Genomic DNA, 60623 nt, shown 5'->3' with positions numbered 1-60623 from the left:
TATCAGAGTTTGTCGCAGAACTTTAATTATAAACAAAATAAGGGGATACAACGAAGAAGGAATAATACGAAGAAGAAGGTAACACAAACTCAACAGCAGTATTCTGGCAAATAACGCACTACACACAAACAAGAACCGACAAAGGAACAAGGAATAAGAGGGCATTTACTGTATTCACAAGGACTGACAAAAGAATGAGGAACACCTGTGATCCAATTAGGGCAATGGAACAGAAAGACAGACATAACAGAGGAAATACTTCAAATTAAGGGTCCCTGGGGGGAAAACACAAGAATGTTATAATCTGGTGGATATTTCTTTGAGAGTAAAACACATGGAAAATGTGGTTCTCGACAGGATTTGGATTTACCATGCATTAAATTATAGAGAATACAAGCATTATTAAAACTAAAAAAAATTTAAACAAAAATAATTCTAAATTCAATTTACACTTCAAACGAAATGAAAATATGATACAAATAATGAAGAGGTCAGAAATATCATACCAAATCCAAAACTTTTACCCTCTCCAACTTCTTGGCCACCAGACCTTTTTGCAGTGACTTAAACATCACTACGAGAACAGGTGGAGTAATACCAATATAAATTTGATATTAAATGCAATTGTAAATATAAACATAATAATAATTGAAAAATAAACAACACAAATGTATTCATAAAATGGCTATTGTTAGGGACATAATTTGATGATCCACTATATTTTAAGAGTTTGGACATAAACTTTATTACCACCTGCTGGTGTAATCTCCAAACTGCAAATGTAGGAACAAAATAAAAATGTTGTGCTTTGCACTGAAAACAGAGGTGGTTTTGAAACATGTTAGCGTAGTGACCTATTCCTCAGGAAAATAGCAAATTGCGCTTTGCAACACTTCATTAACGTACAATACCCACAGATAGCGAAAATACTACCACCTATGACCATTTGCGCATTTCGCTGGTATGAAAATTGCTCTTAGAATCTGCTGTCTTACAAAAATTGGATAAGATTGAGTGCTTTGCACACTCATGAAAATAGAATCTAAAGTCTAGCATCTTTCTAGTTTAATGGCAGGCCAGTCAACAAATTTCAGTCTGAGACCTACGTATGTTATAAATACTCATGGTTTCTCACTACCTGTCAAGAGCTTAATGGAAACTTCTGGTGGCATTCTTTGCAGGTGTGGTTATAAGAGCAGCACTCAGTCAAAGATTATTTAAGTATATAAAATAAGCGAAGACATGCAGGAAATGTATATGCCACAACCTCAAATAATTAAAATATAGAATACAGATAGCATACTTTTCAATAATAGAAATTGCTGCTTTATATGTTCTATATGGACTCCTGCACCACAACATCAAAATGCACTATATCTGGGACTAACAAAAGTGTCTCTATTCAGCTGTACTCTGATTCTTTTCTTTTAACAATCTAACAAAATGTATAATGCTGTCCACTTCAGTTCAACAAATGAATGCTGTTTAAGCAATGAAATTATTTTAAGTGAAAGCATCTGTTGTTAATTTGTGCTGGATTCTCTATATAACATCAGTGTTTAAAGAGTCAAGCATTGTACAGATCAACTGTTCCATCATCAATTGTGTACTTGACTAAAAGGTTCCTTGTTTTTTTTTTTAAATATGCGGCCAATGATGGACACCCGGACTGAGGTGAGTCACTACGCCATCACGAGGACTTTGTGTGTACATTGGGCATTGGACATTCCAAATTGGGAGAAAAAAGGGGGGAACATTTTTAAATTAAATAAATATGCAGCCAATAACCTACAAACAAGGAAGTCTTAAATAATGCCTAAACTATATACTCTACTAACTAAATTCAGCGGACTTGATACATGTGTTAACGTTGTTTCCTAGAGCTGGCTGAATATACTCAAAACAGACAAAAACAGTGTATTTATCAACCACAAATAATATAATATTGAGCAGCAGCTGTCCGAGTTGCTAGTTGATCAATAGGGATGCAAAACGCCCCCTGATTGAAATTAAACTCTACTCACAAGTTTTGGAAAACCAAGCGCAGAACCTGGAAACAAAAGCAAAGAAAAATACAGCGTAGGTGTACAATGTTTTTTAAATATGAGCAAAATTGTCAAAGAGCACAAAAAACAGTAATATAACCAAGGAAAACATGATTTTGCTTGCAATTCTGATTACGTTAATGTATCTGTTGTTTTTTGCAACATATTTTAAATGTATTTATATATTTTTGATTTATGCTTGTTATTTTTTGATCTGCACTAATTATTTTGATCTACACTTTTTTATCTTTACTCTTTTTTTTTTATTCAAGCTTACTATATTTATGAACGTTTATCAGAGTTTTAATTGCTTTACTTCCTCATTTAATGTTGAAGTGAGGTGTGTAAGTTCCATCACTCTTTCATGTGACACTGAGATGTTACTGCTCATCCTCCTCATCTTTCAACTGTTTGTGGAGGTTCAACCTCAAAGTAAGTAACACAGGAAAGTACTTATATTTTTGTCTAAATTCATGTTAATTAATCCCACAATTTTCTTTTCTGGTGTGGTGGTTATTAGTGCCTGATGTTTTGAATGACTTTTTATATTTCAATTCTGGCAGGATTGACTGATCGGTCCTGGCTGACAGTGTCTTCAGCATCAGTGCTTAAAAAGTCAGACACAGTGCAGTCGAAACATGACAGGCCAACAATGAGATCCAATGAGAATCACACTATGAGAGTTATCAGTCAGTATGACGTTCATTTTTGTACTATAATGTTCCAGAAAATCTTATCTTAATGTGTATGTTTACAGACTTTTAATTCTTATAATTAACATCACACAGTAACTATTATTCATGTTCACTGAAGTGTTTCAGTCCACACTAATGCTCTACGATTTCTTGATTGTGTCTTGCAGATAAGAGGCCAACAATTAGAGTCATCCATGAATCTCAACTTTCTGAATTTAGGATTTACTGTGAAATACCACGATCAGATATTGGCAGTTATAATTGTTACATTTTCTCTGGAGATCAGTATAAATACTTTATAAAGACAGAGTCTGTGCAAATTTCTGGAAAAACAAACTGTATTTTTACAATAATGGAAAATGATTTATTCAATAATATGAAGTCAGCAAAGAGTAAATCATTGAGCTGCAAATATTCTCTAAAAACAGATCCACACAACCTTTCACAATATAGTGACAAATACAACTTTACATGTGAGTAATCTGTATGAGTAACATCGTGCTTGTGATTTCTGTTTGCCATTATATTATTTCTTCAAATTTAAAGAATGTTGATAATGTCATTGTATATTTCTCCCAAAAGCTTTTTTACCCGTACAAAATCAGTCACCAAGTACAACAAAGAGTTCAATATTATGTAAGTTAATCTGCTATTCATGAATTTCATGCATTTGTGATTATCACATATGCAATATTCTCTATGCAGATTCATAATTAACTTCTAATCTGGCAACAAAATGAAGACACTGTGGTGATTTCTATTTCACTAACAAATCTAAATAACTTGTTAGAAATGTTGTTTTGTTACTATTGTCACGATTGCAGGAAGGCAGACAATGAGTGAGGAGCTACGTGCAGGGTTTATTTAAACAGGAGTGGAAATAAACAGACTGATACAAAGAAACAACCACGATGGGTAAAACGAAACTAAAACACGAAACACTGGGACACAGGAATACACGGCTGGAATAAACACAGGGATACACGGCTGGAACGGACACGGAGAGAACAGGGACATCACAAAAGTGGAAACAATGAACGACAACGAAATGCAGGAACGGGCACGGTTATATACACATACAAGGCAGGATAATTACAAACAAGACACAGGTGAGAACAATGACAGTGATTACAGTGACATGTGGAATGCGGGGCGGACAACAGGGAATGGTAACAGAATCCCCCCTCAAAGGATCGGATTCCAGACGATCCTAAAACAAAAAAAAAAACAAACAAAAACAGAATCGTCCAGGAGATGGAGGGGGGCTAGCAGACCAAAAGGGGGCAACAGGGGCAGTCCAAGGGAGCACAAGGGGCAGACAGACAGTCCAAGGGGCACAAGGGGCAGAAAAACAGTCCAGGGGGGCACAGAGGGCAGGCGAGCAGTCCAGGGGGACACAAGGGGCAGACAGACAGTCCAAGGGGAACACCAGACGGGGACTGGGTCAGGTGGCCTGGGAAGAGGCCACAGGACAGGGACCGGGTCAGGAGGCCTGGGAGGAGGCCACTGGACAGGGACCGGGTCAGGGGGCCCGGGAAGAGGCCACAGGGCAAGGACCGGTTCGGGGGGCCTGGGAGGGGGAATGGCCACTGGGGAGGCCGGCGGAGCCGCGTGAGGCGAAGCCGAGGGAGGTGATGGCTTAGAAGGCTTTAGGGGCGGAGACCAGGAAGGCTCTGGAGGCTCTGGGGCGGAGCCGTAGGAGGCTCTGGAGGCGGACCCGTAGGAGGCTCTGGAGGCGGAGCCGTAGGAGGCTCTGGAGGCGGAGCCATAGGAGGCTCTGAGGGCGGAGCCGTAGGAGGCTCTAGAGGCAGAGCCGAGGGAGGCTTGGCGAGAAGAGCCGCAGGAGGCTGAGCCGAAGGAGGCTCGGGAGGCGGAGCCGTGGAAGGCTCGGGAGATTCTGGAGGCAGAGCCCTGGAAGACCTAGGAGACGTGGTTGAGGAAGGCGGAGCCGAGGATGGCTCAGGAGGCCCAGGAGGCGGAGCCGTGGGAGGCTCTGGAGGCGGAGCCGTGGGAGGCTCGGGAGGCTCTGAGGGCGGAGCCGTCGGAAGTTCGGGTGGCTCGAGAGGCGGAGCCTTAGGAGACTCGGGAGGCGGAGCCGTAGGAGGCTCAAGGGGCTCTGGAGGTGGAGCCGTAGGAGGCTCTAGAGGCAGAGCCGAGGGAGGCTCGGGGAGAAGAGCCGCAGGAGGCTGAGCCGAAGGAGGCTCGGGAGGCGGAGCCGTAGGAGGTTCAAGAGGCTCTGGAGGCGGAGCCGTGGAAGGCTGGAGAGGCTTGAGAGGTGGAGCCCTGGAAGGCTCGAGAGGCTTGAGGGGCAGAGCTTTTGGAGGCTTGAGAGGCTTGAGGGGCAGAGCTTTTGGAGGCTCGAGAGTCTCTGGAAGAAGAGCCGTAGGAAGCTCTGGAGACTTGGGGGGCGGAGCCCTAGTAGGCTTGAAAGGCTTGAGGGGCGGAGCCCTGGAAGGCTCGAGAGGCCTGAGAGGCGGAGCCCTGGGAGGCTCGAAAGGCTTGAGGGGCGGAGCCCTGGGAGGCTCGAGAGGCTTGGGGGGCGGAGCCCTAGTAGGCTCGAAAGGCTTGAGGGGCGGAGCCCTGGAAGGCTCAAGAGACCTGAGAGGCGGAGCCCCGGGAGGCTCGAAAGGCTTGAGGGGCGGAGCCCTGGGAGGCTCGAGAGGCTTGAGGGGCAGAGCTTTTGGAGGCTCGAGAATCTCTGGAAGAAGAGCCGTAGGAAGCTCTGGAGACTTGGGGGGCGGAGCCCTGGGAGGCTCGAGAGGCTTGAGAGGTGGAGGTCTGGAAAGCTCGGGAGGCGGAGCTCTGGAAAGCTCGGGAGGCGGAGCTCTGGAAAGCTCGGGGGGTACTGGCTCTTGGAAGGTCATGGCCACTGGCACTGGCTCTTGGATGGTCATGGCGACTGGCGCTGGCTCGCTGACATCGGAGGCTACAGGCGCTGGCTCGCTGACATCGGAGGCTACAGGCGCTGGCTCGCTGACATCGGAGGCTACAGGCGCTGGCTCGCTGACATCGGAGGCTACAGGCGCTGGCTCTAGGACGGTCATGGCTTCAGGCGCTGGCTCTAGGACGGTCATGGCTTCAGGCGCTGGCTCTAGGATGGTCATGGCTTCAGGCGCTGGCTCTAGGACGATCATGGCTTCAGTCTCTGGCTCTAGGACGATCATGGCTTCAGGCTCGCTCACCGTGCTGTGCGTGGGCTCTGGTTCGCTCACGGTGATGTGCGTGGGCTCTGGCTCGCTCATGGTGATGTGCGGGGGCTCTGGCTCGCTCACGGTGATGTGCGGGGGCTCTGGCTCGCTCACCGTGGAAGGCGTGGGCGCTGGCTCGCTCACCGTGGAAGGCGTGGGCGCTGGCTCGCTCACCGTGGAAGGCGTGGGCGCTGGCTCGCTCACAGTGATCTGCGTGGGTACTGGTTCGCTCACTGTGATAGGCGTAAGCCGGGAGGCGAAAGCCTATCTTCTCCTCCTCCTCCGGGCAGACGAAGTTGGCAGCGCTGGCTCGTTGATCTGGGTATTCATGGGCTCAGGCTCGAGAGCCGGAATCTCGAGGGGTGGTTTGTCGGCCGCGAGTTTCTTCAGGGTGAGGCTCACGTACTCCCTCCACGTGTGCTCTCCGAATTCTGGCGCTTCCCGCAACTGGGCTGATGATAACACGTCCCGGTAGATGAGCTTGAGGGAAGCGTCGTCGAACCCGGTGTGGATGGCGACCGTGGAGAAGAGCCGCGAGCACTCACGAACAGGCAACTTCGCCTGGGCCAGTGTGGTGAAAACCGCTGCTAGATCCATTTATGGTCGTTCGTTCTGTCACGATTGCAGGAAGGCAGACAATGAATGAGGATCTACGTGCAGGGTTTATTTAAACAGGAGTGGAAATAAACAGACTGATACAAAGAAACAACCACAATGGGTAAAACGAAACTAAAACACGAAACACTGGGACACAGGAATACACGGCTGGAATAAACACAGGGATACACGGCTGGAACGGACACGGAGAGAACAGGGACATCACAACAGTGGAAACAATGAACGACAACGAAATGCAGGAACGGGCAGGGTTATATACACATACAAGGCAGGATAATTACAAACAAGACACAGGTGAGAACAATGACAGTGATTACAGTGACATGTTGAATGCGGGGCGGACAACAGGGAATGGTAACAACTATGTTATGTAGTAAGTTTTTATTTATTTTAGCAGCTCTGATTATGGAATCCAGTCTTTCTTTTAAGACCACAACCAACCCCATGGCTGGTGAGTAGCAGGCTAATATTTCTAAAGAAAATACATTATAAAGATTAAAGTGAAACATTAAAAGTAAGCGTTGCAATTGCACAACAAACTTTAATGTCAACACTTGTTGCTCACATGCTTAACAGAACCCTTCACAAGAAAATCCAATGAGCATTTTAACATACTACAATGTTCATTAAGAAGGTAGATAGGCAGACAGAAGGTTGGGGAGACAATATCTTAATAGTTTTAAGTTGCTTTGGATGAAAGTGTCAGAATGGCACACTATCAAATTAAAAGCACTATACTTGATTTACACTTGATTTAGCATACAACTTAGTAACAAAAATATAATGTTGGAACCAAGCCAAATGAGCAAGACTTAAAAAACATATTTGTCTGTTTTTGATTAACAGGTATAGTTTGCATAAAACATGTCCATTTTTGGTAAAATTGTACATACACTGATGAGCTAAAACATAATGACCAACTGCCTAATATGCTGTTGGTCCTCCGCATGCCGCCAAAACAGCAACAACCTGCCAAGGCATAGACTCTACAAGACCCCTGAAGGTGTCCTGTGGTATCTGGGACCAAGACATTAACAGCAGATCCTTCATATCCTGTAAGTTGCGAGGTGAAGCCCCCATGGATCAGACTTGTTGGTCCAGCACATCCCACAGATGCTCAATCGGATTGAGATCTGGGGAATTTGGAGGCCAGAGCAACACTTTGATCTTTTAATGATGTTCCTTAAACCATTCCCGAACATACATTCCCGCAGCGTGGCAGAAAGAGGCCACTGCCATCAGGGAATACCATTGCCATGAAGGGGTGTCTGCAACCAAGTTTATGTAGTTGGCATGTGTCAAAATGATGTCCAAATGAATGGCCGGACCCAGGGTTTCCCAGCAGAACATAGCTCAGAGCATCACACTCCCTCCACCGGCTTGTCATCTTCCCACAGTGCATCCTGGTGCCATCACTTCCCTAGGTAAGCGGTGCACACGTACACGGCCATCCATGTGATGTAAAAGAAAACGGGACTCATTGGACCAGGGGACCTTCTTTCACTGTTTCAAGGTCCAGTTCCGATGCGCTCATGCTCATTGTACCGAGCTACATGGTGGACAAGGGTCACCGTGGGCACTCTGACCGGTCTGCGGCTAAGCAGCCCCATTCGAAGCAGGGTGCGATGTACTGTGTGTTGTGAAACATTCCTCCCATAAACATCATTAAATTTTTCTGTGACCTGTGCAACAGTAGACCTTCTGTCGGTACAGACCAGATGGAATATCTCATGTTGCCCTCGCACATCGATGAGCCTTTGGCGCCTAACAACCTGTTGCTGGTTTGTGGTTAGTCCCTCCTCAGACCACTGTTGGATGGTACCCCACAAGCCTTGCCATTTAAATGGCCATAAAAATGTGTCCCTTGTCAAAATCTCTCAGGTCTTTACTCCTGCCCATTTCTCCTTCATTCAACAGGTTGACTACGACAACTGATTGTTTGCTTACCATCTAATCTACCCAGACCTTGACGTGTGGCCTTGTTACAAGATGATCAATATAATTTGCTTCACCTGTCATAATGTTTTGGCTCATCAGTGTATATGTTTAAGGAAAAGTGTATATTTTTATGCGATGTAACTGGTCACATTTCCTAAAAAGTATTTGGTTTTATTTTTGTTTGCTAAAACAAATTATGTTCGTAAGACTAAATTGTGCAAATTCTGATTTTTATGAGCAACACACTTTGTTGTAAATTATTGACAAGTCAAAAAATATATAAATAGGAAATATTGACATATAACAACATTTTCACTGATGTTTAGGAACTCAGCCTTCAAACCTCCACTGTGTCACAATGAACACCACAGCTGATGAGTTAGTTAATGTACTAAATGTTGTAGTTACTGAGCTGAGTAACTGTTCTAGAGCAGCTTGTAATGTGTCAGATTGAATCTATTTTTATTTCTCCAATTCACTTTTTCAGGTCTGAAAACTTCAACTCCTGGTAAAATTGCTAGCCCTGGAACACCACAAATAAGAAATATATATCTAAATAAGAAATATGGATGGTTAATGATGGTTTGACTGACTGAAATGCAATGTTTTAGAATGTTTAGTTCTATTTTCTGTTTTAGCTCCACTAGAAACTACTCAGGCTTCACACCCCCTCAATTTCCCATGGAACATCACTGCTGGTGAGTTACTATACTTTTTTAATATGTGATATCTTATTCTTTTTCTCATTATATTTTCTAATACTTTTTGTGATCAACAAAAAAATAAGCCTTAAAAATCAGATTTCTTGTGACACCTAGGAACATGGCTTATCATGTGTGGCAGCTTCATGTTGACCGGATTCATAGGTGTTTGTCTGTGCTGTTTCAGCAGTAAGCATACCTCACTCACATTCAGAACAATTGTGAACACAAAGAAAAAGTTGTCTTTTACAATCATTTGTAAAACATTACACTAACTTGTTGGATATATCTTAGTAGTTCAGTTAGAAAACTCTATTTGGAGCAGGTCGATATGTCCGCTTCCCAACACGCTTCTTCCTTAACCAATCAGAAGTTGTTAACATTTATAAGGAGGTACTCATACACTACAGCGTAGTGTTATATGGCATTCAGTGCAGCCGATTATCCATGCGGTTTTCCAATGTTCACAGTCTCTACGCTACTTTTAATTCTCCTTAGAGGAGAAATACCTCTCCTAGAATCTTCAGATTCAGAAGAAGCCATTTCCCTGGTAGATTCTGGGGATGACCAAGACAATTGCCAAGAGATAAAAAAAAAAAAAGCCCCACAAGTGGATTCAGGTAGAAATGTCAGTTTTCTGAGCAAAACCCGCCAGAGCGCTCGCCTCTCGGATTTTCTCAGATCCTGGAAGATCTCTTCATTAGAAAATTATCTCCTCCAACTGGTGCATCCACAAAGAGCTATTTGAGTTCTTTTTATCCTCCCAAGACAACATAGCTCCGACCCAACATTAGCCCCACAGCAAAGCTGCGAAAACATCAATGCATCACCTTCACCACCACCTTCCGCAAAAAAGAAAACCCCCTGCATTTGTTCCAACAGTGATTCTGTCATCACAGCCATTATGGCAATGAAAGATTCCATTGATATGCTGGATAGTTGTTACGGCGCCCAGCACTGCCAACTCCACGCACTCTCGCTCTCTCTCCCCTGAATACTAAGTGCCTCTTGCTTCAGTACGGCAGTGATCATTAAGCATTGATTGCTTCCCAGCTGTCCCGCATTAAGCTCTCGCCCTGAGACTATATCTGCCCCATTAACTCAGCGTTCAGTGCGAAGTATTGTTTCACCCCATGTTGCATGTCTGAGCGTTCTCTAAGTTACTCTATTGTTCCGATCCCAGCCTGTTACTAACCTCTCTGTCTGCCTGCAGCCTGCCTAACGACCCGTGCCTGTTACTGGACTCTGATATCTCGCCGCCTGCCCCGAACCAAGCCTGTCTCACGCCTCTTTGTCGTCTGCTGGACCTTCTCACCTGAGTCGAACCCCTCCCCGGGCATCAGACTGGGCCTTTGCCTTGTGTTGCTCTTTGTTGAGAACCTTTACGTTTCCTTGAAGTCTGCCCATTAAAATTATTGTTGCAAATGGATCTGCCCGACATGTCTGATTCATTACAGAATACTTCGCCGAACGAGAACCCAGCGACAATAACTGTTCTGTCGGCCGCTGTCACCAACCAAGCCTCTCAGCTGGCCGCCCATCATCACCAGCTTTCCCGCCTGACCACGCTCACGGAGGAATTGGTCTCAGCGGTACGAGCCCTGCAGAAATCCATCGCGGCACCCACCGCCGCTCCAACACTCACCGCGCCGCCTCTCCTGCTGGACCAGCCGCACACTGCGAGCTCCAACCCACACCTCGCGCGCCCAGAGAGGTATGAGGGTGACCCAGGTAAATGCAGGGGCTTTATTCTTCAATGCTCTTTGTATCTCGCCCAGCAGACAGCCCTGCACACCACTGATGCCAGCAAAATCGCCTTCGTGTGCACGCTGCTCACCGGTCGCACGTTGGAGTGGATCACCGCGGTCTGGAAACCAGATGGCTCCGCCTTCTCTTCCTACGGAGAATTTCTGGAGCGTTTCCAAGCTGTGTTCGAGCATGCCAAGGAGGGGAAAGGAGCCGAGGATCTTCTCTTGGAACTCTCACAGGGAGATCGCCCGCCTCAGAGTACGCCCTCAAATTCGAACGCTGGCAGCCCAAACCAATTGGACGGAGAACGCTCTCAAGGTGGTTTTCGAAGGGGTCTCCGACACGATTTGCAAGCGGAGCTGGCCTGTCGCGACGAGGGAAAGGATTTGGATCAGTTTGTTCATCTCACCATCCAGCTGGACAACCTGATGCGCTCACGACGCCCCAGTCTCCGCCCAACGAGCGCTATGCGCGTCAGTCCCGCACCACGTGCTTCTAACTCGTCTGCTGAGACCTACGAGCCGATGCAAATCAACGCCTCACACATCTCCGAGGAGGAGAGGGAGCGTCGCCGATCTCTGAACCTGTGTCAGTACTGCGGGGGTTCCGGTCACTTCCGTCTACACTTCCCTCTACGACCTGCATACAAGGACAGAACCACGGTGAGTCTGACCCTCGACTGTTTAAATCCTCTCACCTGTGTATCAGTGCCTCTTGAATTCACTATTAAGGGGCAAGCTGTAAATACCATCGCCCTAGTTGACTCCGGGGCAGCCGGCAATTTCATGTCCAAAGTTTTTGCCCAGGTTCACGAGATAACCCTCATTTCATGCACACCTCCGCTGTCAGTAGAGACTGTCGACGGACGTCCACTCGGCACAGGACGCATCACGCACATGACCCAGGCGCTTCGCATGCGGACCGGCCAACTCCATCATGAGGAGGTCCAGTTCTACGTTCTCCAAGCTCCTCACACCCCGGTCATCCTGGGCTTACCCTGGCTAAGGAAGCACAACCCCCAGTTGGAGTGGACTACCGGGCAGATAGTCAACTGGGGAGAGAGGTGTTTCTCAAAGTGTCTGTCTGTCTGTCGTCAAACCCTTAAAGGTCCAAGGCATTGCCGAGTCCCGAGACGACACCGTGCTATCTCGCCTACCTGCCGTATACCACGATCTAGTCGAGGTCTTCAGCAAGGTCAAAGCCACCAAGCTACCGCCCCACCGGGAATACGACTGCGCCATAGACCTCGTTCCCAACAACACACCACCCAGGGGCCGCATCTTCTCACTGTCCCAACCTGAGACCGAGGCCATGCGAAAATACATGGAGGAGGAGCTCGCAAAGGGGTTCATCCGTCCCTCCACGTCCCCTCTGTCAGCAGGGTTCTTCTTCGTCAAGAAGAAAGATGGGGGACTGCGACCCTGCATCGACTACAGAGCACTGAACGAATGTACCGTTAAGTTCCGTTACCCACTGCCGCTGGTACCGGCCGCTCTGGAGCTGCTTCGCACGGCCAAATACTACACCAAGCTGGACCTGCGCTCCGCCTATAACCTGGTTCGGATCCGAGAGGGGGACGAATGGAAGACTGCCTTCTCCACGAGCACTGGGCACTATGAATATCTCGTCATGCTGTTCGGCCTTTCTAACAGCCCTGCCGTCTTCCAATCCTTCGTCATCGACGTCCTCCGTGATCTGCTCCACCAAAGTGTAATCGTCTACATAGACGACATTCTGATTTATTCCGACACCCTCGAAGCCCACATCCAGCATGTCCGCGCTGTACTTCAAAGACTCCTTCGGTTCCAACTCTACGCCAAGATAGAGAAGTGTGACTTTCACCAGACATCTACAATCTTTCTGGGGTACGTCATCTGCCCGGAGGGCGTGGCCATGGATGAGAATAAGGTGAGAGCAGTCGTAGACTGGCCCCAACCCTCTACCCTGAAGGGGTTGCAACGCTTCCTGGGTTTCGCCAATTTCTATCGCCGCTTCATCAGAGGCTTCAGCTCCGTAGCAGCCCCGTTAACAGCCCTGGTTCGGAAGGGCACGAGAGGGCTACCCTGGAACGAGGCTGCCTCCCGGGCTTTTAAGCAACTCAAGAACAGCTTCACTTCTGCTCCCATCTTGCACCATCCTAACCCTGAGCTACCCTTCGTGGTGGAGGTGGACGCTCGAACACCGGGCTTGGAGCGGTCCTCTCTCAACGCCAGGGCTGACCCCCCAAGCTGTATCCCTGCGCTTTCTACTCCAGGAAGTTGAGTTCAGCAGAGAGGAACTATGACGACGGAGACCATGAGTTGTTAGCAATGAAGTCAGCATTCGAGGAGTGGCGCCACTGGCTCGAGGGAGCGACTCACCCATTCTTCGTGTACACAGACCACAAGAATCTGGAGTACCTGCGTACGGCCAAGAGACTGAACGCACGTCAAGCCCGGTGGACTCTCTTCTTCTCCCGGTTCCACTTCACAGTGAGCTACCGTCCCGGCTCGAAGAACACCAAGGCTGATTCTCTGTCTCGACTGTTCGACTCCGAAACGGAGGTCCCAACTCCAGAACCGATTATCAACCCAGCTCTCGTCCTCGGACCGGTTCAATGGGACCTCGAGACTGAGTGCACCCAGGCCAACGCTGGCCTCGAGATCCCCTCGGACTGCCCCACTGGGAGGATCTTTGTACCAGAAACCCTCCGCGACAAGGTGATAAACCACGTGCACGCCCTTCCCTGTTCCGGGCACCCCGGAATCACTGCCACGACCCAGCTCCTTCAGAACCGGTACTGGTGGCCCACGCTCCCCCGAGACACGAGCAAATTCATTCGCCTCTGTAGGGTCTGTAACACCCAGAAATCCTCTCGCCTGCTACCCGCAGGTCTCCTTCAACCCCTGCCTGTTCCCCAACGGCCTTGGTCCCACATCGCGGTGGACTTCATCACGGATCTGCCTCCCTCCGAGGGCTACACGACCATTCTGACCATCATCGACCACTTCTCCAAGGCATGTTGGCTCATCCCGCTCCCCAGGCTCCCCACCGCTCTGCAGACGGCGGAACATCTGTGTAACTATGTCTTTCGGTTCTACGGGCTACCAGAGGACATTGTGTCTGACAGGGGACCCCAGTTCACTTCCCGCGTCTGGAATGCCTTCTGTGGGAGACTACAGATCAACGTGAGTCTCACATCGGGGTACCACCCCCAGGCCAACGGACAAGTGGAGCGCCTCAACCAGGAGATTTCCCGCTTCCTTCGCTCCTACTGCCATTGCCAGCAGGGGGATTGGCACCGCTTCCTGATGTGGGCCAAATATGCCCAGAACTCCATCCGCAAGCACTCTACCGGGATGACCCCTTTCCAGTGTGTCCTCGGGTTCCAGCCCCCACTGTTCCCCTGGTCAGGTGAGCCCACCAGCGTCCCTGCCGTGGATGATTGGCTCCGGCGGAGTGAGAGGACCTGGAACTTGGCCCACACTCACCTCCAGCGTGCTATAAGACGCGGCAAGGAGAGGGCAGACAGGCGTCGCCGGGCAGGACCTGTTTACCAACCCGGCCAATGGGTGTGGCTATCCACACGAGACCAACGCCTCAGGCTGCCCTGCAAGAAACTAAGTCCGAGATTCTTGGGCCCATTCAAGATCGTCCGTGAAATCACCTCTGTGTCGTTTCGTCTTGACTTGCCCAGACACCTGCGCGTCTCACCCACGTTCCACGTCTCCCTGCTCAAACCAGCCTCCGCCCAATCTGTAGAGCGCACGGGGACTCAGAGGAGATGGCCACCCAACCAATCCTGTTAGAGGACGAGGAGACCTACCAGGTGCATTGTCTGCTGGACTCTATACGTCGTGGCGGGCATCTCCAATACCTCGTTGATTGGGAGGGCTTTGGGCCAGAGGAACGTTCCTGGGTCAACGCCAATGACATACTAGACCCGTCCCTTACTCAAGACTTCCATCGCAATCACCCTGATAGACCGGCCCCTCGACCTCGCGGCAGACCTCGCCGTCATCAGTTCTCTCGCGCCAGGAGACGCTCGCAGGAGGGGGGCTCTGTTACGGCGCCCAGCACTGCCAACTCCACGCACTCTCGCTCTCTCTCCCCTGAATACTAAGTGCCTCTTGCTTCAGTACGGCAGTGATCATTAAGCATTGATTGCTTCCCAGCTGTCCCGCATTAAGCTCTCGCCCTGAGACTATATCTGCCCCATTAACTCAGCGTTCAGTGGGAAGTATTGTTTCACCCCATGTTGCATGTCTGAGCGTTCTCTAAGTTACTCTATTGTTCCGATCCCAGCCTGTTACTAACCTCTCTGTCTGCCTGCAGCCTGCCTAACGACCCGTGCCTGTTACTGGACTCTGATATCTCGCCGCCTGCCCCGAACCAAGCCTGTCTCACGCCTCTTTGTCGTCTGCTGCCGATCTCGGCTCGAGCCGGACCTTCTCACCTGAGTTGAACCCCTCCCCGGGCATCAAACTGGGCCTTTGCCTTGTGTTGCTCTTTGTTGAGAACCTTTACGTTTCCTTGAAGTCTGCCCATTAAAATTATTGTTGCAAATGGATCTGCCCGACATGTCTGATTCATTACAATAGTAGGATAGTGGCGCTCTAAAACTCCCAAGCAACCTCCTTGGTTTGCCACATAACCACTCCGGCATCCTCATCGGGCTCCTGTGACATCATATTTGGTTGTTTAGGAGACCTGGCTGGTGTCACTCAGCACGTCCTGGATTCAAACTCGTGACTGCAGGGGTGGTAATCAGCGTCATTACTGCTGAGCAACCAAGGCCTCTTTTCAAAAGTCTAAACTTAGCTGAATTTAATGTCACCTTTGGAGTGTACAGACACTATATGTGAGAAATTTTCAGCCAAAGCCTCTCTCTTTATTCAACATTTTAATTTGAAGCTGTTTTGGTCTGTGATTGATCTAGAATTTAACAGTACATTTACATTTTACATTTATGCATTTGGCAGACGCTTTTATCTAAAGCGACTTACAGTGCACTTATTACAGGGACAATCCCCCCGGAGCAACCTAGTGTTAAGTGCCTTGCTCAAGGACACAATGGTGGTGGCTGTGGGGATCGAACCAGCGACCTTCTGATTACCCGTTATGTGCTCTAGACCACTACACCACCACCACTCCTGTAGCCCAGAAGGCACTTCACAGGCCATCAAGCTATTTCCTGCTCTGTCTGTGGATCATTCGCTCACTCTGCAAAACTGTTCCCCAGAACAGCATTTCAAGCAACACAGGATTCCATAGCATCATCCTCCATTTCTGAACCTAGATTTAGGTTTTCCTCCTGCCCTACAGGAAAGACGAACCCTGTAGATAGCTATAGTACAGTTTGTATTCATTTTGAGTATGTTTGTCCTTCCATTAGATGCAAATTTGTGCATTGTTGTAGCTTATGAGGCAACAGTCACCCTAGAGCTGTTTGTCCCCACAGGAGCAAGCCTGGACCAACAAGAAAATTAATAAACATCCTTCCACTCCAATCAACGTGCAAGGACTTTCCAAAAATCTATAAAAAAATTGGTTTAATAAATTTCTTAATTACTGGTCTCCTACAAGGTTTTCTAGCTGGTCTTAGTTTCATCCCCTCCTCAACTCACATATAAAAAATATTTTGTCAGCACTGAAAGAGCCCAAGGTAGTTGATGTATAATCCAAAAAGAGGTTAAAAAGGGCTATTTAATTGGCCCCTATGCCCATTCTCCATTCTCTAAATTTCACATGAATCCTATAGGTCTTGCTACCAGGAAATAGGTAAAAAAACCACCTCATTATTGATCTTTCTGCTCCGCATAACAGTCCAGTTCCCAGTATTAACAGTCTCATTCCATCTGATATTTTTTCCCTATCCTTCGCTTCAGTAGACCATGCAATTCAATGAATTAAAACTGCTGGCAAAGGCGCCTGGCTAGGGAAAGCTGATATCACAGAGGCATTCAAAATGATGCCCCTTTATCCATCGCAATGGCACCTTTTCAGAATCAGGTTGCATTCTAAATAATACTTCACTGTTCGACTAACATTCGGCTGCCGCAGTAGTCCGCAGATCTTTGACTCTCTTTGTTGGATCCTCCTCAATAAATGTAAACTTCCCTTCTATTTACACCTTTTAGATGATTTTCTCATGGTCGACTTTCTAAAATCCCCACCAGGCCATAGTATTTCCACCTTCAAATCAGTATCACTCAAACTCGTGATGCCACTTTCTGACACATCGGTCCCTCTACTTCCTTAGAGTTCCTTGGTATAAATCTTGATAGGCAGATAATGATAGCTTCTCTTCCTCTTGAGAAACTCACTCGAATTTGTCAATGTATGTCCTCTTCATTTCCACCGATTCATATTCAAGCGTGATTTACTTTCCCTGTTAGGGCACCTAAATTTTGCTATGTGCATTATTCCCCAAGGGCGGGCATTCATCTTGAAATTTCCAAATCCATTCCAAAACTTCAAGATATCTATAACAGTTAAAGGTTTGGGCAAGGAGGAGGCGAGAACCGGCCAGACATTAAACATAAAATTTAATGAGAAATTCAACTTAAAACAAACATGAACACAGACACACACAATGCAGCCGTCTGCGTGCGTCTATCTCTCTCTCTCTCTCTCTCTCTCTCTCTCCCAAACTGGCATTTCTGGCCCCCCCTTTATCTCGCTCTCCCGCTGATCATCTCATTTAGTGCACCCTCATAGCCCGACAACACCCTCCTCCTCACGACAATATCGTTACTCTCGACCTCGGCTGTCAGTCTGACATGCAATTCTGGGCTCGCCTTTTATCAGATTGAAACGGTTTATCTTTTTTTTTTATAATGATTATTTTGAAACTTCCTTCAAATCTACACTGATGCTGATCTTTCCATAGGCTTTAGGACAAATCTTGAGTAGTTTTGACAAAATAGTTTATTGTGTAAATGGTATTGAGAGTAGGTTTGGACTTGGTGGACTAGATTTGCTAACGCATGCACCTGCTTAACATGGTCAATACACAGCTGCTGTTGAGATATGCTGTTGTTGCTGAACATGGGAGTTATCCCCCTATGTAAGCAGATCTAGACAGGGGGAGCTGGGGAGGTGGAGGGTGAATCCATATAACACTGCACTGTTGGACTGTAGACAAAAGTGTAGAGGTGAGTGCCTGCTTATAAATTATTTGACAGAGGGTTAACAACACCTGATTGGTTAAGGAAGAGACGTGTTGGGGACCGGACATATCGACCTGCACCACATGCAGTTTCCTAACTGAAATTTTATAACATTTCCTTAGCAGAGGATCTGGAGAGTTAAATGACTGAATTTTCTGAAGTGCACTTTGTGGAAGTGTAAGTATACATTTAGAACAAATTTTAGAACCTAAATTTAAGTTACACAAGAAAATAAATAAAGAAAACTTGTACATTTGTTATTTTTAGCAGAATCAAGGATAGCTGAAATAATCAACGTCTGGGTAAGAAAATATCTATTCATTAAATTATTATGTTTAAAAATAAACAAATAACAAAAAAGAAAAAAAAATTAAAGTTAAAATTAATTAAATGTATATTTGCCTTGTAACATGTGTTTTATTTTTCAAACATAATGTTAATTCAATATCTGTACATTTTCTTCAGGACAAAGTGTATTCTGTTTGCAGCATCATCCCTGACGTATCTGCTGAGAGCCATGATACAAACCAATGATAATTTCACCTGTTTTCAATTTCTTTTTTGTAGAAATATTTTCACATTAAATTAATTGTTGCATGTAAATTACTTTAAGAGACAACCACAAAGAAGAATATATTTGTGGATCTGAGATCCAAGGCACATGGGCAAAACCAAGGCACATGGGCAAAAGTTGGCCCGTGATGACCTTTGATTTGGCCATTGATGCAACACTTAACTGGATTAGTTAAGCAGATTGCAGAGTAATGTTTTTTATTATGTTTATCATTACTTATATTATGAAGGAGGGGGACCAGGGCAACTTTTATATTTTAACAGTTTGATATAATGCAATGATTACAACAATAGATAATTAATGGCAAAATTGCAAACTTTGTTATAACATTTAGCACAGGTTTTTTTTTCTTTTCCTTTTGTGAAAGAACTCTTTGTTTATAAAATGTGCCAGTTAAATCACAATTGATATTACAATTAAAAAGTGTGCGAAAAAAAAATTTGTGGCCTACTCTAATTTTTGTGCTGATTGTTAAAAAAAAAAAAAAAAAAAAGAGTGGTAGATATAGAATTTATAGATACAAATTTTAACATCCATCTCTCTCTGAACCATTTCTCTCTGAACCATTAGCTTTCAGAATGTTTTTTTTTTTCCACTGGAAAAACATGCTCCATATTACTGTAGATTTCATAAAATGGAAGAGCAACATTAACCTCCTGAGACCCCTGCATGACTGCTGTGGGCATTTTCTATTCCCCTGTTTGATTTGTATCTAGTAGCCCCTAAGAAATGTGCAAAAACATAAAACAATTTTTTTTAGACCAAACAGTGATCCTAAAAATGTATCTCCACATATGTGGACAGTGAGACTTAAGTTGTAAAATTGTAAACATGTTTACATTGTCATGTTAAAATTAAATTACTTGAATTACATATTACATATTAAAGGGGTCATGACATGAGAAACCAAATTTGCCTTGATCTTTTGGTATATAAGAGGTCTTTGTATCATTAAAACGTCCTGCAAGTTTAATATTTTAAGACGTCCTCCCCATTCTAGACGAATCATTTATTTAATCAAGCTCAAAATACAGGTCGTTCTGGATTCATGGTTAGAAGTGACGTGTCGGTTAGAAGTGACGTAACAGCGTTTGCATATGACCGCCTCCAGCACAAGATAACTACGCTTTAAGCGCAAGATTACGCTCATTTCGTATCGCCGTGCGCCTCACAAGTGTTCAGTCGATGGACAGCGAGCTCTGACAGAGACTACTTGTGCATAGGAAAATTACGATGCCACACAGATGTGCTGTTCCTGGCTGTGGTCAAACAAAACCTCTGAATAAGCTGCCGAAAGATCCAGACGTCAGGGAAAAATGGATGCAGTTTATTTTTTGCGGACGACCCAGTCACGGCAGTGTTAACTTAAGCGTTTGTTCTGTACATTTTAAGGATGACTGTTTTGAGAACAAATCTCAATATGATGCTGGCTTTGCCAGAAAACTGTTGCTCAAAGATAAGTCCGTGCCGACTATTCTGGGAACAACGACGACGCAAACTGTAAGTAATCTATTTTAAACTTTAAACTACTTTTTAAAGCGCAATTTCATTCATTATGAATAATCACAGTGTTTTTACTTAGTTTACTTGCATATTGTTCTGGCTGGGGGCGTCAATAATTGATACATAGGCACTGACGTTAGCCAATCATAACAGTGGGCGTTAACACTGAAGTCTTAAATGGAAAACGCCCCCAAAACAGACTGTTTGAATCAGAGGATGAGAAACAGGGTGGGAAAAGGTCATAAATCACTAGATTTTAAAAGTTTTTCTTAAAAAAAAATATATTAATACTATAATTGCACCTAAGGGAACATAATAATACAATAAAAAAAACCATGTCATGACCCCTTTAATACATAATAAATTCTGAATCTATGTGCTGATTACCATTGTCCCATGTCTGCCAAACATGTTGAGTGGTCCAAACATCATTTGCAGCCTGAAACTTAACTTTAAATAGGATGTTTGGATTGAATGGACTTAGCTGTAGAGAGATATAGGATGCTCCCTGGCTCCATATTTAGTGAATGACTTATCCTCCAGTGTGCTGTTTGTTTGCACTGTTCTCAGAACATTTTGAAATGCACCTTATTTTAATCCTAACTCCATATATAGCCAGAGGCTAGCTAAATTTTCCAGGATTTGGAAGCATCCATTAATTCTCAATGTGATAATGCTCAGTGAATATAAAATATTTTAGCTGAGACTAAGCATACAGTCCACGAATGTGGTTATTGTGTTTAACAGTGCCATTTCATAATAAATCACTCAAATGTTTAAAATGGCATATTGGCTGAAATAAGAGACTCCAAACTTTTGACTCAAAAAGGTTTCAGTGTCAAAACTTAATGAAGTTTCTTACAAAACACAATCTCCTCTGCTATCGCTGCCTTGTTTTGTCACATGTCTCAAAAGTTTAACCCTTGTCTGACAGTACAGAGTTTCCTGAACTGAGACCAGTCGGTTTAATGAAATGATGCTTTGCCTATAGCGAAGCCAAAATACCACATCCACGCATGTAGACGAGAGGTCACATAAGGTTAAAGTTGCTCAGTTAAACTAATTGGTTAACAACTTTTGATTAATTAAATTCATGTCTTAATTTTTGCAAATTAAAGCATGGATAAACAGCATTTTTGGAAAAAGTCCCACTTAAGAATGTAAAATGCAGCATTTTGGTGCAACATCCAAAAAGGTCTTCTGATGTTTATTGCTTGATTAATTAATTGTTACAGCAACTAAAATAAAAGGCCATCATTATTATTTGTTTTATGTCACAAAATATATGTGTAGGCATTTAAAATACATTTAAAGTAGCACAATGCATCAATAAAGGCAAGAGCAGCACTAGTAGTTATAATTCAGGTGAGAAGGGTGTCAACAGATCTAATTTTCTAACCATTTCTACCACTACTTTATACGACGTAGACTTTGAGGTATAAAAAGTGGTATTTTTGTTTAATTGTAGCATATATCTTGGTTATTTAGAGAGCATTGAAGTTTTTAATGCAGAAACCTGCCGAGGCTTCACATTTCCTCTCGTTCAATGTGTTATGGCATAAATAGTTTTCCTTTCATTGCTGCCTACTTCCTCATTTAATTTTGAAGTGATGTGTGTCTTAGGGTGTCAGTTCCATCATTCTTTCATGTGACACTGAGATGTTGCTGCTCATATTCCTCATCTTTCAGCTGTTTGTGGAGGTTCAACCTCAAAGTAAGTGATAGTTTCCTGAATTCTTTAATACAGCTGTTCAGTTTGTTTACATTTTCAGTGATATTTCACTGATTTCAAGTGTGTTGTAAAGTAATAAATAGTCAGACACAGTGCAGTCGAAACATGACAGGCCAACAATGAGATCCAATGAGATTCACACTATGACAGTTATCAGTCAGTATGACGTTCATTTTTGTATTATAATGTTCCAGTAAAATCTTATCTTTATGTGTATGTTTACAGACTTTTAAATCGTATTATTATCATCATACAGTAACTATTATTTTTAACTGTCATAATCCTGTTCACTGAAGTGTTTCAGTCCACACTAATGCTCTACGATTTCTTGATTGTGTCTTGCAGATAAGAGGCCAACAATTAGAGTCATCCATGAATCTCAACTTTCTGAATTTAGGATTTACTGTGAAATACCACGATCAGATATTGGCAGTTATAATTGTTACATTTTCTCTGGAGATCAGTATAAATACTTGATAAAGACAGAGTCTGTGCAAAATTCTGGAAAAACAAACTGTATTTTTACAATAACAGAAAATTATTTATTCAATAATATGAAGTCAGCAAAGAGTAAATCATTGAGCTGCAAATATTCTCTAAAAACAGATCCACACAACCTTTCACAATATAGTGACAAATACAACTTTACATGTGAGTAATCTGTATGAGTAACATCGTGTTTGCAATTTCTGTTTGCCATTAAATTATTTCTTCAAATTTAAAGAATGTTGTTTATGTAATTTATATATTCCTCCCAAAAGCTTTTTTACCCGTGCAAAATCAGTCACCAAGTACAACAAAGAGATCAACATTATGTAAGTTATTCTTAGAATTTCATGCATTTGTGATTATCACGAATTGTGTGACATTGCAAAATTCTCTCTGCAGATTCATCATCAACTTTATCTACTATTGCTTCTACAATAGAGTCAAAAAGTGAGTACCACATGTAACAAAACAAAATGTGTGTTATTTTTTAGTGTGACACTGTGGTGATTTCTATTTTACTAACAAATCTAAATAACTTGTTAGAAATGTTGTTTTGTTACTATGTTATGTAGTAAGTTTTTATTTATTTTAGCAGCTCTGATTATGGAATCCAGTCTTTCTTTTAAGACCACAACCAACCCCATGGCTGGTGAGTAGCAGGCTAATATTTCTAAAGAAAATTCATTATAAAGATTAAAGTGAAACATTAAAAGTAAGCGTTGCAATTGCACAACAAACTTTAATGTCAACGCTTGTTGCTCACATGCTTAACAGAACCCTTCACAAGAAAATCCAATGAGCATTTTAACATACTACAATGTTCATTAAGAAGGTAGATAGGCAGACAGAAGGTTGGGGAGACAATATCTTAATAGTTTTAAGTTGCTTTGGATGAACGTGTCAGAATGGCACACTATCAAATTAAAAGCACTACACATGAGTGCATTTAATATACTTGATTTACACTTGATTTATCATACAACTTAGTAACAAAAATATAATGTTGGAACCAAGCCAAATGAGCAAGACTTAAAAAACGTATTTGTCTGTTTTTGATTAACAGGTATAGTTTGCATAAAACATGTCCATTTTTGGTAAAATTGTACATACACTGATGAGCTAAAACATAATGACCAACTGCCTAATATGCTGTTGGTCCTCCGCATGCCGCCAAAACAGCAACAACCTGCCAAGGCATGGACTCTTCAAGACCCCTGAAGGTGTCCTGTGGTATCTGGGACCAAGACATTAACAGCAGATCCTTCATATCCTGTAAGTTGCGAGGTGAAGCCCCCGTGGATCAGACTTGTTGGTCCAGCACATCCCACAGATGCGCAATCCGATTGAGATCTGGGGAATTTGGAGGCCAGGGCAACATCATGCTCTTCATCATGTTCCTCAAACCATTCCTGAACAATGTGTGCAGTGTGGCAGAGCACAATATCCTGTTGAAAGAGGCCACTGCCATCAGGGAATACCATTGCCATGAAGGGGTGTAGCTGGTCTGCAACCAAGTTTATGTAGTTGGCATGTGTCAAAATGATGTCCAAACGAATGGCCGGATCCAGGGATTCCCAGCAGAACATAGCTCAGAGCATCACACTCCCTTCACCAGCTTGTCATCTTCCCACAGTGCATCCTGGTGCCATCACTTCAGTAGGTAGGCGGTGCAGATGTACATGGCCGTTCATGTGATGTAAAAGAAAATGGGACTCATTGGACCAGGGGACCTTCTTCCACTGTTTCAAGGTCCAGTTCCAATGCGCTCATGCTCATTGTAGCCGAACTACATGGTGGACAGGGGTCTTCGTGGGCACTGTGACTGGTCTGCGGCTAAGCAGCCCAATTCGTGTGTTGTGAAACATTCCTCCCATAAACATCATTAAAATTTTCTGTGACCTGTGCCACAGTAGACCTTCTGTCGGTACGGACCAGATGGAATATCTTATGTTGCCCTCGCACATCGATGAGCCTTGGGCGCCTAACAACCTGTTGCTGGTTTGTGGTTAGTCCCTCCTCGGACCACTGTTGGATGGTACCCCACAAGCCTTGCCATTTAAATGGCCATAAAAATGTGTCCCTTGTCAAAATCTCTCAGGTCTTTACTCCTGCCCATTTCTCCTTCATTCAACACGTTGACTACGACAACTGACTGTTTGCTTACCATCTAATCTACCCAGACCTTGATGTGTGGCCTTGTTACAAGATGATCAATATTATTTGCTTCACCTGTCATAATGTTTTGGCTCATTAGTGTATATGTTTAAGGAAAAGTGTATATTTTTATGCGATGTAACTGGTCACCATTTCCTAAAAAGTCTTTGGTTTTATTTTTGTTTGCTAAAACAAATTATGCTCATAAGACTAAATTGTGCAAATTCTGATATTTATGAGCAACACACTTTGTTGTAAATTATTGACAAGTCAAAAAATATATAAATAGGAAATATTGACCTATAACAACATTTTCACTGATGTTTAGGAACTCAGCCTTCAAACCTCCACTGTGTCACAATGAACACCACAGCTGATGAGTTAGTTAATGTACTAAATGTTGTAGTTACTGAGCTGAGTAACTGTTCTAGAGCAGCTTGTAATGTGTCAGAGTGTCCATGTATTTCTCCAATTCACTTTTTCAGTTCTGAAAACTTCAACTCCTGGTACAATTGCTAGCCCTGAACACCACAAATAAGAAATATATATCTAAATAAGAAATATGGATGTTAATGATGGTTTGACTGACTGAAATGCAATGTTTTAGAATGTTTAGTTCTATTTTCTGTTTTAGCTCCACTAGAAACTACTCAGGCTTCACACCCCCTCAATTTCCCATGGAACATCACTGCTGGTGAGTTACTATACTTTTTTAATATGTGTTATCTTATTCTTTTTCTCATTATATTTTCTAATACTTTCTGTGATCAACAAAAAAACAAGCCTTAAAAATCAGATTTCTTGTGACTTTCTAGGAATATGGCTTATCATGTGTGGCAGCTTCATGTTGACCGGATTCATAGGTGTTTGTCTGTGCTTTATCAGCAGTAAGCATAACTCACTCGCATTCAGAAAAATTGTGATCATACAGAAAAAGTTGTCTTTTACAATCTTTTGTAAAACATTACACTAACTTGTTGAATATATCTTAGTAGTTCAGTTAGAAAACTCTATTTGGTGCAGGTCGATATGTTCGGTTCCCGACACGCTTCTTCCTTAACCAATCAGGACCCTCTGTCAAATAATTTATAAGGAGTTACTCATCTCTACAGCTTTGACTACAGTCCAACAGCGTAGTGTTATATGGCATTCAGTGCAGCCGATTATCCATGCGGTTTTCCACTGTTCTCACAGTCTCTACCCTACTTTTAATTCTCCTTAGAGGAGAAATACCTCTCCTAGAATCTTCAGATTCAGAAGAAGCCATTTCCCTGGTAGATTCTGGGGATGACCAAGACAATTGCCAAGAGATAAAAAAAAAAAACAAGTGGATTCAGGTAGGTGATACAAGTAAGAGGTTACGTCTGGGCAGAGATAGGATATTTAGGTGTGTTATTCTTGTGGATCAAGTTTATTGTTTGTACAGTTTATGGACCGCAGAGTCTGCTCATTTGTTGCTATTAATTCTCAAGGTATTAATGTAACATACTGTTATCACAAATGAGACTTTGCTGTGTTGTCATCCAACCACGTTGGACTGTTGTGTATTTACGCCATCGTGAAGAGACTTGAGACACTGTGTTTATCCATAACAGTTGCCTTCTCTTCCGCGATCGCGAAACCGGCTTCGGCGCGGCCATTTTCACTCTCTCTCTTTCTGTCGCTACTAACCACACACACACACACACACACACACACACACACACACACGCACACACGCCGTAAAGACACGCCACACACGGGCAGTCGCCATTAACCGGCTTCTCTCCGCCCACATTCTCTCCGTCTTACTTGATGTACTCTCCACGAGAGTCACGTCCGCCATTTCGTGCACGTCACTCCTCTCACACACATTCCTTTCATGTGTTATAGGCCTGTTTTGGTTACCATATCTAATCATGTCACTGTTTAGTTTGTCGTTGAATGTCGGAAATGTATTGACTGCATTGTATTGATTATTAATTGATATTGTATTTTCAGTAAACTTCGCTATAATTAAAAGAGCAGTGTTTTGGTTTGTTTTGCTTACACATGCGTCAAAGGCTGGCAGGGGATGCCAGTGCTCGAATTCAACCCTTCGTTGTTCCCTTTTTAATCTTGATTATCTATGGACATCAATTTTCCTAAGAGAACAATCTAACATTGAGACTGTACTGCTGGTTATTAGTCCCTGATTCCAGGGTGGTGCCCCGTCTACGTTAATCCTAATTAATATTCTATTGATTTTGATAATTGACAATTATCTTTGATGATTGTTGAATTTGAAGGATCAATAAGCTAGTGTTAAATCTAATCAATGTTTAATTAATTTTAATAATTAATTATTATCTTTGATAATAAATAATATTCTGTTCACTTCACAGGCCATCAAGCTATTTCCTGCTCTGTCTGTGGATCATTCGCTCACTCTGCAAAACTGTTCCCCAGAACAGCATTTCAAGCAACACAGGATTCCATAGCATCATCCTCCATTTCTGAACCTAGATTTAGGTTTTCCTCTCACCCTACAAGAAAGACAAACTCTGTAGATAGCCATAGTACAGTTTGTATTCATTTCGAGTATGTTTGTCCTTCCATTAGATGCAAATTTGTGCATTGTTGTAGCTTATGCGGCGACAGTCACCCTAGAACTGTTTGTCCCCACAAGAGCAAGCCTGGACCAACAAGAAAATTAATAAACATCCTTCCACTCCAATCAAAGTGCAAGGACTTTCCAAAAATGTATAACAAAATTTGTTTAAGAAATTTCTTAATTACTGGTCTCCTACAAGGTTTTCTAGCTTGTCTTAGTTTCATCCCCTCCCCTCCTCAACTCACATATCAAAAATCTTTTGTCAGCACTGAAAGAGCCCAAGGTAATTGATGGTATAATCCAAAAAGAGGTTAAAAAGGGCTATTTAATTGGCCCCTATGCCCATCTAAATTTCGCATGAATCCTATAGGTCTTGCTACCAAGAAATAGGTAAAAAACACCTTATTATTGATCTTTCTGCTCCTCATAACAGTCCAGTTCCCAGTATTAACAGTCTCATTCCATCTGATATTTTTTCCCTATCCGTCGCTTCAGTAGACCATTCAATTCAATGAATTAAAACTGCAAAGGCACCTGGCTAGGGAAAGCTGATATCACAGAGGCATTCAAAATGATGCCCCTTTATCCATCGCAATGGCACCTTTTCAGAATCAGGTGGCATTCTAAATAATACTTCACTGTTCGACTAACTTTCAGCTGCTGCAGTAGTCTGCAAATCTTTGACACTCTTTGCTGGATCCTCCTCAATAAATGTAAACTTCCCTTTATTTTACACCTTTTAGGTGATTTTCTTGTAGTCGACTTTCTAAAATCCCCACCAGGCCATAGTATTTTCACCTTCAAATCAGTATCACTCAAACTCGTGATGCCACTTTCTGACACATCGGTCCCTCTACTTCCTTAGAGTTCCTTGGTATAAATCTTGATAGGCAGATAATGATAGCTTCTCTTCCTCTTAGAAATTCACTCGAATTTGTCAATGTATATCCTCTTCGTTTCCACCTATTCATATTCAAGCGCAATCTACTTTCCCTGTTAGGGCACCTAAATTTTGCTATGTGTGCATTATTCCCCAAGGGCGGGCATTCATCTTGAAATTTCCAAATCCATTCCAAAACTTCAAGATATCTATAATAGTTAAAGGACGGGCAAGGAGGAGGCGTGAACCGGCCGAACATTAAACATAAAATTTAATGAGAAATTCAACTTAAAACAAACATGAACCGAGACACACACAATGCAGCCATCTGCGTCTCTCTCTCTCTCTCTCTCTCTCGCTCTCCCGCTGATCATCTGATTCAGTGCCGGCCGTGCACCCTCATGGCCCGGCAACACCCTCCTCCTCGCAACAATATTGTTACTCTCAACCTCGGCTGTCAGTCTGACATGCAATTCTGGACTCGCCTTTTATCAGATTGAAACGGTTTATCTTTTTTATAATGATTATTTTGAAACTTCAAACTCCCTTCAAATCTACATTGATGCTGATCCTTTCATAGGCTTTGGTGGGTCATTCAGTATTATAGTTAGGACAACTCTTCAGTAGTTTTGACAAATTTGTTTATTGTGTAAATGGTATTGAGAGTAGGTTTGGACTTGGCGGACTAGATCTGCTAACGCATGCACCTGCTTAACATGGTCAATACACAGCTGCTGTTGAGATATGCTGTTGTTGCTGAACATGGGAGTTATCCCCTGTAAAATGGCAGGCAAAACTGCTAAAAATACATAGATTTGCCCCTTGAAGGTCTCTGCGTTGTTCTGTCTTTTCTGAGCACTGAAGTAAAGCAATTATTGTTAATAATTTGCACTTTACAAATTCATCCCGTTATTAATTTTATCTGACTCCAATTTTATATTAATCTGACTCCAATTTTAAGTTGATCTCAAATTTAGATTAAAGCTCTAAATTCTTTCTGATTATTCTTTTATTTTACTCATTTAAGTTATTGATTACGCTGAATCCTCTTCTATTCATTTACCTTTTGATCAGGTTCTAATGAGATTCAAACTGATAGTCTTTAAGTGGCTTCCTCCTACATTAAAGCTTCAGTTGTGATATAAATGATTCTTAAAATGGGATTCTCCTGCTCGGTTCCTCCAGGTCGGTTTCTCCTATTTTAAAGACCCAGTATAGATATAAATGATTTCAGAGGAAAACAGAATGAATCAAAAAGTAACAATTTATTTGCCAGGTAGGATTTAAAACACAAGTTAAAGAAACAGGTCAAAGAACATACCTGGCAGTTGAGAAAAGTACATTTAATTGCAAAGCATGGGAAATCTGAATGCAGATATTACAGTTACACACATTGAGGTGTGAGATCATCTGGCTACAGAGAACCTTGAGCTCTGGGCCAGCCTTCCTTAAATATCCAGACAGAATACACATTGTGTACCAAATGGTATTATCCTTTGTTCAATGAGAATTTGGGGGTGAAAGGGTTCTTGGCTTCCTGGTGTTAAAACTTCAAGGAGGGGGATAGGCCTCCAGAATTATTCAGTATTTGGCATAGACCTTATAACTTTGTTGTCATTAGGTTTTATAAACCTGGGGACAAAACACTATACCAGACGCACCGAGACATTTTAAATGATACCAAACATGTTACACAAGTTACATTATTTGTATACATCAGATATGGTCTTTTGTTACATACAGGTGAGTTTAGGGGTGATTCTGGGCTTAAAGGGAATGGATGAGGAGGAGGAGGGGGGAGAGAATGGGACAGATGTGGAAGGGCAACAATGAGGTGTGATTTTTCAGTCTTTGCTCAGTGGGGTGTGGTGCCTCAGGAAGCATTTGCTATACATCAGATATGGTCTTTTGTTACATACAGATCTTAGGTGAGTTTGGGGTGATTCTGGGCTGAAAGGAAATGGATGAGGAGGAGAGGGGAGAGAATGGGACAGATGTGGAAGGCCAACAATGAGGTGTGGTTTTTCAGTCTTTGCTCAGTGGGGTGTGGTGCCTCAGGAAGCATTTGCTCTTTGCCTTTGAATGCAAACACATTGGCACCCCGCCTTACACCCCCTACTTAAGCAGATCTAGACAGGGGGAGCTGGGGAGGTGGAGGGTGAATCCATATAACACTGCACTGTTGGACTGTAGACGAAAGTTTAGAGGTGAGTGCCTGCTTATAAATTATTTTACAGAGGGTTAACAACTCCTGATTGGTTAAGGAAGAGACGTGTCGGGGACCGGACATATCGACCTGCACCACACGCAGTTCCCCTTCTGTCATTCTCTTGACGTTGTGTCAAAGGAAGTGACACAAGGGGTCTTCTCGGACACCGAATCGTACCTCTGAACCTGAGAAAAGGCCAATATCAAGTGGGCAGACAGAATTTGCATGCCCCGCCCCGGACATACGGGTATAAAGGGAAGCGGGGCAGTCAGAATTTTTCTTCGGAGCCGAATGGTTGTACTACGAACAGCTGATCACTCCTGCTCTCTTACCTCTATCAGCGAGAAGCGTGGCTGTTGGATCCGCACGGCGCATTTCCAGCTGGCATTCTCTCCTTGCACGTTGTGCATTCCATGCCCCTGGGTGCTTCGACAGCGCTTCTTTCTGTTTAAAAGTGTATATATTTCCTCTAAGAGAGCTTTTTTCCACTCACTAAAAGAGTCACAGCGGCGTTGAACGTCCTTTTCAGGACGCGTCTTTTTCAAGATGCCTTTCCGCCCCTGTCCATTCTTCCCGGAAGGGCAAGGTGGATAGGGCGGTAGCGAACCATCTGTGCCCAGAGAACGCCGCCACCTGGCGAGACCGCCCGGTACTCCCCTCCAAGGCCTGTATGATGATGTCATCTCTGACCTCCAAAGCCTACAGTGCCACTGGACAGGCCGCCTCTGCCCTGCTGCAGGTCTATAAAGCCAAGACACTTAAAGATCCGCACCTGGGTAGTCCCGATCCCGATGTGCTGCAGGAACTGTGCTCTGGTACCGAACTCGCTCTCAGGGCAATGAAGGTCATGGCGCAGGCACTCAGGCAGGTGATGGCCACCCTCGTGGTCCAGGAGCGCCACCTCTGGCTGAACATGGTTGAGATGTGCGACATTGACAAAGCTAAGTTTCTCAATGCCCCGGTCTCCCAGCTCGGCCTCTTCGGCGACACCATCGGCGACTTCGCACAGCAGTACTCGTCAGTGAGGAAGCAGACGGAGGCAATTTCACACAACATGCCGCGGTGCCACCCATCCAGCACACCCCGCCTGCTTGCCGAGGGCGTCGCCCTGTGACCAGACAACGAACACAGGCAGCTCCGCAACCTGGGCCCAGCTTTCCGCCCCAGCGTCAAGCACCTCGCAGACGGCGTACGCTCACCATCTCCAGGCACCCCGGCCCTACAACTCTCCAAAACTGGTTTCCCGGACGCAACTTTCTCGCCTCGCCCGCGACTTTCCAGCCCCGGCAGGTCAGCGCTGACGAGTTCCGAAGACGCCTTCTCAGGACCTCTTTCTCAGTCTCTAACCCACCCCGGGTGCGCGGAGCAAGGTAAGTGCTTTGAGTCTTTTCTCAGCACCCCAGCCTCGGGACGCTCTTTTGCCTCCCGATGCATTATTACCTGCCCCCCCGCCGCGAAGCCCCGCGCAGTACATCAAATGTGATTGTCCCGTTAGTCCCCCTTGCACGGAGTTTGGATGTCGCGCTGGTTGACCAGGACCATTCGACTCGGCTACACGATTCAGTTCGCCTGGCTCACGCCGCGTTTCAGCGGTATTCGGTTCACTATAGTGTGCGGCCAACAAGCCAGTGCCTTACGAGCAGAGATTTACACTCTGCTCCTCAAGGACGTGATAGAGCCTGTCCCCAACTGGGAAAAGAGCAAGCTCGCCCCGGTTCAGAATATCTCTTTTCTCGGAATGGAGTTAGACTCAGTCTCAATGACAGCGTGACTCACCATCGAGCACGCCCAGTCAGTGCTCAGGTGCCTCGCTCACTTCGAGCCCAGCACAGCGGTTCCTCTAAAATAATTCCAGTGGCTTCTGGGCATATGGCATCCTCAGCTGTGGTCGCGCCACTTGGGTTGATGCATATGAGACCGCTACAGCACTGGCTACAGTCTCGAGTCCCGAGATGGGCATCGCACCACGGCGCGCATCGTGTGATAATCACCCTCGCCTGCCGTCAGACTTTCAACTCTTGGACAGACCTCTGCTTTCTGCAGGCCGGAGTCCCCTTGCAGCAGGTGTCCATACGTGTCGTGGTAACCACAGACACCTCTCGACAGGGTTGGGGCGCCGTATGGAACAGGCACGCTGCCACGGGCACCTGGAAAGGACTCCAGCAGCGTTGGCACATCAATTGCCTAGAGTTGATGGCTGTACTTCTTGCCCTATGGAGGTTTATTCCACTAATCCGAGGCAAGTACATTCTGAGCCGTTCAGACAGCACCGTGGCGGTAGCGTACATAAATCGCCAAGGTGGCATGCACTCTCGTCATATGTCTCAACTCGCCCGCCATCTCCTCCTTTGGAGTCAGCTGCGACTCAAGTTGCTGCTCGCCACTCACATCCCTGGCAACCGCAACACGATGGCGGACACGCTGTCACGACATGTTTCGCCCAGTGGAGAGTGGAGGCTCCACCCTCAGGTGGTCCAGCTCATTTGGGACCGATTCCGCAAGGCCCAGGTAGACCTCTTTGCCTCCCAAGACAACTCCGATTGCCCGCTCTGGTGTTCCTTGACGAATGTTCCTCTCGGGACAGATGCGCTGGCACACAGCTGGCCCCGGGGGTCAGCTGTGTGCCACTGTGTGCCAAGTACACATTTCCCCCAGTGAGCCTTCTTGCATCGGTGCTGTGCAAGATCAGGGAAGATGAGGAACAGGTCATCTTGGTGGCCCCCCGCACCAGGTTTTCCGATCTCACGCTCTTCGCGACAGCCCCTCCCTGGAAAATCCCTCTAAGGAAGGACCTTCTTTCTCAGGGACGGGGCACCCTCTGGCATCCACACCAAGACCTCTGGAACCTCCACGTCTGGCCCCTGGACGGTATGCAGAAGATCTAGTAGATCTACCACCTGCTGTTGTAGACACGATCAATCAAGCCAGAGCTCCCTCAACCAGGCAACTTGATGCCCTGAAGTGGCACTTGTTCGTGAACTGGTGTTCTTCCCGGGCTGAAGACCCACAGAGATGTGCAGTCCAGTCAGAGCTACTATTCCTGCAGGAGAGGCGGGAGGGGAGGCTGTCCCCCTCCACCTTGAAGGTGTATTTAGCTGCCATCGCAGCCCACCACGATGCAGTAGATGGCAAGTCCCTTGGTAAGCACGACTTGATTATCAGGTTCCTGAAAGGTGCCCGGAGACTCAATCCTCCCCGGCCTAGCCTGTTTCCCTCTTGGGATCTCTCAGTGGTCCTCGCGGGCCTTCAGAGACCCCCATTTGAGCCGCTTGATTCAGTCGAGCTCAAGGCCCTATCCCTAAAGACGGCCCTCCTGATCGCGTTAGCCTCAATCAAGAGAGTTGGAGACCTGCAAGCATTCTCTGTCAGCGACACATAACTGGAGTTCGGTCCGGCACTTTCTCACGTTATCCTGAGACCCCGACCGGGCTATGTGCCCAAGGTTCCTACGACCACTTTCAGGGACCAGGTCGTGAACCTGCATGTGCTGCCTTCATTGCTGTGTCCGATGTGTGCTTTGCGTACCTATGTGGACCGCTTGCAGAGCTCTAGACGTTCTGAGCAGCTCTTTGTCAGCTTTGGCGGACGGCGGAAAGGGAACGCCGTCTCCAAACAGAGGCTAGCCCACTGGGTCGTTGATGCTATTTCCTTAGCATATCACGCCCAGGGCGTGCCCGCCCCCTGCAGGTCCGAGCACACTCTACTAGAAGTGTAGCGTCCTCTTGGTCACTGAGCCACGGCACCTCCCTAGCAGACATCTGCAGAGCAGGGGGCTGGGCAACACCCAATACCATTGCCAGATTTTACAATCTGAGGGTTGAGTCGGTCTCGTTCTGTGTTTTGTCAGGTCCGAGCCGGTAGAACTCGGTAACGAGGCACAACCGACCGGGTGTTCCGCTTGCCCCTTGCGCCCTTCACCAAAGTGATCCAGTGCGCCTTCTGTCCCAGGTCAGCCACTGAGCGTTGCTGCCTGGATGTTTTTCCTCCCTAGCCTTCTGGCCTGCGAATTCAGCGGAGCAACTCGAGGCTAGAACCACTACAAGCCTCAGGGCTCTGTACTGGTGACAGGATCCACGGGCATAGTTCCCTATTCAGGCTAACCCCCCGTGATGTATTTTCCGTGGTACAGTCCCCCTCTTGGCGGACCCGCGTTTCCTCGGGCAGCCCCGCTGCCTCGGCCCCGTGCTTGTAGAGTTCCCACCTTCATTAGGCTGGACCTACCACCGTGCCGTATCCCACGTCCGACTTCACAACCCTCATGGTGTATTTGCCACACATCTCCTCCCGCAATAGCCTGCTTTGCTCCTGTTTTGACAGTCACGTAACACGGTCAGTGCATGGCATTTTTATATGGACCCCTTGTGTCACTTCCTTCGACACAATGTCGAGAGAGTAACAGAAGGGGAACATCAAGGTTACTATTATAACCAAGGGAAGGAACGAGACGTTGGGTCCCTCCTGCCACTGCACTAGACCTAGCACTGTTACTGGCCGTGCTTCATCCTTTCGGCTCCTCAGTGCAAAATCCTGACTGGCATTCACTGCCCCGCTTCCCTTTATACCCGTATGTTCGGGGCGGGGCGTGCAAATTCTGTCTGCCAACTTGACATTGGCCTTTTCTCAGGTTCAGAGGTACAATTCGGCGTCCGAGAAGACCCCTTGTGCCACTTACTTTGACACAACGTCTCGTTCCTTCCCTCAGGGAACGGAGGTTACAATAGTAACCAAGACGTTTCCTAACTGAAATGATATAACATTTCCTTAGCAGAGAATCTGGAGAGTGAAATGACTGAATTTTCTGAAGTGCACTTTGTGGAAGTGTAAGTATAAATTTAGAACAAATTTTAGAACCTAAATTTAAGGTACACAAGAAAAGAAATAAAGAAAACTTGTACATTTGTTATTTTTAGCAGAATCAAGGATAGCTCAAATAATCAACGTCTGGGTAAGAAAATCTCTCTTCATTAAATTATTATGTTTAAAAATAAACAAATAACATAAAAGGGGAAAAATTTTAAAAACATGACAGTTAAAATAAATTAAATGTATTTGCCTTGCAACATGTGTTTTATTTTTCTCACATAATGTTAATTCAATATCTGTACATTTTTTTCAGGACAAAGTGTATTCTGTTTGCAGCATCATCCCTGATGTATCTGCTGAGAGCCATGATGCAAACCAATGATAATTTCACCTGTTTTCAATTTATTTTTTGTAGAAATATTTTCACATTAAATTAATTGTTGCATGTAAATGACTTCAAGAGACAACCACAAAGAAGAATACCTAGATCTGAGATGTCCAAACCAAGGCCCATTGTCACGATTCCCTTGTTGTCTGCCCTGTGTTTCACTAGTCTTTGTCTCAAACTCCTATTCCCTTTGTAAAACTACACTTCCCATGATTCCCGGCCCTCATCACTGCCAGCCCTGTGTCATTGTGCTCACCTGATCGTCGTTTGTCATCATCATGTCTCCTGTGTATTTAAACCCTGCTGTTTCTCCATTTCCCTGTCGATTGTTGATGTATGTGGATGCTTGTTTCCGTGCTTTCTGTTCATGTTTACCCCCGCCTGTTAACCCTTTGTATGTCTTCTGTGGTTTTGTTTTATTTCCCCATTGTGGGTGTTTCCTTTGTTTTGTCTATTTAGTTTTTCACCCTGTCAAATAAATCTAACTCTGCAATTAGATCCTCGCCCCTCGTCTGCCTTCCAGCTCATCGTAACACCCATAGGCAAAAGTTGGCCTGTGATGACCTTTGATTTGGCCATTGATGCAACACTTCACTGCACTAGTTAAGCAGATTGCAGAGTAATGTTTTTTTATTATGTTTATCATTATTTATATTATGAAATCATGAAGGAGGGGAACCAGGTCAACTTTTATATTTTAACAGTTTGATATAATGCAATGATTACAACAATAGATAATTAATGGCAAAATTGCAAACTTTGTTATAACATTCAGCACCGTTTCTTTTGTCTTTTCCTTTTGTGAAAGAACGCTTTGTTTATAAAATGTGCCAGTTAAATCACAATTGATATTACAATTAAAAAGTGTGTGAAAAAAATGTGTGGCCTACTCTGATTTTTGTGCTGAAAGTAAAAAAAAAAAAAAAGAGTGGTAGGTATATAATTTATAGATACAAATTTTAACATCCATCTCTCTCTGAACCATTTCTCTCTGAACCATTAGCTTTCAGAATGTTTTTTTTTCCACTGGAAAAACATGCTCCATATTACTGTAGATTTCATAAAATGGAAGAGCAACATTAACCTCCTGAGACCCCTGCATGACTGCTGTGGGCATTTTCTATTCCCCTATTTGATTTGTATCTAGTAGCCCCTAAGAAATGTGCAAAAAAATAAAGAAATTTTTTAAACCAAACAGATGTTCTAAAAATGTATGTCCACATATGTGAACAGTGAGACTTAAGTTGTGAAATTGTAAACATGTTTACATTGTCATGTTAAAATTAAATTACTTGAATTACATATTACATATTAATACATAATAAATTCTGAATCTATGTGCTGATTACCATTGTCCCATGTCTGCCAAACATGTTGAGTGGTCCAAACATCATTTGCAGCCTGAAACTTAACTTTAAATAGGATGTTTGGATTGAATGGACTTAGCTGTAGAGAGATATAGGATGCTCCCTGGCTCCATATTTAGTGAATGACTTATCCTCCAGTGTGCTGTTTGTTTGCACTTTTCTCAGAACATTTTGAAATGCACCTTATTTTAATCCTAACTCCATATATAGCCAAAGGCTAGCAACATTTTCTAGGGTTTGGAAGGTACCAAACACAATCTCCTCTGCTATTGCTGCCTTGTTGTTTTGTCACATGACTCAAAAGTTTAACCCTTGTCTGACAGCACAAAGTCTCCTGAACTGAGACCAGTTGGTTTAATGAAATTATGCTTTGCCTATAACGAAGCCAAAATACCGCATCAACGCATGTGGACGAGAGGTCACATAAGGTTAAAATTGCTCAGTTAAACTAATTGGTTAACAACTTGTGATTAAGTAAATTAATCGGAGATGGAGTGGTGGTGTAGTGGTCTAAAGCACTGGTAAACTGGTAATCAGAAGGTCGCTGGTTCGATCCCCACAGCCACCACTATTGTGTCCTTGAGCAAGACACTTAACTCCAGGTTGCTCCAGGGGGATTGTCCCTGTAATAATGGCTATGTAAGTCGCTTTGGATAAAAGCGCCCGATAAATGTAGATGTTTATTGCTTGATTAACTTATTGTTACAGCATCTAAAATAAAAGGCCATCATTATTATTTGTTTTATGTCACAAAATATATGTGTAGGCATTTAAAATACATTTAAAGTAGCACAATGCATCAATAAAGGCAAGAGCAGCACTAGTAGTTATAATTCAGGTGAGAAGGGTGTCAACAGATCTAATTTTCTAACCATTTCTACCACTACTTTATACGACGTAGACTTTGAGGTATAAAAAAGTGGTATTTTTGTTTAATTGTAGCATATATCTTGGTTATTTAGAGAGCATTGAAGTTTTTAAATGCAGAAACCTGCCGAGGCTTCACATTTCCTCTCGTTCAATGTGTTATGGCATAAATAGTTTTCCTTTCATTGCTGCCTACTTCCTCATTTAATTTTGAAGTGATGTGTGTCTTAGGGTGTCAGTTCCATCATTCTTTCATGTGACACTGAGATGTTGCTGCTCATATTCCTCATCTTTCAGCTGTTTGTGGAGGTTCAACCTCAAAGTAAGTGATAGTTTCCTGAATTCTTTAATACAGCTGTTCAGTTTGTTTACATTTTCAGTGATATTTCACTGATTTCTAGTGTGTTGTAAAGTAATAAATAAGTACTATTGAGTCTTTTGGGGGAAATGTCTGGTCTAGTCTGATTTAGGAAAGTACTTATATTTTTTATCTTAATTCCTTTTAGGTAATCCAACATTTCTATATTTTTTAAGACAATGTAATGTTTGCTCTGCTTTATAATTTATTAGTTGTCACATTGTCACAAAAACACAATCTACACTTATGGACAAATTATGTTCTCACCAAGATACTATAAACACTTTGCTATTTCGTCACTCACATGTTGTCATTTTTAGGCGAGTTGCTTTCTTTTCTGGTGTGGTGGTTATTAGTGCCTGATGTTTTGAATTACTTTTTATATTTCACTTCTAGCAGGATTGACTGATCGGTCCTGGCTGACAGTGTCTTCAGCATCAGTGCTTAAAAAGTCAGACACAGTGCAGTCGAAACATGACAGGCCAACAATGAGATCCAATGAGAATCACACTATGACAGTTATCAGTCAGTATGACGTTCATTTTTGTACTATAATGTTCCAGTAAATCTTATCTTAATGTATATGTTTATGGACTTTTAATTCTTATAATTAACATCACACAGTAACTATTATTCATGTTCACTGAAGTGTTTCAGTCCACACTAATGCTCTACGATTTCTTGATTGTGTCTTGCAGATAAGAGGCCAACAATTAGAGTCATCCATGAATCTCAACTTTCTGAATTTAGGATTTACTGTGAAATACCACGATCAGATATTGGCAGTTATAATTGTTACATTTTCTCTGGAGATCAGTATAAATACTTTATAAAGACAGAGTCTGTGCAAAATTCTGGAAAAACAAACTGTATTTTTACAATAACAGAAAATTATTTATTCAATAATATGAAGTCAGCAAAGAGTAAATCATTGAGCTGCAAATATTCTCTAAAAACAGATCCACACAACCTTTCACAATATAGTGACAAATACAACTTTACATGTGAGTAATCTGTATGAGTAACATCGTGTTTGCAATTTCTGTTTGCCTTTAAATTATTTCTTAAAATTTAAAGAATGTTGTTTATGTAATTTATATATTCCTCCCAAAAGCTTTTTTACCCGTGCAAAATCAGTCACCAAGTACAACAAAGAGATCAACATTATGTAAGTTATTCTTAGAATTTCATGCATTTGTGATTATCACGAATTGTGTGACATTGCAAAATTCTCTCTGCAGATTCATCATCAACTTTATCTACTATTGCTTCTACAATAGAGTCAAAAAGTGAGTACCACATGTAACAAAACAAAATGTGTGTTATTTTTATCAATGTTAAAATACATTCTCTTATACCAGCTTAAAGGTGCTGTAAGCGATTTTAGCTGTTCTAGAATTTCCACAAGCCGTTGGATTAGCCAAGCCCCCCTCTTTCCAAAACAATGCAATCCAAAGATAGCGTCAGAGACCACGGCCCACTGACACATTTTTGTTTGCTGTTGACAGAGTCTAGAGCTGTCACAGAGATAGGGGAGACATCTCAAGACACTTATTTCATTAATAACTTTCAGGGAGTTGGAAAACATTTAGCATACCTTTATTATCTTGAGACAACCAAAAGTAAAATGTCATAGGTTGATTTCCCCTCAAATTTGAGATTTTCTTTTTAATTTGATGGCGCTAGTTGTGCAGAAATGACACACAGGGAGCACAGGTACCCAATGAAATCATTTTTTTTGTTTTGTTTTTTAAATGACAAAACCTGTTGCTCACATCCTCAACAACTCCATGTATTTGGAATCAGAATGAGGAACAGTGTGTGAATTCAACAACAAGCCATATATACAACTGAAGACTTCAGTGTTCAATATAGCAATGTCATGTTAGCATATAGGCTGGCTTATCAGAGTTTTGTCACCTATAATTTCCAAAATAAAATATTGTTAATGAAATAAGAAATAATGATGTTTAACAATGTTTTGAATAAATAATTGTTTTAGAAACTCCTCATGCTTTACATGAAGTCAGTATTACATTTAACACAACAACAGGTGAGTTACTGTACTTCATTTATCAGTTAATGTTCAACAGTAAATGTTCTTGTTAGAGTTGCTACTATGTGAACAGAGTTTCTATTCCTCCATTTTAATCTTTCAGGTCAGAAAACTTCAACTCCTGGTAAAGGTTCTGGCCATAGAACACCAAAAATAAGTGAGTATTGCTATTTGGGATGAAATGCCCCTCACTCTAGAGGCATACTCGTGGAAAGTTCTTTGTTATTCGCTCAGACCCAATAAGAAGTTAGGAAAAGCTGAGCAACTGTATACTGTTTGCGAACATTCAGACACCAGGCCACGCCTCTGGGGTATGCGTTTAGAGGAGCATTTAAATATGAGGATGTACAAGACCTGCATACATGTAAAACCTTAACTAATGTGACATTAAAATGTGTTATTAATGACTTCATGACTCATTCTATGATTAGAATTAACATGAGATAAGTGAAAGAAGCTGTTTTAACCATTCAATGATGATATAAAGTAATATATATGCAGTAGATATTGTGTAATTTGTAATGTTTACATTCTGCATTCATGGCACTAATGTATGAACATGCTATACATGGCCATAATATGCGTTGGTTACACTTTGTTATCAAAGTAGGTGAACCTCCAGGCCACACCTTCCAATGGCATACACCAACGGCAGTAAGGTGTTTAGCAGCCAGTATGAAGTTTTCCTGACCTTTTGCGCTAGTGAGGAATTCTGAAGTACAAAAACAAACTCAAAACCATTGGTGGCCCGTGCATTTTAAGTCTAGGCCTTCAGTGCGATTCATGCCATTAAGAAAACACAGTTTCACATATCATACTTTACGTCGCAGCCAATTAATAATACCAATTGACATTTAAAAAATATGTCCATGCATAAAATGCAGAACCAAGGAGGTCTATACGATGAAAAAAACAATCTAATATTTGCGATTTAAATTTTGCTTGCAATAAATTTTGTTTTGTCAGGGTACACGGCTACTTTTCAAAAATGAATCTGACACTGAATGCTCCAGCAGCCTAATTTACACTTAGGAAACTCCTGATGTTGCTATAAAAATGCAAAAAGCACTTACCAATTTGCTTGAAGTGAAAATCAGCCCTCATTTCCTGTTTAATTAATCAATTGCACGATCATGCTGATCATCTCAGGTTTTTAAATCCATAAGGATCTCTTTCTCAAAGGCAATGACAGCAGTGACTGCCGACTCGTCAGCATCTTGCGCTCTTTGCTTTCAAATTACATACATCACTTAAAGCGTCACTCAAGGCCAGCTAGAAGGCCTGGAATGGGACATATCCTAAAGACCACACCCACCAAGAAATAAATCAATCTGATTGGCTGATGAACCTGACAATCTGACTGAAGATACCCATTAATTTGCACTGTTGAGGAATTCTGTGGGAATTCTGAAGGCCTGATGGGGTGGAACTCAGACTCATGAGCTGCTTCGGCTAAGGAGCTTGGCATCGGGCATGAGATTTTTGAAACAGTTTTCACAATTCGCTTGTAAGCATCAAGGAATTAATTCTGATTGGATAAACTTTGCTATTCTTTTGTAGAATAATTAGGAGTGGAAAGCGATTGAAAATACATAGGCAAAAAGGATGAAATGAAAGTATGAAAAAATGTTTATTTATTAGGCATGCTATGCTAGCAGAGAAGGCTTTGCTGGCCCTGAGAAATCGCAACTACTCAAAACACATTTGTTCAAGATTTTGTTCAAAATGCAATTCCGTTTGATGCCACTAGAGGCACGGAAATTACAAACTTAATTTTAAACAACTGATCACAAGCTTGTCATCAATACTATTTTTCCTATTTTAATCTCCTAATTCTATTTCTTGTTGACTTAAAGGAACATTGCTTTTCATTGCATTGGCTGCCACCAGTGGTGGCATTGCTCTGACTGGACTCGTGGGCATCTGTATATGCTGCTTCACCTGTAAGTTTAGCATGTTCAACACACATTAAAATACAGGGCATGAACTAATCATTTATGTTCATACAGTTTCAATATCTGGTTTGAAAACATCACATTAATGCATTGGATATGATTTTCTTAGCAAAGAAACCAAGGATTCGGAGGTATGGGGTTTCTGAAATATACTTAACAGAAGTGACCATACATTAAGTTTTGCAAGTTTGTTTAAATAATACTACACATTTGTAAATGTTTATGTTTGCAAAATTAGGAGCAGCGTACCCAGTCAACATCCTGGTAAGTTTTTTTTTTCATGAGGAAGTGCACTAATCAAAAATTGAAAACTACAAATAAATCAATCAATCAATAAGTGATATAAAAAGAGAAAGTTTGTTAAATGTATTGTTTCTGTTTGCCAGATATTGTAATGTCTAAATGTACTCTATGAACGGTTGAGAAGTACTTTCTTTATCAAATACAGTACAAACTTTGACAGTACGCAAATGTGGATGCAGCCATTATCTCTGACACATAGATGTACATCTCATAAGAAGAAATTTTGTGCAAGGCATTTTAATGTTCTATAATGTTCATACAGAATTTAAATAGGAAGTTGGGGCTACTATAGCTGGGAGGGGAAAAAACTAATTTCAGCAATATCATTAAGTCTTACAATGGTCATTTAAGTTGCTTTGAAAACAAAATCAAGTAAAGGCTAAAATCTGTTTTTATTTCCAATTTGTCAGCTGAAACTGAAGACAATGAGGACCATTCTGAAGAAAATAAGGTGAATGTTTGAGGTTGAGGAAACCTGTTTGAGGTTTCCTTACATTTTGCAGATTTATGGTCAAATATTTATGGTCACATATTTATGATTTACTTACATTTACATTTATGCATTATTCATTTTTTCTTCAGGATAACATGTACCATGTATACTGCACTATCCCTGAGATCTCGGCAGACAGTCATGCATTTTACAGTCTAGTAGAGATTCCAAACAATCCTCTGCCAATTTAATAGGGTTTTAATCATGTTGTAATTAAATCTTTGTTACAGTGCTGCTATGTTTTTACAGGGCAGTCTATACAAATGCATAACTGATGTCAGATACTGAAATGAGTCAGATACAGGAATTGGTTTGAATGTGGATTATATGGCTGAACATGAGCTTTGTGGAAACAAGCAATAATACACCATGAACCTTTACTACACTCTAAAGTCTACATATAGGCAAAACGTGTTACAAAAACAAGACACACTTTTCTATGCCAGGCACATGTAGTGGTTTGATTCTGTGTGGTTTGAACATTTAAGGCCACATACTGTATCTGCCCTGTTTCTCACTTCTCTAGTGGACATTTCTCTTTTCCTTCAGTCTATGTCTGAATGCTCTGATGATTTTAACCATGTGCTTTATTCCATACACCAAAATATTTTGTCTAGTAAAAAGGTCTGTTTCAGACCTCATATCAATAAAATAAATGCATTTAAAATGATTAATTAATCCTCCTATGGTCTTCATTAATGAGCCCTTCCTTTGGAGTCATTTTAGACTGAAAAAAGTAAAGGTATAATTTTTTTTATTTATGATAATTATAAAAAAAATTCTTTCCTGAGGTAATAACAATAAAATTATGCACTTCTTTTGGGGTTGTATGCTACAGTATTTTGATCTTATTTACATGTAATTTCTCAGTTTTAGTACCGTAAAAACCTACAATTCTTTAAATTGACACTAGGGCTGTCAATCGATTACAATTTTTAATCGAATGAATGACATGGTGTCCCGATTAATTAATAGCGATTAATCGCATATACAAATATTTGCTGAGAAAGCCCCTCATATAAATATAATTCAATATATAATGATGAAATAATGATATAGTTATCTTTAAATATATATATATATATATATATTAGGGCTGTCGATTTAACGCGTTAATAACGTGCGATTAATTTGACAAAAATGAACGCGTTAAAAATATTAACGCACTTTAATCACAATGCTTACCTGAGAAATTAAAGCTTTTTGTACCACCTGTATACTCCAGAGGGCAGTAATTTAAATTTCAGCTATGTGAGCAACACACAGTTTATACAGTGAAGAAAACTATTTCTTGCGTTCAAAACACTTCATGGAGCGCAAATGCGATCTTTAAGGGATCTTAAGATGTGTTTAAAGATTGAGTATTAAACTATATTTAACTCAACACAGTGACCTAAACATTTTATTTTTATGACGCAACACACCCGAGACGCAACACAAGCATGTCTGACGCAGGTCGTACTGTCTTTACCTCATACATATTTAATTACCAACACCGTTTTTACCCAGTCAATCTTTATTTAAGAAACATGTTCCCTGAAATAGATCCACTTTGCTCTAGTTTTTTTTTTGTAACTAGTTTTTCTTTGCTTTATAAAGACGTTTTATTTCGTTTTCACAGATTTGATAACTTATGTTAATATTTTCTGATTAATCTGTTTATTTTTCTTGCCAAGTTTTTAATACATAAGTGTAAATTTATGTCTAAAAGCCCCTATTTGCACTTTTTTGTAAAGACTTAAAATATTATTTAAATACTCTTTGTACCTCCAACAACTCCAAAGCATTGAAAACCATTGCACTATGTAATTAATATAATGTCTTGGCATTATTGTAAAATATATCTGTAGTATTGTGTACTATGTATACCCCTGGCTTGTTTTAAAAAAAAAAGTGTAACGCAGGTGTAAATTGACGGTCCTTAAACAAGCCTTCATAATAAATCTCCAACTGATTGACAAATTCACTTGTGAAATGGATTGCTGAGAACTGTATGCCAACGATTGACTTATGATCAATAATATGTTAGTAAACAATACATTGTATTCTAAAGCTGCTTTTTTGAATGGTCTTATTAATGATTAACTCTTCTGCCACAAGAGTGTAATGCGTATATATATATATATATATATATATATATATATATATATATATATATATATATAATTTTTAATATTTAAAGATGATTAAAGTATATAGTAATAGTATAGTAATAAAGTATAATTATTTCATCATTATATATTGAATTATTGTTATATGAGGGGCTTTCTCAGCAAATATTTGTATATGCGATTAATCGCGATTAATCAATCGGGACACTGTGTAATTAATTCGATTACAATTTTTAATCGATTGACAGCCCTAATATACACTCACCTAAAGGATTATTAGGAACACCTGTTCAATTTCTCATTAATGCAATTATCTAATCAACCAATCACATGGCAGTTGCTTCAATGCATTTAGGGGTGTGGTCCTGGTCAAGACAATCTCCTGAACTCCAAACTGAATGTCAGAATGGGAAAGAAAGGTGATTTAAGCAATTTTGAGCGTGGCATGGTTGTTGGTGCCAGACGGGCCGGTCTGAGTACTTCACAATCTGCTCAGTTACTGGGATTTTCAAGCACAACCATTTCTAGGGTTTACAAAGAATGGTGTGAAAAGGGAAAAACATCCAGTATGCGGCAGTCCTGTGGGCTGAAAATGCCTTGTTGATGCTAGAGGTCAGAGGAGAATGGGCCGAATGATTCAAGCTGATAGAAGAGCAACTTTGCCTGAAATAACCACTCGTTACAACCGAGGTATGCAGCAAAGCATTTGTGAAGCCACAACACGCACAACCTTGAGGCGGATGGGCTACAACAGCAGAAGACCCCACCGGTACCACTCATCTCCACTACAAATAGGAAAAAGAGGCTACAATTTGCAAGAGCTCACCAAAATTGGACAGTTGAAGACTGGAAAAATGTTGCCTGGTCTGATGAGTCTCGATTTCTGTTGAGACATTCAGATGGTAGAGTCAGAATTTGGCGTAAACAGAATGAGAACATGGATCCATCATGCCTTGTTACCACTGTGCAGGCTGGTGGTGGTGGTGTAATGGTGTGGGGGATGTTTTCTTGGCACACTTTAGGCCCCTTAGTGCCAATTGGACATCGTTTAAATGCCACGGCCTACCTGAGCATTGTTTCTGACAGTGTCCATCCCTTTATGGCCACCATGTACCCATCCTCTGATGGCTACTTCCAGCAGGATAATGCACCATGTCACAAAGCTCAAATCATTTCAAATTGGTTTCTTGAACATGACAATGAGTTCACTGTACTAAAATGGCCCCCACAGTAACCAGATCTCAACCCAATAGAGCATCTTTGGGATGTGGTGGAACGGGAGCTTCGTGCCCTGGATGTGCATCCCACAAATTTCCATCAACTGCAAGATGCTATCCTATCAATATGGGCCAACATTTCTAAAGAATGCTTTCAGCACCTTGTTGAATCAATGCCACGTAGAATTAAGGCAGTTCTGAAGGCGAAAGGGGGTCAAACACAGTATTAGTATGGTGTTCCTAATAATCCTTTAGGTGAGTGTATATAAAATAAAAATTCAGATAATTAAAATGCATTACATTCTAGTGGCAGAAGAGTTAATCATTAATAAGACAATACAAAAAGCGGCTTTAGAATACAATGTATTGTTTACTACCATATTACTGATCATAAAACAATCATTGGTATACAGTTCTCAGCAATCCATTTCACAAGTGAATTTGTCAATCAGTTGGAGATTTATTATGAAGGCTTGTTTAAGGACCGTCAATTTACACCTGCGTCAGACATACTTGTGTAGCGTCTCGGGTGCGTTGTGTCATAAATATTAAATTTTTAGGTCACTGTGTCAAGTTAAATATAGTTTAATACGTAGAACACATCTTGAGATCCCTTATTTCGAATTTGCGCTCCAGCAAGTGTTTTGAATGCAAGAGCATAATGCATGTTTGTGTTGTTCTGCTACTCAAGGGTGTTTTTCTTCACTGTATAAACTGCTCATTGCCACACAGCTGAAGTTTCACTTACTGCCCTCTGGAGTAAACAGGTAGTACTACAAGCTTGCATTTCTCAGGAATCCTCCATATCATTGTGGGCATTGCAATTAATTGCGTAAATTTTTTTAACACTTTATTTTTAGTCAAATTAATCGCACTGAATTAATGCATTAAATAGACAGACGTAATTGAAACACAAAGGAAATATGAGAATTGGAAGTATATTGGAGGCAGATTGCTGCCATCTGGTGAACAAAATACAAGGAGATAAAACACCTGGTGACTTGAAAATAATGTTGTGACAATGATAACCAGTAGATGGCTGCAGTGTTTAATGCAGTCAGAGTAAACATCTTGCAAAAATGTAAAATTTTTCCCCAAACATTTTCAAGTCAGTGAGGTAAACAGCAACAATAAATGCACAAACAGTAAACAATAATAATAATAAAAAAAGAACATTAAAGAATTATGCAATGGGCCTAATTCATGAAAAACAAGCAGAACACATTTTAGTGTAAACTGTTCATAAAGCTGTTCTGGTGTAAATTCTCAGATTCATGAAAGTTTTTGTATTTGTTGGTACAAATGAAATTTTGTCCTGCTTCCGACCACATGTAAATTGTGCCTAAGACATCCGAAAGTGTTCTTTCAGGTAAACTGCCATGACTACATTTTGATAGAAGTGAAATTAAAAAAGTTGAAGTGATGATAAAATGAGTAAACTTAACCTTAAAAAATAATGGTTACACTTTATTTTACAGTGTCCTTGTTACAGTGTAATTGCACAAGTAATTGCTGATTATTACTAATTAACAATATAGCTGAGACCAAGTGGGACAGCAAGGAGCTAGTGCGACTTATGGATATTAGTTGAGCTAGGTGTGTCGATTAGAAAAGTGGTTCTCAACCTTCTGACTCCAAGGCTCCCCATTGTCAGAGAAAGTATTCGAAGGCCCCCCATATAGGCAATTAGATATTTATATTTGATACGTCTACCGCATTGATGGCAAAGCTTGTTTTCAAAGTTTTCTAATGAAAGAAACTACTATCATCAATAGATTAAAACAATTAATCATGATAAATCTGTGACTTCAGAAATGTCTAGAACTGTATATTCTTAAAAAAAAAGCAAGCTGTTGAAGGAAGATATTATATTTTTAGCATTTTCATTAAGTTGAATTATAAAAATTATATTAAAATTATAATAATCTACCCTATTTTAGAGAATATTAAGAGATCTTGAGGCCCCCCTGGAAGTGTAATGAGGCTCCCAAGTGGGTCTCGACCCCCTGGTTGAGAACCACTTGATTAGAACACTGAAGCAGGAGAAGGGATAAGCTGGAACAGGTTTATTAATACAAACATATTTATGGGCAATATTTGCAGAAATCGAGAGCCAGGATGATGTTGAGCACAAAAATGAATCTCTTTTATACAATGCTACAATGCTAATCTCTTTGACTTCTGTCTCTTTACACCATTTGCAGTGATGAGATTGTATATGTAAATGTGGTTTGTGTGCGGTCTAAAACAATGAATACAGAATATTTCTATAACAAACATCTGCCTTTCCTCTCTACCACCACAATAATATCTGCACAATAAGCAAAACAACAACAACAACAACTTACATTTATATAGCACTTTTCTCAAACTCAAAGCACTTTACATAGTATAGGGGGAATCTCCTCAACCACCACCATTGTGCAGCATCCACCTGGATGATGCAACAGCAGCCATAGTGCACCAGAACACCCACTATTGGTGGAGAGGAGATGGTAGAGTGATGTAGCCAATTCAGGAATGGAGATTATTAGGAGGCCATGATAGATAGGGGCCAATGGGGGTTAAACCCCTACTCTTTACAAGAAAGTGCCCTAGGGATTTTTAATGACCACAGAGAGTCAGGACCTCAGTTGAACATCCCATCTGAAAGACAGTGCTTTTTTTTTTTTTTTACAGTATAGTGTCCCGATCACTATACTGGGGCATTAGGGCCCACACAGACCACAGGGTGAGCACCCCCTGCTGGCCTCCCTAATACCACTTCCAGCAGCAACCTTGGTTTTCCCCAGGAGGTCTCCCATCCAGGTACTGGCCAGGCTCAAACCTGCTTAGCTTTAGTGGGCAACCAAGCAATAGCTGCAGGGTGATATGGCAGCTGACAACAACACAAATGTAAATCTTTAACCACTGGCTCTTCATAATAACATAAAAATCAGATTGTTAGATAACAATGTATATATAACAATGTATATCTTAAACACTTATCAGCATAAACAGTCTCCAGAACAGCATACGTTACAACAAAATTCAGTAATTATAAATACAGCATATAATATCATAAAGTTCAGGGCTGTTAATATCAATATCAATGTCCACTGGCAAAAGAACTGTAAATTAGATAGTTTATAATTCTGTCTGAGGAGCCCTTCAGAATGTTATTCAAATAACTCTCTCTGCCAATAGTGACTAATACTCACTTTCTCTCTGGACACACACAACTTTAAACACTCCAAGAGAACCCTCAATGACTCAATGCACAGAGCGATCTCACTTACTTCAGTCTTCTCACTGTCAGAATAAAAGTCTTCTGGACTGTGTGAAATAAACTAATTATCATCATTAAAGGAGCCTTTCACACAGCTGCCCCCAAATTGTGAGCAATTTGTACATGAGAAACTCATCACAAAGTGTCTTCAGAAGGCAATGGGGAAGTGTTGGTGTCCAATTCTAAGCCTGCAATGGTAGGAAGGACGATGAGATGGGCTACTGGTCTGGTGGAGACCATCTCCTTTATGCAGACATCTGATGACCTCTAGTGACATCAGCACTCTGGTGGACTTTGACTACCTTTCCAATTGGCCCAATCCCCAAGTTGGGGATCCATCAACAAGACGACAGAGTCAGTTTCGAGATCCTCCGTGATTGCATGCCACTTCTGCTGATACTGCATGGTTGGTAAGTAGTTCCTTATGAACCTTGACAAAAAGTGGTCCGCCAGCACTTGACAATGTCTCTATCTTCTTCTGCTCAGTCTTTCCCTCTCAGGGTATACTACCTGAGGTAAAGCTCTGTCCAGCCGCCCCATCAAAAGAACATTTGGTGTCACTGCATACAGATCTGCTATGCTGGATGAAGTATAACCCAGTGGCTTTGCATTCAAAATGTCCTCTACCTCCAGCAAGACCATATGGAGCACCTCTGCCGAGACTGGCTGGGATCCTATGACTGTACACAGAGCCAGTTTGACAGATCATGTTTCCCGCTCCCAAGTCCCACCAAAGCTGCTGGAGATCTGCAGACCTGCTATCGAAGACCTCACAAAGCTCTTTTTCTCCAGCCTTGAAATGTATGCCCCGGTCTGAGTAGAGTTCAACCAGAGAACCATTGAGGTTCATCAAGAAGGAGTCAGAGTTCATACTGTGCAAGAGGTTCAGATGCACCGCCTGGGTGGTTAGACATTTAAAGATGATTCCTCACCTTTTCTCAGAGTGGCACCCCAGCTTAACTTGGAAAGTTTTGAAGCAGTCAATGTAGAATATAACAGCACTGAAGGTCTGGCTTTCCTTCTGTGACACCCCTTACAGTGGTGTTGCACATGGTGGATTGCCTCTCTCCCACGTAAGATCCAGATGGTTCCACATATCTTCGCATATACTTGCTCTAGTCCAGGGTGACAAAGACGAGCATCATAATCCTGAATATTATGTCATGTTGCAGGGTGACCAGGGTCCAGGACAACTGTGTGCTTGAAAATAGGTTCAAGTGCTTCTGCTTGACGTAATCTGCCTCTGACCTGTATAAGTCCATCCTCAAGCACCAACTCTGGAGATAAGGTGAGCAAACGGCTGCTGTTTGGCACTGGCTTGCCTTCGCGGATAAGGTGCAACTCTTCAGGGAAACTGTTTTGCTTTATCCTATGAATATCATAATTTCAGCCTGCTGATAGTCTGAAACCATAATGGGGAAACCTTGTTTTGCTACCCCCTGAAGCTCCTATACCATGGATTCTGTCAAATCCTTCCAAGATGTGTACTGGCTATCTTGTGGAGGGCTTGACAAGTCAACGTTAGCCGTAGTTCCACAGATATTTTTTTTCTGTACTCTGTTGGATCTATGTCCGTTAGCTTTGGCAACCTGATTGGCCAGTCCTTGGGTCCCTTGAGAAGGAAAGGGGGTCCTTGGCCCCACTGATTAGGGACTGTGAGTTCTGCTAACTTTCAACCCTGCATAACATCATCCACAGGATTCTGGGTGGTGTAGACATATTGCCAAGCATCAGGACTTTTGAGCTCTTGGATTTCGGACACGTGTGGCAACGAATATATAACTGTATACAATTCAGTACTGTGGTCGAGTCATACCAGAGTATGGTCTGATCTATTTCAAGGGTCAGCTCTCTTTCCAACATCTTGGCTAACTGCGCTGCTGTTAAGGCACCACAAAGCTCCAATGGTGGCACTGAATGCCGTCATCGTGGGGCAACACTTGATCTATTATTGCTCACTAGAGACAATGAGAGGGTGCAACCGTCGTCATGATGTCTTGCTGTCCGGACCCAGAAAACAGTGACTGATGTAGCCTAATCGAAAAGAAACTTCAGGCAGTCTGAGAAAGCTGAACTGTTTGCATTTTTAGCGACATGCACCTGATCGTCTAGATGTAGAACACAGGATAAATATAATATGGTGAGTTTGATGGTATAAATTAATAGGTAATTAATCTAGTTATATTTATATGGTTATAATATAGGTTTTGCAGAATACATTTATAGGTACTTAATCTAGTTATGTTTCTATGCTTATAATATAGCAGCCTAATATCTGTAGCCCAATATTTGTAGCTTTGGTGCTGCTGGCTGAAGTTTTCAGATGGTCTCTTACGCTAATCTCGCTATAGCGGCCTCTTGCTTCCTGCTTCACTACTGGTCGGACGCATCTGCTTCCTGTTCTGTGCTTTGCTCCCTTGCTATTGCATTTAATCTCTAATTTTCAGAAGTTCAGCAAAGTTCTCAACTCTACATAATGTGGCACCCACTCTACAACAAGAGTCTTTTGGGACTGATATTTTACTCTAGAAGAGGTTAGATGTGCCCCAACATTAGCCATATTTAAATCCAAAATGAAAACACTTCTGTTTAGCTGTGCATTTTTTGAATTAGCATTGTGCTGCACTTACTGATTTCACTGGGTCATTTTGCTTTTGTCTTTCTTTCATTTTAATTATTTTGTATCTCATCGACTTTTGATGCCTTTTGAACCTACAGAGAACAATCAGTAAACTCTCTCTCATTTGATTATTGCAAAACCTGACTGTGAGTTTTTATTCTTCAATATCCATATTGAGGACCCAGCTGTTGCACCCTACATATTATGGTGGAAGAATGAGGGCAATTTGATTGGTTTAAACTTGATCAACCAACAACAATAAGATAGGTAGATTTTATTATTTTGTTAGGTACTGTCTGGTGGATAGTGAGGCGCTGCTGTTAGTACCTGAGTAAAAGTGGTCTAAGACACCCTGCACTCTGCACCAAGTGCACGGGAGTGATTCTGAGAGTCCACACTTATTTTCTAATCATATTATTTTCTAAGTATATATATATATACTTATAACACTCTGCAGCAGGAGGCCTCTTATACAGGTACTAGGCTCAATCCCACTTAGCTTCAGTGGGTAACCAGGCAAAAGCTTCAGGGTGATATGCTGCTGGCATAAAGTTTTAGAGGTAGGGGTGGGATTAACTGCTCTAAAATATCTGTAAAATAGTAATAAATAATTGTAAATATGCACAAATATTATAATATATAGGATTTGTAAATATTTTTATGTTACACACAATTTTTTATGTTTAAACTTAGAACCATCTAAAGCAGACAGCGTATCTGAACTGTGAGAATCTTTGAATCAAACCGGTTTCTACAGTGTAAATAAATCACCAGAACTAACCAACTCCTCACTCTGATCCAGTCTCAGTAACAGTCCAGAGTAAGATGGATGGATGGATAGTTAGAGAGTAACTGCACCATGTAATTTTGGTACTCTTTGCAGTTATGGCCAGGGCTTTAGCAAGTGATTCTCGGTCCCCTGACTGTATATTGCTCTGGACCCATTTCCTATTGAAAAATACAGTTTAGAATATGTTGTGGGGCCCCCCTGGACATGTGGGCATCTAGAAACATTACCACATTTTACCCCACTAGCTACTGCCCTGGTTCCATCAACAACAACACCATCTATGGTTTCACCATCTGCTCAACAACCCTGAAAACTTGTGAGTAATTATAGGTTTTTAAATCAAAGCTTGTACTTTAGGATGACATGAACTGACCAAATGTTTGCCTGCAGTTTTCCATGTCAAAAACCAATAGGCCTACATAACATACCAGTATATCATAAAGCTGTTAATTTACAGCATTTTTTCTGGTTGTCCTGAACTAGGCATCAATTCCCTTCTTAAAACTCTGAACTTTTGTCACCAACATCAAATAGTAAAAAACACTCATGCCTATTACCTTTGTAGATTTCTATATCATATTACAACCATTTCTAAATCGCTATTAAATTAAAGGGATAGTTCACCATAAAATAAAAATTATGTCATCATTTACTCACCCTGTAGTTAAACTAGTTGGATAATTTTCTCTCATCAAGAGTTACAATTTCAGCACTAGAGCAGTTTAAGTGGTAAGCTGCTTCAGAGGACATTTTAGTTAACAGAAACTCAGTTGGTGGTCAGGTCAACTCGGTTGATAGACAGAGTATAATTAGATTGTTTTTCTGTGCAAAGTGTCAAAGCTTAAGGTGCACTAAAGGGTAATGTCAAAGGACTCATTCATAGAGAGGTAAAACATGTAAAAGAATGAAGTTTACCACATGTACTGCACCATTCCCGATGAACCAGTTAACTCTAAAACAGGCAATCAACTGTACTAACTTAACTGATTAACTACTTTCTATAGACTTTTAAAATGTCCTTAAACATTCATTTTTACATGTATTTACATAAGAGCTGCACTGCACCTAATATGCATACTCCTTATTTATTTTGGAACTTTAAAACTATGCATAATTTGTTGTTAAACTGCCACAAAAATTTGTGGCAAACTGGTTACTAACAATCAAATGACAAAGATAAAAGTGAGATAATATAGACATTTTCACTATAGAAAACAATCGTTTTTTTTTTTTACATTTATTCTGTCATTGTAAAGGGATTTATGGAAAGGAGGCGGCGAGAACCGGCTTGACAATATAAATAATAGTTTAATGTAATACTGAAACCAAAAGACACAAACACACACGACGGTCAGCTGACTGTAAACAATCTCTCTCTCGTCGCACCACCTTCCGCAGTCGGCCTTTATCTCTCTCTGAGGCTTAATTAGCCTGATAAGGGACTGGGTGTGTATAATCATGCCCTCCGCCCTGTCACATTCCTCCCTCGTTCTCTCTGGCTGGGGAGTATGACGTACACCCCCTCTTTCCCTGGGGAGGGGCGTGCCTTGTGCCTTCCACTCCATCTACCGGCAGGTCATCCCCGTCTACCTGGATGAGGGAGGAGGGGAGGGGAGGGAAACAGAAATAATTAAAATAGTGGGGGGGGGGTACTTCCTGTAACATTGTAGTATCCCCCCAAAAAACATTGTAAAATTTAAAAGAGAGGGAAAAGGCCAACGCGGCGTGGCAGTGAGAGAGAGAGAGAGGAGAGAGATAAAAAAAAAACACTTTCTCGCTAGTTCTCCGATACGCCATAGCTTGGTCCTCGGCCACTCCTCCACCCTCTAACGGACGACAACCGTGCCTTCCTGGGCGGATTGGAGGCAGTCCTCCAGCCCCTGGTGGACGAAATACCCCGCCGCATTCTCGGGGAACAGAAGGGGTCTCCCCCACTCCTGGCAGTGGCTCTCCCACACCAGGCGGTCGGCAGCGAGCCCCTCTCCACTCGTGGTCGGCGGTCTCAGTCCCCGCCACGTTTCAGCGGCTAGAAGGGACTCCTCCGCCACTGGCAGCAGACCTGACCGCTCCAGATGGTCAGTTAGGAGCCCCTTCTCCCCTCGCGGTCGGCGGCCATTCCTCCGCTTCAAGGCGGCCAGGCTCCTCTGTCCCCCAGCAGACAGACGTGGCTGCTCCGTTGGGGTGGACGGTAGTGGCTCTACTACGCCATATCCCTCCTCGTTCCTGGGTCTTCAGCACCAGTGTAAAGGGAACAATGGAAAGGAGGCGAGAACCGAGTTGACAATATAAATAATAGTTTAATGAAAAACTTAAACAAACGACACAAACACACACATGACGGTCAGCTGACAGTAAACGATCTCTCTCTAGTCGCACAACCTTCCGCAGTCAGCCTTTATCCCTCTCGGAGGCTTAATTAGCCTGTCACAGTTATCGAATTATTTTTAATCAATTATTAAGTTATTAATAATTGTTGTAGTTTCAGTCAAATGAAGAAAAGGTCACACATTATTTTTTCTTCTTTTTTGCATTTGTAATGTTAAATTAATTCACATAGCATAGAATTTACATTTATTTTATTTCTCAGGTCTTTTTCTGTTTAGCTGAATCTATGAGAGCTGGTATTGTTGATATTAAAGGCAAAATGCTGATTTTCAGAATAAAATTGATTCACAATTTTTTTTTTAAAACTGATGAAATATGTTTATTTATTTCATGCTTTCTTCTAAAGAGATTAACTGAATAATAGTAATTTACAGAAAGTACTCTTTTCATTCAGGCATACTTTTAAAATTATGGAAAACCCCACATCTCACCTAGTTGATCACCAAAACTGAATGATTAGATCATTTATTTATATTACATTATATTCCCATTATATATATAACAATGTTCATAGGTTCAAGATGTGTATTCATGAGTCACACTTACATATATAAAGATCACTGCGCAAACAAGTGGTTTCCTTTGGGCTGATGGTCAACTTCATAATTCACCCATTTTGAGTCTCACTGTCTCTTTTCTCACACTCATTGTAAGATTATCCATGAACAAAGCCATCAAATGAACACAACAACACATTCAACAGATCAGAATGATCCCCCACCGAGCTATTAGAGAGTTATAAAACTCATTCATGGCACCGAAACTGCTATTAAGACCATCTCTGCAAAGAGGCCCCTGGGTGCAGGGGTCACGAAATAAAAGACAGAGAACACACTCCCTGGAATTCCCACGAAAGACTCAGAACACACTCTGTTTTGTCCTCTGATGTAAACCAATTTGCAACACTTAGACTCATCAAATCACGAGCCATCGTTATTATTATCCTGCAAACAGCAGATAAAAAGGAATCCATGAACATGGTACTTCGTTGATTTAACCCTCTAAAATGTATTTAAACCTACAATTTACACAATACCTAGCCTTGCTAGATAATTCTGAAAATGATTCTATGAACAGTGATCACTGTTATAACTGACAAATTAATGATTAGAGCCTGATGTACCTTTTAAAATATGTGTAATGATTTGTAATCAGGAATTTTCATGTTTTGTTACTTACACATATAATATTCATGAGGGAATGTCATATTTAGTATGTAAATGCTTGCTTCTTTACATAGAGAATGTTGATGACAACAAATGTCATGTCTCTTGTATTGTTGACAAGATATAAAAGTTTATGATTAAACATGCACTACTTTTGAGGGGGAGTTTGAAAGGATCCTCCACAAAGGATCATAAATCAACTCTGAAAAGGAACAGACTAGTCGACCATGTAAATGGACTCTGGAAACTCACTTCTGATTGGCTCAGGACACCTTTGGGGTGCAGCCAATTTCAGTTCAAAGTAAGAACGCTCTTCTCTTGCTCTCTCCTCTTCTGCTGAACACCTCTCTTGCAATGCTCTCATTTGAACCGTTGCTTGGTCTCCTCTTCGGCTATCTGGCTTCTTCCAGATCCCCCGCGCCATGTAGAGTCCAAGGAAAACTCAGAAGCCTCTCACTCTCTGCTCTACAGTTTACACACCCAACATGAGTCACGAGTCCTCCAGCTCCTATTGAAGGTTCAGTCTAATGGTAAGTGAAATGTTTTGTTTTATAAAAATGTATCTTCACATTTGAAGTCTTTATAAAACTTAATGTCATTTAATGTTTCATTTTCATAAATATTTTTGCTTTTGTGAGTTTCTCAAGTTTGAGTGCAGCTAATGATTCAGTGGCGTACTTTAAGATACATTAGTTTTGAGATACTTCTATTTTTATATATTTGACATTGCAAGGCCTAGTTGCAATTTTTGTGTCTTTGTGTAACATATATATATATATATATATATATAAATTGTTTATGACTTCAAACAGATGCACTTAAGAAACCCACCGTCAATGCCAATGCCCTGCTTATCTCTGTGAAATACCATTTTCTTTTGGTGCTGCTTTAACCTGTAATCTCTACACTGAGGATGGTACTCATGTAGCTGAATGTAGCCGGTGAGGTGGTTACCAGTAGATGGCATGGCCAGTAAGGTAATGAGAGGGTTTTTAAAGCAGGCACCTGAAAGGAGATTGGTCAGCACTTAATTGTTTGCTTTTGCATGGACATGATCTGGGTGAGCAGATAGGCTAAGTGAATATTGATTGTTTTATTTCTGGTTTCACCGTATGTAGCTTTGTTTCACTAAATTAGGGTATTGTGCTTTAAATGCAAACATTGTGGATGGTCTGGTAGGCCATTGGTCACGCCCGATCTCATTTTATCTGGGCAGTTAAGTATGGTGATAGCTGGGTTTCAGGTAATTCTTTTTATATAACTGCTATATTCGAGTGTTTTTTTTTTTTAATGGAACTAAAATAAAATAGAGTTGTGATTATATACAAAGTGTAATGTTAATTGTGTTTTTTTTTATGGTTGTTTTTCCTTTTAGGCTTAAGTTGATGGCTGTTCTAATTGTGTGTGTTTTTTAAAATTTTTTATTTCCTCGCTGGCCCGTCCTTGTTTGTGCGCTTTGTGCCTCCAGCGCTAGTATCTTTAATTGTTGTTGTAAACGGGACTGGCTCACGGGGCGTTATATGTTTTTGTTTTGTTAGTCTATACCTGTTATGTTCCCTGTTGTCTTTTGTTTTTTGTACTGTTATTTTGAAGTTTAGTTTAGTTCCTGTTTTGGTTTTTGTAGTCCTTTGTAGTTTCTTTTATGCTGTCATGTTCACTGTTGTCTTTTGTTTCTGTGCTTTTATGTTGAAGTTTAGTTTAGTTCCTGTTTCCTGTTTGGTTTTTGTAGTCCTTTGTAGTTTCTTTTTATGATTGGTTTTCCTCTGATTGTTGCCCCAGGTGTCCCTCATTCCCTCGTTTGTTCCTTTGTGTATTTAAACCCTGGTTCTTTGTTTAGTCATTGTTGGTCGTTGTATGATGTTAGCCTGGAATGTTTCCCCTGCCCGTGTTTTCTAGTTTTCTGTTTATTTCCCCATTGAGGGTGTTCCTTTGTGTTTGTTAATGAATGTGTTTTGTTTGATGTGTGTGCATGAATGTTTGATGCCCTAGTTCTCTGTTTATGTTTGCCCTGGTTCTCCGTTTAAGTTTATTTCCCCCTTGTGGGTTTTTCCTTTGTTTATTCGTTTGTTCATTTAATAAAAGTCTAACTGCATTTGGATCCGCATCTCCTCATCTGCCTCGCTGCTCAAATGTAACAATACCTTTTCATTTGTATGGGGTTTATGTTTGCTGTGGAATTAATTTGGTTTGGAGTAGTTTTTCTGGTAAACCTGTGTTTTATATAGAATGTGATTTTGTTTAGTCAAGTTCATGTTTATTTTTCATGTTTCACGTTAGGGTTTTGGATCTCACTTTTGTTTAATAAACTGCACTTGGGTTCATCAGGTCATCATCATCTTTGTCATTGCCAGCAGCAAGATCATTACAATAAACGTAGGTAATCTAAAAATCAGGAGAGAACAGATTTGGAGATTCTCATCTCAGGTTACGTGTACATGTAACAGGCAGTGATTTACTGGAGAACCAAGACTGATAAATAAATTACAGAATATAATCGAGTATAATTGTGAATCTTTATTTATTGTAGGTCTTCCTCAGGCAAAGTTGACCGTGTCTGCTTCAGGTATTATGAAAAGAGAAACAGTGCAGGTGAGATGTCTGAAGATGACAAAAACATTTCTCACCACATTGAATCACCTTAATGTCACAATAATTATTTAAAAATGGGCTCATTCTATGTTGAGAATGCTACAATTTTAACACCACTGCAAATTAGTTATATATTTTCAACAGTTTTTAATGTACGATCAATTTCTGAAATCACAACATACCAAAGCTGGTAATTTACAGCACATTTTATGGTTCTTCTGAATTTATTTAAATATAAAAAAATAAATAAAACGGTCACTAAATCAATAAAAATCTTTGTTTGGAGACCATAAATGTAATTTTGAAAAAATATATAAATAAATACATTTGTCAGAGCATAAGATGTGCAGTAACAGCCTACTTCTAAGGGATGATTTATTTTTAATTGTTTTGGCAACAATCTGACTTTATGTGAGGCTGTGAGTTTTTTTTTTTTTTTTACTTTTATTTGTATTATTATTTAAAAATATTACAATATTGTAACAACACTTTGTGTCAATGTCTTAATTTTAGCATCTACTCTGCCTATCTCGAGGAATTTCAAAAACCTGCAAGCCAATTACTTTTTGTTCTAAATAATTTTAATATTGCAAAATATACCCCTTGATCACACTTGATTTTACAATAATGACCATCAGACTTTACAATAATGACCATCAGACTTTACATTTGTGGCCCGTTCTGCGCACACGGCAGCTCATTTCAGCTTTTCGCGGCCCATTCGGCACGTTTCCCAATTTCCAGTATGCCAGATTACCAGTCCAGCCCTGTCTACATAGACTTGAAAATGATTTGACATTGCATCAATTAGATGTTTTCTATAAAATATCATTAAAAAACAAACTTCTTGACTTACAAACAAAAATTAAACAAATTAAGTTTTCCTACATATATCTTGTGGCATACTTATTTAATGGTTCATACATTTCTAAATTGCAGATTACTAGACTGATGTAGTGCATGCCATATTATATGTTTATACTTGCACCCTGGTACCTTCAGGCTTTTGAAAATTGCTCCCAAGGATGAACCAGTCCTTTATAGGTCCACACATTTTTTTTTGCTGATTTATTTAGATTTTCCTATGATGTCAAGCAAAGAGGCACTGAGTTTAAAGGTAGGCTTTAAAATCCATCCACAGCTACACCTCCAATTCAGTACACCTCCTATCAGAAGCCTGTTGGCTAATTGTCTAAAGGCTTGAACGGGGCGGGGCCAGGAACAGGGGCGGAGTCAGGAGTTTTTCACAGGGGTGGCAGGGCAGGGGCCAGCGATCAGTCTGTGGTGGCACAGAAATGTTCAGGCAGTACTTGTTTAGTCTTGTGCTCAAAAACGGCAATTGCAAGTGGGGTGGCCAGGCTTCAGTCCATGGTGGCCACGGTCACCCCCTAGCTCCGCCAGTGGTCTTGACATAAACTTAAAGGCACAGTTAACTTATGTAAACTTCTGACCCTCTGGAATTGTGATATAGTTAAAAGTGAAACAGACTTGTGTCATGCACAAATTAGATGTCCAAAACAACTTGCCAAAACTATAGTTTGCTAATATTAAATCTGTGGAGTGGTTAAAAAATTAGTTTGAATGACTTCAACCTAAGTGTATGTAAACTTCTCACTTCAACTGTATATCAATCTATACATGTCCTGTCCAGACCGCACATCGTCCTACAGTTCATAGCGTATGTTTTCT

General features: G+C 41.8%; 1 protein-coding gene and 2 long non-coding RNA genes across 5 annotated transcripts; all 3 read left to right on the top strand.

Annotated features, from left to right (window-relative positions):
* Positions 1 to 3687: 3687 nt before the first annotated feature.
* Positions 3688 to 19025, top strand: LOC127625708 (uncharacterized). 3 transcript variants are annotated; one of them, XR_007968344.1, is made up of 6 exons: positions 3688 to 3849; positions 9123 to 9182; positions 9303 to 9374; positions 18208 to 18262; positions 18353 to 18387; positions 18551 to 19025. It is a non-coding gene; the product is annotated as an uncharacterized LOC127625708 (long non-coding RNA). The 3 variants fall into 3 exon arrangements; XR_007968345.1 differs by lacking the exon at positions 3688 to 3849 and adding an exon at positions 8717 to 8992; XR_007968343.1 differs by lacking the exon at positions 3688 to 3849 and having other exon boundaries at positions 9006 to 9182.
* Positions 19026 to 19889: 864 nt separating this feature from the next.
* Positions 19890 to 43386, top strand: LOC127625707 (uncharacterized). Its single transcript, XM_052101059.1, has 12 exons — positions 19890 to 20159; positions 21786 to 21876; positions 22240 to 22545; positions 22656 to 22709; positions 22783 to 22830; positions 39984 to 40034; positions 40141 to 40194; positions 41894 to 41980; positions 42102 to 42123; positions 42231 to 42256; positions 42706 to 42746; positions 42878 to 43386. Exons 1-12 carry the CDS (start codon positions 19893 to 19895, stop codon positions 42977 to 42979), a joined length of 1149 nt encoding a protein of 382 aa, XP_051957019.1. The 5' UTR covers positions 19890 to 19892; the 3' UTR covers positions 42980 to 43386.
* LOC127625709 (uncharacterized) lies at positions 25357 to 36194 on the top strand. The gene is made up of 4 exons (XR_007968346.1): positions 25357 to 25424; positions 34964 to 35018; positions 35109 to 35143; positions 35315 to 36194. It is a non-coding gene; the product is annotated as an uncharacterized LOC127625709 (long non-coding RNA).
* Positions 43387 to 60623: the final 17237 nt, after the last annotated feature.

This window comes from Xyrauchen texanus, chromosome 32 (assembly GCF_025860055.1).
Source record: "Xyrauchen texanus isolate HMW12.3.18 chromosome 32, RBS_HiC_50CHRs, whole genome shotgun sequence".
NCBI classification, from domain to species: Eukaryota; Metazoa; Chordata; class Actinopteri; order Cypriniformes; family Catostomidae; genus Xyrauchen; species Xyrauchen texanus.
Note: the sequence above shows the minus strand (reverse complement) of the source record. Positions and strands in the feature narration are given on the sequence as shown.

Coding starts and splice junctions, on each gene's coding strand:
- LOC127625707 (XM_052101059.1), top strand. CDS start 19,893: ATGCCACACAGATGTGCTGTTCCTGGCTGTGGTCAAACAAAACCTCTG. Junction 22,831..39,983: donor TTCTACAATAGAGTCAAAAA/GTGAGTACCACA, acceptor TAATTGTTTTAG/AAACTCCTCATGCTTTACAT. Junction 41,981..42,101: donor CTGTATATGCTGCTTCACCT/GTAAGTTTAGCA, acceptor TGATTTTCTTAG/CAAAGAAACCAAGGATTCGG.